The sequence below is a fragment of the Erinaceus europaeus genome, chromosome 1, assembly GCF_950295315.1.
Source record: "Erinaceus europaeus chromosome 1, mEriEur2.1, whole genome shotgun sequence".
In the NCBI taxonomy this organism is placed as follows: Eukaryota; Metazoa; Chordata; class Mammalia; order Eulipotyphla; family Erinaceidae; genus Erinaceus; species Erinaceus europaeus.
In genome coordinates this window covers 54,954,741-55,026,829 of record NC_080162.1, presented here as the reverse complement: position 1 = coordinate 55,026,829, position 72,089 = coordinate 54,954,741, and the positions used below count along the sequence as shown (strand labels likewise).

Here is a 72,089-nt window from a genome sequence, read left to right as displayed (position 1 = left end):
GTTAATTTTTGTTTCTGGTGAGCTAAAGTGGTTCAATTTCATTCTTCTGCATATTGCAACCCAGTTTTCCCAGCACCATGTATTGAAGAAAGCCTCCTTCTTCCATTTAATCCTTTGGGCCCCCTTATCAAAGATTAGATGCCCATAGGTGTTGGGATTTATTTCTGGGCTTTCAATTCTGTTCCACTGGTCTGTGTGCCTATTTTTGTTCCAGTACCATGCTGTTTTGATGATGATGGCTTTATAATATTGTTTAAGGTCTGGGAGTGTGATGCCTCCATTTCTGTTACTTTTCCTCAAGATGGTTTTGGCAATTCTAGGTGTTTTCAGCTTCCAGATAAATGATTATAGTATTTGTTCTATTCTCTTAAAGAAGCTTGGTGGAACTTTGATGGGTATTGCATTAAATTTGTATATGGCTCTGGGGAGAATATTCATTTTGATGATATTTATTCTTCCAATCCATGAGCATGGGATATCTTTCCATTTCTTGGTATCAGTTTCTATTTCCTTGAGTAGCGACTCATAGTTTTCAGCATACAAGTCTTTCACTTCTTTGGTCAACTTTATTCCTAGGTATTTGATTGATTTTGCTGAAACAGTAAATGGGAGTGATTTCTGGATGTCTTCTTCCTCAGATTTAGTGTTTGCATAAAGAAAGGCCACTGATTTTTGTACATTGATTTTGTAGCCTGATACCTTGCTATATTGCCTAATGACTTCCAGTAATTTTCTGCTGGATCCTTTTGGTCTTTCTATGTATACTATCATATCATCTGCAAATAGTGAGAGCTTGACTTCTTCCCTTCCAATCTGTATTCCTTTGATTTCTTTCTCTTGCCTGATTGCTATGGCAAGAACTTCTAATACTATGTTGAAGAGTAACGGTGACAGTGGACAGCCCTGTCTAGTCCCTGATCTGAGGGGGAATGCTTTTAGCTTCTGTCCATTGAGCATGATGTTGGCTGTAGGTTTACTATATATAGACTCCACTATCTTGAGGAATTTCCCATCTATTCCCATTTTTTTTGTAGAGTTTTGAGCATGAATGGGTGTTGGATCTTGTCAAAGGCTTTCTCTGCATCTATTGAGATAATCATGTGGTTTTTTGGCTTTGCTTTTATTGATGTGGTGAATGACATTGATTGACTAACATATGTTGAATCAGCCTTGCATTCCTGGGATGAATCCCACTTGGTCGTGATGAACAATCTTTTTGATATGTTGCTGTATCCGGTTGGCCAAGATCTTGTTTAATATTTTGGCATCTATGTTCATCAGTGATATTGGTCTGCAGTTTTCCTTTTTTGTTCTGTCCCTATCAACTTTTGGTATCAGGGTGATGTTGGTTTCATAGAAAGTGGAAGGGAGTATTCCTGTTTCTTCAGTCTTATGGAATAGTTTAAGAAGTATGGGTATTAACTGTTTCCTGAAAGTTTTGTAGAATTCATTTGTGAAGCCATCCGGTCCAGGACTTTTGTTGTTGGGGAGATTCTTAATAACGGTTTCAATTTCTTTGTCTGTGATTGGTGCATTTCGATTTTGTAGTTCTTCTAGGTTCAGTTTTGGAAGGGCATATGGTTCTAGGAATTGTTCCATTTCTTCCAGATTCTCTAGCTTATAGTTCTTCATAGAAGTTTCGCAGGATTCTCTGGATTTCTGTGGTGTCAGTTGTGATATCTCCTGCATCGTTTACAATTCTATTAATTTGAGTCTTCTCTCTTTTTTGTTTGGTGAGTCTGGCTAGGGGGTTGTCAATTTTATTTAATCTTTCAAAGAACCAACATTTGGCTTCATTGATCTTTTGTATGGTTCTCTTATTTTCGATGTTGTTTATTTCTGCTCTAACTTTAGTGATTTCTGTCCTTCTGGTTGCTTTAGGGTTTCTTTGTTCCTCTTCCTCTAAGTCCTTGAGGTGTGCAGTAAGGTCGTTCATTTGAGCTTCTTCTTGGTGTTTAATATGTGATTGTGTGGCTATAAGTTTCCCTCTCAGTACTGCTTTAGCTGTGTCCCAAATATTTTGATAGGTTGTGTCTTCATTTTCATTAGTTTCCAGGAACATTTGAATTTCCTGCTTGAGTGAGTCTCTGACCCAGTGGTTCTTAAGGAGTATGTTGTTTAGTTTCCAAATTCTGTGACTTTTAATAATTTTCTGTTTGTTGTTAAATGTTAGTTTTACTCCACTGTGGTCTGAGAGATACTTGGGATGATTTCAATGCTCTTGAATTGATTGATGCTGCTTTTGTGGCCTAACATGTGGTCTATCCTTGAGTATGTGTTATGTGGATTTGAAAAGAAGGTGTATTCCAGTTTTTTGGGGTGGAGGAGTCTGGAAATGTCCAAGAGGTCTAGTCTGTCAATCTCTTCATTAAATTCTCTTGTATCTTTATTGGTTCTCTGTTTTGTTGATCTGTCTAAGTGTGAGAGTGGGGTATTGAAGTCTCCCACTATTATTGTATTACTATTGATGTATTTTTGAAATTCTTTCAGTAAGTGCTTGATGTATTTAGATGGTCCCTCATTGGGTGCATAGATGTTAATAATTGTTAAGTCTTCTTGGCTGATTGATCCTCTAATCATTATGTAATGTCCTTGCCTATCTTTTATTACTTTATTTAATTTAAAATCTATCGTGTCTGAGATGAGAATGGCTGTTCCTGCCCTTTTTTGTGGTCTGTTAGCCTGTATGATAGTTTTCCACCCTTTCACTTTAAGTCTGTGTTTATCTTGTTGTGACAGATGGGATTCTTGCAAGCAGCATATGGTTGGGTTATGTTTTCTGATCCATCCCCCCACCCTGTGCCTTTTGATGGGTGAGTTTAAGCCATTGATGTTTATTGATATTATGGATTTAATGTATTGTAGTGCCATTGTTCAAAAAAAATTTTCATTTGCTCTGATATATTGCCAGTATTATAGTGATGTTCTTGTTTATAAGAGGTCTTTTAGAACCTCTTTCAGGGCCGGCTTGGTGATGGTTGCCTCCTTTAACTGTTGTTTATCTAAGAAGGTTTTGATCCCTCCATCTAGTTTGAATGAAAGTCTAGCAAAATATATTATCTTTGGTAGAAGCCCCTTTTCATTCAGGGCTTGATAGATATCTTGCCATTCCCTTCTGGCTTTTAGAGTTTGAGTGGAGAAGTCTGCAGATAATCTTATGGGTTTTCCCTTGTATGTGACTTTTTGTTTCTCTCTTGCAGCCTTTAGGATCCTTTCTTTATCCTTACTTCTTCTCATTGTGACTATGATGTGTCTTGGTGTCTTCAGGTCTGGGTTGATTCTGTTTAGTTCTCTCTGGGCCTCTTGAATCTTGATGTCCTTTCTGTTATTCAGGTCTGGGAAGTTTTCTTCTATTATTTCCTCTAGTATGTTTGCTTCCCCTTCCTCTCTTTCTTCCTCTGGCAGGCCAATTATACGAATGTTACTTCTTTTGAGATCATCCCATATGTCTCTGCTGTTGTTTTCAGTGTCTCTCAATCTCTTTTTAAGCTCTTTCACCTCTTCATTTTCTCTAGCTCATCCTCTGTCTGACTAATTCTGTTTTCTGCTTCTGTTAGTCTCCTTTCCCTTACCTCAGCTTCTTTCTTCATTGCAGCTATTTCAGCTTTCAGTTCTCTAATTGCCTCAAGATAATCGGTATTTTCCTTGGAGGTCTCAACTGTTGTTTCCCTAATACTGCCATTCCTTTCCTCCAATGTTGTTTTCATTTCTGTGATTAATAAGTTTATTATTGCTTGCATACTTTTCTTATCTATGGTTACTTCTGGCTGATTTGTAGTTTCTTCTGGGCTCTTGTCTTCATTCATTGCAGTAGCAGTTTTATTTGTTTTTGATCTACCCATTTTTTTATTTATGTGTTTCTTTTTTTTATGCTCTGTTGTTCCTCAGTTGTTGTGTCTTGAGTACAAGTAACACTGTACTAAATACCTTTATGACAATTGCACTCACCAACCTCAGGAATTACAGTAGCAACTGAAGCAAATATTGAAGTAGTTTAATCGTTACCAGTTAGCCAAACAATTTCTCCAGTCCGTGAAAAAATAGTAACCAAATCCCAGTGAAGAAAGAGAAAAGAAAGAAAGGATAGCAAGAATAGACAGTTATGCAAATCTACTATCCACTGTATATTCTAGGGGTAACAAGAGGGGAAAGGGAACTAGAGCAGAGATACACACATAGAGAGTCCACTCTGAGTCAGATTTCTTCCCCAAAATAATTCACAAATTCAGAAAGGCAAAGAAGAAGGAAGAAGTGTATGACAAGATTAAAAAAAAAAGAGAGAGACAAGAGAGAGAAAAGAGAAAAGATAAGAAAAAGAGCTGTAATTAAAGAGCAGTAAAAGGAAATTCCCAAATGTGTATCAGTGAGTTCAAAAAAGCACACTGTTTGTTGGTGTGGGGGTTGGGGGCTGTGACTTTGGAAGCTGTAGGATTAAGGAAGAAGGGATGACAAGAATGAGAAACAGAAAAAAAAAGAGAGAGAAAAAAAGAAAAAGATAAGAAAAAGAACAGTCATAAAAGGGCAGTAAAAGTAAAGGGTTTTTTTAAAATGTATTTATTTTTAATTATTTAATTAGCTATGCAGGGTGAGGTGGGGAGGGGGTTGGCTACTTAGAAAGAAAAAAGGCCATAGGTTTCAGAAGGGTATAGACTCAGAATTAATGATACTCCCTGGTGGGACAGGAATTTGGTAAAGAAATGGAGCTCCTAGCAGGGGATCCTGCTAGGAGCTGGTCCCTAGGGACTCATTATGGGGTGGGGGGGCGGAAAGGAGGTATGCTTGAAAATTAAAAGGAAGAAAAAAAATTTTTTCCCCTTTTTTCCCTACTCTAATTCTTTTTCTTTTTTAAATATTTTATTTATTTATTCCCTTTTTGTTGCCCTTGTTGTTTTATTGTTGTAGTTATTATTGTTGTTATTGTTGTTGGATAGGATAGAGAGAAATGGAGAGAGGAGGGGAAGACAGAGGGAGGGAGAGAAAGATAGACACCTGCAGACCTGCTTCACCACTTGTGAGGTGACTCCCCTGCAGGTGGGGAGCCAGGGCTTGAACCAGGATCCTTGCTCCGGTCCTTGTTCTTAGCGCCACCTGCGCTTAACCCTCTATACTACAGCCCGACTCCCCCTACTCTAATTCTTAACCCAAATTAAGTTATAGTCACCTCCTTGGTGTTACCGTTAGGACCCCTTATTGGCTGGCCTGCTAAAGGCATAAAATCCTACCGTTTTTAGGAGATGTGGTCAGAGCTCAGCCACTAGCAGCTTCTCAGTCCACCATCTTCTGGGACCCCCCCCCCCCAGAAGCTTTTTTAAAGGATTTCTCAAAGATGAAAACTAGCTCCAAGTCCTTTGGATCCAACGAGAGCTGTACTCAAGGATGTCCTCGGATCCGCCCTCAGGGTAGCGGTGGTCCCCAGAGACTCCCAAGAGAAAGCCCCCGAACTATAGTGCTCCCTAATGTTGAATTTTAAAAGACAGTGAAATGTTGGCTTTGTTATCATTGTTTTCTGGTTTTGTTTTTTGCTAACTGGGATTCTCTGGTGCTTCATACCTGCAGGATTTAACCACTTCCAGTATTTTTTGTTTGTTTGTTTTTTCAGATAGCTTGTGAAAGACAAGGAAGAGAGACAGAATAGGAAGGGGACAGTACTGCTTCACCACTAGTGAAGCTTCCCCTTTATATGAAGCTTCTATGTAGTGACCGGGGACTCAAACCCAGCCTCTCAGGCATGGTAAAGGGTGTGCTCTACTGGACAAGTCCTCTCCTGGCCCTGTTATGATTGCTATTAAGTAGAACCATGCATGTGTATAAGGCATAGTCTAGAAAAGAAAACATGAATTCAATCTTTCTGTGTTGGAGTGGTGAGATTTAGTTTACTAGTAAACTGAAACTTTACATCAGGCTCAACCTGACGCTGTTGACTGGCTACGGAAGAAGGGCAAATGCTAGAAGAAAAGTAAACTGACTAAAGAATGCTATTAACAAGCTCAGCATTTGACTCTACTGTTCTCAAGTGCCAAAAGAAAAATCAGTTTATTTTCTTTGACTGAGCTCAGCTTCAAAGTCCCTCCCACCTGTATTCCCACTAAAAACAGAGGCAGCCTCTTAATGAAAAATCACACTGTCTCCTCTATTTAAGCCCCTCTGTCAGCCAATTATCCCATCTTTCTTTCTTTCTTCCTTCCTTTCTTTCTTTCTTTCTTTCTTTCTTTCTTTCTTTCTTTTCTCTCTCTCTCTCTTTCTTTCTTTCTTATTTACTTTCTTACTTTCTTACTTTCTTTCTTTTTAGAATCTTTTTTTTTTGTGTTGTTTACAAGAAGGAAACGCTGACAAATCCATAGGCTAAGAGGGGTACAACTCCGGGAGTTGGACAGTAGTGCAGCGGGTTTAAGTGCACATGGCGCAAAGTGCAAGGTCCGGCATAAGGATCCCAGTTCCAGTCCCCAGCTCCCCACCTGCAGAGGAGTCATTTCACAAGCAATGAAGTAGGTCTACAGGTGTCTATCTTTCTCTCCCCCTCTCTATTTTCCCCTCCTCTCTCCATTTCTCTCTGTCCTATCTAACAATGACAACAATAACTACAACAAAAAGACAACCAGGGTAACAAAAGGGAATTAATAAATAAATATTTTAAAAAGGGGTACAACTCCACACAATCCCTACCATGAGAACTCCATTTCCCATCCCCTCCTGTGATAGATTTCCTGTTCTTTAATCCACTGAGATTATGGACCCAAGGTCATTGTGGGATACAGAAGGTGGAAAGTCTGGCTTCTGTAATTGTTTCCCTGAACATGGGCTTTGACAGGTCGATCTATACTCCCAGCTTGCCTCTCTCTTTCTTTAGTGAGGCAAGGTTCTGGGGAATTGGAGCTCCAGGACACATTGGTGGGGTTGTCTGTCCAGGGAAGTCTGAGTGGCATCATCTAGAACCTGGTGATTGAAAAGAGAGTTAACATATGAAGCCAAACAAGTTGTTGGCTAATCATGAACCTAAAGGCCAGAGTAGTGCAGATGAAGAATTGGGGGGGGGGGTCTCCATTCTGTAGATAGCTAGTAGGCATATTTTAGTTATATTCCAAAGGGGCTGTGGATATACTAGTGTTTTTTTTTTCCCCTGAGCTTGAAATTTTATATGCAGGTGGATCCTAGTTATTGTCTGGGGAGATGATGTCATGGTTGGAAAAAGATATCCCATCTTTCTAATGCCATCTACTCACTACAGCTATGTATCTCTTTCTTTCTGCCTCAACAAGAGTCTCCTCATTTAAGGAAACAATTACACATCTTCAGGTGTTGGGGAAGGCCTTTGTGCAGGAATCTTGTGCAGGAACTTTTCTAGGTCTGGCTGAGCCCCAGGGGGACTTGTCCTACAAGGTCTAGACAATAGTCCTCAGGGCCACTGTGGAGTGTTGTTCAGCCAGGTTGATTAAGAAAACTGTGTGAGTTCTCTACTATAGAGTATCTACCATTGTACTTAAACTGGCCACATTTAAGACTAACTCTCAACTTTGGGGAACACAGATGCTCTCAGTCTCAGCCACAATCATATTCAGTTCTCAAATTGAACTCACTAAACAACCTTTAGCCTGAGGGACCCTCTACCTTTTACCTTAGCAACCCCCAACAGACAAACTAGATCTTATCCCTTTGTTATTATATACGCACCTTTATGGAGCCCTGGGGATGCCCATGCAGAAAGGTAAAAATCACTCAAAACATACCAAGGTCACTTTTTTTCTTGCCATTAGCCAATTTGCCTCCATCTTAAAAAAAAAAAAAAAGTATCATGTATCCAGTATCCAGATGTCTCTGGATCCTCAGATGTCTGTACATTCTTCTCTCATTCTGGATTTGGCCTAAGGAGAAGGAACCAGGACTTCACCTTCTCTCTCTCTCTCTCTCTCTCTCTCTCTTCCTCTAAGAACTGAGATGGTACAGGGTTTGTGGGGGGATTTCCACCCCACCTGCTGTTTGGGAGGCTATTGCTTTATATCATATCCTACTTCTTTTTGCCACTGCATATGTTAAAGCTTTAGAGTCTGAGCCTGCCATCCTCATTCTTGATAGATAGAGGAATATTTTAGAGCTTAAAATATTTTTCTCAATTAAAAATAGAAGGGATATATGGCTCAATAATGCTATTGCTATGAATTATTCATATTGAGCCAAAATTCACATTTAAAATGTCCATCAGTGGATGGCTAGGAAAAATAGGTTGAATACACACACACACACACACACACACACACACACACACACACACACACTGATACTACTCAGGTACTTAAAAAATGAACTTGTGGGTTCTTTTTTTTTTAACTTGGATTAAACTTGAGGTGATTAAGTTATATGAAATATCAGAAAGTGAAAGACAGTTAATTACCAGATGCTTTCACTAGTATGTGGAATACAAATAACCAAAGTAAATTAACTGATAAAATACACCAAAATCGGCTATGAAAATCTTTGGAAAGGGGGCTAGGAGGTGAGAAGAATGAGTAGAGAGGACTATTGTGATAGTGTGATGGCACTGGAATTTTGGGGGGTAGATGTAGTGAGTCTTACACACATACAGAAGTGTGAAGTTGTACTCCAGAAATTTTATAGTATTCCAAACTAATAGCAAATCAAAATTTGTTGAAAATAAATAAAATAAAATAAGAAAATAAATAAAATAAAACATTTTCCTCTTACCCCAGAACTTGGCTTTCAAAATTGTTTCTTTACTGTAGACTCAAGAAAGAGAGCTTTGAGACTTAAGACAGGTCAATGGTTATTTTGTTCTTGATTTTTGACACTCAAAGTCTAATCCTCAGAATTTTGGATCAGCATTGCCTCAGAGCTTGTCAGAAGGCAGTCTTAGGTTCCCATGGAACTTCTGAATCATAATCTCACTCTCAATAGGACCCCCAGGCAGCTCACGCACAAGGTAAAATTTCAGCAGTACTGGTCTAGTAAAAAAACACTCAAACCTTCCCACATTCATTTTCATAGTGAACGGACTGGAAAAGAAATTGACTTATAAAGGTGCAAAGAAGCCATCGGCTTAATAGTTTTGATAATATAAAATTGCTACTAATCATCAGATAAATGTTTTGTTTAAGATTTTGGGAAAAGCCAAACCACTTTCATGCACTGAAAAATGGCAACTTGTTTGTCAAAAGATTTCTTAGCTTGCATCCCTGTTTCCCTGAGTACTGGGCTGTGGGACAAAGCATTCATTCTCCTAGTATCTGATGCCAACTTAACTTTAAAGGTTAAGTTCCTGAATCTCAGTGAAATTAGCCAGCTTTCTCAGGGTCACTCAACCCTCAAGAGATTTGGGGGCAAATCTGGGTCATTCACGTCTACACTCAATGTTTTCCCCAAACTGTTAAGGAGAGTGCCAGTGAAAGCTGGTTCCTGGTTTTTGAAGTAACCATTAAAATAAAGAAATGTTGGGGCCAGGTGGTGGAGCACCTGGTTAAGCGCACACATTACAGTGCACAAGGACCTAGGTTCAAGTCCCTGGTCCCCACCTACAGGGGGAAAACTTTCCAAGTGGTGAAGTAGTATTGCAGTTGTCTCTCTGCCTCTTTCCCTCTCTGTCACCCTCTCCCCTCTAAATTTCTGGCTGTTTCTATCAAACAAAATAAAGATAATTAAAAAATTTTAATAAAAAAATAAATGTTTGCTCTGAGTTTGGATCTTCAATGTAATGTGAAAAAATTAGATTGCACTCTAAGATGCCATCCTCAAACATTAGGATTTCCCTTTTATAATGTTAGTAATGAAGACTATGATAATTACAATGATGAAGAGTTAAACAACAACTATGTAAGTACCCAGTTTCATTTTGGAGGCAGCACTAAACACCTTCACAAGAAAGATTACCAGCTTTTCTCCTAGAACAAGTGCCTAGTTGAACAGTTAGAAGTCATAGGGTGGGCCCACTTTCCCGCATGCCTCTCCCAATCCATATCAAATAATATTGCATCTGCCGATCACAACCTAATCAACACAATGATTGCCACCTCAACATACTTCAGCTCAGACTGTGTCCAGAGACTTCACGTGTGGAATGACAAGCCTTCAGCTTCATTACTCGGGTGAGACCTTTCCTTTCATAGTATTCGCTAATTCCATCCCAGGTGGTTCACTTTCTGGCAAAGTCCCAAAACCTAGATATGGACCAGGTTCTGTGAGAGAGAGCATATGTTCACACATATCCATAGACTAATGCAAAATATATATCTGAAAGCAAAAGTATACTAGAGTTTGCAGTGAGTACCTCCCTAACACTTCCTCTCCACTATTCCAACCTTTGGGTCCATGATTGCTCAACAATTTGTTTGGCTTTGTATATTAACTCTCTTTTCAGCCACTAGGTTCCAGATGTCATCAGGATGCCGGCCAGGCTTTCCTGGACTGAAGACCCCACCAATGTGTCCTGGAGCTCCGCTTCCCCAGAGACCCACCCTACTAGGGAAAGAAAGAGGCAGACTGGGAGTATGGACCAACCAGTCAATGTCCATGTTCAGCGGGGAAGCAATTACAGAAGCCAGACCTTCCACCTTCTGCAACCCACAGAGACCCTGGGTCCATGCTCCCAAAGAGATAGAGAATGGGAAAGCTATCAGGGGAGGGGATGGGATATGGAGATTGGGTGGTGGGAACTGTGTGGAGTTGTACCCCTCCTACCCTATGGTTTTGTTAATTTATCCTTTCTTAAATAGAAAATAAATTTAAAAAAAAAAGAAATCATAGGGCATGCGAGACAAGCTCTGAAGCTGCCCTGAATAGCATTATCATCTCTCAGAGCAGCTCAAAGCAAGTTTCTTGGACACCATAAAATAATGTAAATCAAACAACTTCCCAATTCAGTGAAAATCCATTTAAGTATTTCTACAACCTGCAGTACCTACTTTATAGAGAGACTTTACTTTAATATCTTGATTAATACATGTAGCAGTAAGTTATCACTGAATTCTTAATTTCCATGGTGCTTAAGAAAGAATGATTCTTTTCATTGAAAGATAAAGAAAATGAGATTTGGGAAGGCTGCACAATCTAACCAAAGATACCTGGCTCCTATGTGTCAGATAATAAGAAGCAATAGCCATTCTCTGAGACCTGAGGGAAAAGAATGCTCAGCAGGAATGCTGAAAAGGGAGCTGTGAGGACAGAGGAGGGATCCCCAAGACATCAAAGGTGGTAACTAACAGAGAAGGTCCTGCCCATCATGTTGACACAGTTGCAGAAAAAAGGTGGTGCTGATGAGTAGAACTTAGCTAAAGCCAAGCTGAGGTTTATCCTGCCCCCATTCTAGTTCCTTCTCACACAACCCTTTGAGAAAATAGTGGTTCATAGCTCTACTAGCATGGCTTCACCTTTTCTTGTAAAATTTTAAATAAACTTAACCATGGTTGCTATTCCAGGTACTGGGATTATGTGGCAATTTTAGCACAGGTCATGGAATATTTTAATGTCAAAATTTCTACCAGTTTGTTGGTCAAGGCTTCCCTTCCCAATCTATTTTCCCATGGGTAGAAGAGGTGGTCAGTATAATTGTCTACATTAAATCGAGAAAAGAATGTCTCTTAAGTTCTCTTTCAGCTAGGGGTAAAGGGTGCTCTCTGAGGCTGTATAAAAGAATCCCCCAAGGTGCCCACATATGCTAACACACATACACACACACAAGCTCTCTCTCTCCATCTACAATTTGATGTAGCCTACTGACCTTTCAAGTCATCTCTTCCTGCCCTCTTAAATTCACCCAAGATGGAGTCTCTGCTCTGATGCTTTATGACTGGCTGCTGAGCAATGGTGTCCAAGGAGCACACTTAGAGAACACAGACCCTGGGGCAGAAAACCAGCCATTGAAATGAATACCAATCCCTTGGCAAAGACCCCTGGAGAATTCATTATGTGAGTTGTTCTTTGGAACTCTTCTTTAAACATGCAAATCCTTTCAGCACTGCTGTACTTGTGATTGAATAGCATGTGAATCAAAAGCTCAATCTTTTCATGTTCAGATCATGAAGTCTGAACTATCTCAAGTTTGTGTATGTGTGAACTTTTTTTTTTTTAACTTTACTTATTGCTCAGTACTGTCTAAAATGAGATTAGGAGACGGAAAATAGTTTTTCAGATGTTATCTGAATTTTAAAATTTAAATTATTAATGTCTAGAACATAAAACTCAGTTATAGGAAGACCATGGAAATAGTGATAAAAATAGACAGGGTGGAATTTCCAGATAAATTCTGAAGGGTTTTTATGACTGTTTTAATGTACCATTAAGCTCATGGGGATCTAATCAAAGGCTTTCTGTTAAAAGTAAATCTGAGACCCAAAAGGAGAGTGAGAGTTCTTACAAGGATGAGAGAAATTCCATCAGTACTTTGTAGAAATGGTCCTGGAAATGGGATGTACCTTCTCACACATGGTGGGAATTATCACAGTCTGGTTTTTGCACAAAAGTGCTTAATGCCAACGATAAGCTTTCCTCTGAGGTCTACACTGTAATTGAGATGCTGGCCTATTGTACTTTCTGGTCTCTGGTGGTTAGAGAGGAGCTAGAGATCCAGTCTTTACTATGAAAATGCTCTGTGGTGATATAATCTTATCATAAGTCCCCGTTCTCGACAGGTGAATCATCTCACCAGGAAACAGGAAGGAAGGCAATAGCCTCTTATTTAATAGGGAATAAAGTTCACTATTTCTCAGTACTTTAGCTGACTGTTTCAGTTCTGAGCAGTGGAAGTGGGTAGTTTTAGAAAGATTCTGCAGGTAGAAATGGGGAGAGGTGGTTATATTCAACATTGTTAACCCTGGAGGCAAAAAAAAAAAAAAAGAAAGTAAAACGAAAAATAAGACTTACTGTTTAATGTAAAAAGTCTATTCCTGGGTTTTGGGAGGTGGTGCAGTGGATAAAGTATTGGATTCTCGACCATGATGTCCTGAGTTCAATCCCCGGTAGTACATGTGCCAGGGTGATGTCTGGCTCTTTCCCTCTCTCTATCTCTCTCTCTCTGCCTATCTTTCTCATGAATAAATAAATTCTTAAAAAAAAAAAAAGCAACACTTAAAAAAAAAAAAGAATCCATTTCCATTTCATGGAGAGAAGCTTTTCCTGACCAAGAACAAAAAGCCCTGAGCAGCTCCAAAAAAGCCTGTACACATTTAGAAAATGCTAGGCACTCTAAAATTCTTTAGTCTGAATGTGTCTTCTTGTTACAGTAATGAGAAAGGTTGTGCCTTAATAATTCATATACTGTTACCAAGTAGGTTTTCTTCATCTACGCTTTCTCCAACACAAAACAAACGTGAATAAACTCAAAAGCAAAAGAAAAATAGTTCTAGTATGTTCTGCTTATTAGTATTTATAGGTTATTTTTTACAGTTTTTTTATAATTCTATTTTTTCTTGAAGTCAGAGAGAAATTTAGAGGAAAGGAAGAAGTAGAGAATGAGAAAAAGAGAAACCTATACCATTGCTTCACCAATCAAAAAATGTACCCCCTGTAGGTGGGGGCTAAGAAGATAAACTTGAACCCTTGCTCTTGGTAACATATACACTCTGCTGGGTACAACACTGCCCAGCCTCTATAATCAGAGGATATTACAGTGCAAACAGGAGGACTCTCAATAAGTTTAACTCTCTAGCTGACATTAACATGAATCTTATTGTTGCTCAGGAATAGTGTAGGGAAATAATATTGCTGAATTCTAAGGTTTGCTTCAAGCAATTCAGTTAATAATTCTTGAGGATATTGGCAGAATATAACTTGTTAAATGAAAATAATTCACACATGAATCTGAAATTATAAATTGAAAAGTTAATCTTGAATGGGTTGGAGGATACTCTCTATATTTGGCAATGTGTCACAGTCATTGTTAAAGGTAGTAGTAATTCAAGGAAAATTCATTGATTATGAGGCACTTATCATTAACCTTGATTTAGGACTAAGAAGCTGAGGTTCCAGACTCTTGTCATATAAAATGAAGGTTTCTGGAAACAGAATCCTACCTTATCACACAATACTGGAATTGCTTAGAGGATGGACCTCTAGTGTCATCCAGCAGTCAATGGCAGAACTATCAGGAGTTGGTGCATATATATTTTCTTTTTTGTTGTTTCTTTTTTTTTTTTGCCTTCAGGGTTATTGCTGGGGCTCGGTGTTTGCACTACAAATCCACTGCTCCTGGAGGCTATTTTTTCCCCTTTTGTTGCTCTTGTTGTTTATTGTTGTTGTTGTTATTGCTGTTGTTGTTTTTGGATAGGACAGAGAGGAATTGAGAGAGGATGGGAAGACAGAGAGGAGGAAAGAGCATGTAAGCCACGAATTTTAAAATCTTAGTAAAAAAAAATCAATGCATCTATTGTCAGTTCTTGCATATATCCATCTATCCATGCATTCATTCATCCACTCACCCACCATTCCATCCATCTAATAAATTTATTAATATGCAGAAGTGACATAAACTTTTTTGTCTAAATTTCTCATTACTGGGAATGATACCATCAACGGTCTGCTTCTAAGATGGGAAAACTCAAATCATAAATACAGACATATAATTTGTGAGTGACAAATAGTCACTCTAGAGATGTGCAACTGGTGCAACTATAGGTGATTCTATAATTAACACTGTTGAATATAATCACTTCTCCCCATTCCTGAAAACATCTTCCTTCAGAAAAATCAGTCACAAAGAAAGCATGAAAAAGGGCGGGGGTAGATAACATAATGATTATGCAAAGAGATTTTCATGCCTGAGGCTCCCAAGTTCCAGGTTCAACCCCACCACCACCACCATCACGATAAGCCAGAGCTGGGCAGTGGTTTGTTGTTTCTCTTTCTCTCTCTGCATCTCTCTCTCTCAAAAAAAAAAAAAAAAAAAAAAGGGGGGGGGTGGGCGATAGTGCAGCAGGTTAAGCGCATGTGGTGTGAGCACAAGGACTGGCGTAAGGATCCCAGTTTAAGCCCTGGCTCCCCACCTGCAGGGAGTCACTTCACAGGTGGTGAAGCAGGTCTGCAGGTGTTTTATCTTTTTCTTTCCCTTTCTGTCTTCCCCTCCTCTCTCCATTTCTCTCTGTCCTAACAATGACAACATCAATAACAACAATAATAGCTACAACAACAATAAAAAAGCAAGGGCAACAAAATGGAAAATAAATAAATAAATAAATGTGAAAAATAAAAGAATAAATTGTTGTTTTAATTCAGAGGCTCCAGCAGGCCTGGCTAGCTTCAAGGGCGGGTAACAGAGACTCGAGGACACACGGCTGGGCAGGGAAGCTGTATTTCTTTATTCATAAACAACAATTCATAAACTAACCCAAACTAATCACCAAACAGAACTCTCCTGCATCCTTCTCACACGGCGGCGCCAAGCACTCTGGAACTCTGGAACTCTGGAACTCTCTTGGGGTTCCTTGGGGTGGGGACAAGCGGGCCCACGAAACTAGCAGGACTGAACCAGTTTTCTTGGCAGGGGGAAAGCTAGAGCAACCCAATGTAAAGCATACAACAATAAATAAATAAAATTTTAAAAAAGAAAGCATGATAAATAGAAAGGTGAAAAGTCAGTTACTCTAGTATTCTTAAATGTCAGTATTAATGGTCTCATATAGCATATATAATAGACTGGAGGAATTAAGAAACCAAAATCACACCATTCCCACAGAATGCTTACTTCTTGCTTCTGGATTTGTTGTGACTCCTGCAAACCATGACCACAAGCTGTTTAAAATTACACCATTTACTTTATTTAATTTTATTCTGCAGTCATAAATATTAATTAAGCTAAACCACAGAGAGCTTGCATTTCAATCCTTGCACTTCCTGAGGACCATAAGCAATTAAGACTCCCAGCAATTTAAGTAGTAGCTGGTTCTTTACATCTGCTCTGTAACATCCACTTTTTAATTTTTTAAATTAGGTCAGATTTATTAAATCTTAGTGGTTTTCTTATTCCTACCAGTTTCTCCTGGCCTGTGGGCGTTTCCAAAATTTGACTCTTGCAAATATGATCTCTGTTCCTCCAAAGGACTGGCATAATTTTCCAAAAACAGATACAGAAAAGTGTATTTTTCAGCTAATGAGAACCAGACATAATTTTGTGCAGCTTATTGGCTATTCAGTGGTAAAGACCACGCATTTCTGTGTTTGTTTATCTAAGATTTTGATAACAAAATGGATAGGAATGTTGTTTTAAAAGAAATGAGAACTACACAAAATAAAAAGTGAAATTAGGGAGTCGGGTGGTAGCGCATCGGGTTAAGCGCAGGTGGCACAAAACCGGGCTAGGACCGGCATAAGGATCCCAGTTTGAGTCCCTGGCTCCCCACCAGCAGGGGAGTCACTTCACCAACAGTGAAGCAAGTCTGCAGGGGTCTATCTTTCTCTCCCCCTCTCTGTCTTACTCTCCTCTCTTCATTTCTCTCTGTCCTATCCAACGACAATGACGACAATAATAACTACAATAATAAAACAACCAGGGCAACAAAAGGGAATAAATAAATAAATAAATAAATAAATAAATAAATAAATAGTGAAATTCTCCTCCCAAACTCTCCAAGTTCCAAATTCCAGGGGTGTCATCATTAAACTTGTGTAGACCTTCAATTTTTTTTTTCTACAAAAAGACAGAGTCAAGGTTTATGTTACCAAAAACTGAATCAAGTTCCTTCAGAGAATTAATCACACATCATTAAGTCAATCACAGTAGTTCTTTGATGTCAGTATCAGAAGTCTGATGGAGCCCATTTCTTTTTATTTTATTTTATTTATAAAAAGGAAACACTGGCAAAACCGTAAGATAAGAGCGGTACAACTCCACACAGTTTCCACCACCAGAACTCCGTATCCCATTCCCTCCCTTGGTAGCTTTCCTATTCTTTAATCCTCTGGGAGTACGGACCCAAGGTCATTGTGGGTTGCAGAAGGTGGAAGGTCTGGCTTCTGTAATTGCTTCCCTGCTGAACATGGGCGTTTACAGGTCCATCCATACTCCCAGCCTGTCTCTCTCTTTCCCTAGTGGGGTGGGGCTCTGGGGAATTGGAGCTCCAGGACATATTGGTGGGGTCGTCTGTCCAGAGAAGTCTGGTTGGCATCTTGTTAGCATCTGGATTATGCATCACCTGTCGATGCAGCCCATTTCTTCTGAACTATTACTCCTTGCAACTTTTAACCATTTCAACTATTTTTAATATTATTTCAATTTTAAGATGTCATTTACTGATTGATGGGAGAAAGAACCACAACAACCACTTGGTCATATGTACAGGGACTGAATTTAGGATGTCATCGTTTACTAACCCATTACTGTGCTACTTCCTGGGATGCCATTCAAACTGTTTAATTATTAAAGTTTAAAACCATTTTACTATTTAATTTTCTGCTTTTCAACTAATCATCAGAAGATGAATATAGTTTCCATATGATTTCATTGGGATTTATGTTGTTCTTAGTAACAGCTGTATATTTTACAACAAAGCTAGCTAGTTTTTTTTTTTTTTTAAGAATTTAAAAATCCAATGCTTTATCCACTGCAACACCTCCCAGACAGCAAGTTAGCTAATTCTTAAACCACATTCTTCCAGGGTTAAAATCTTCAACATAGGAAGTTGGGCAGTAGCACAGTGGGTTAAAGGCATGTGGTGCAAAGCGCAAGGACCGGAGTAAGGATCCTGGTTTGAGCCCCCAGCTCCCCACCTGCAGGGGAGTCGCTTCAGAAGTGGTGAAGCAGGTTTGCAGGTGTCTATCTTTCTTTCCCCCTCTCAGTCTTCCTCTCCTCTCTCCATTTCTGTCTGTCCTATCCAACTACAATGACATCAATAACAACAATAATAACTACAACAATAAAACAAGGGCAACAAAAGGGAAAATAAAGAAATATTTTTTTAAAATCTTCAACACAATGTAGATAAACTACACATACATACACAGACATACATAGACACAATGTTAATAACTGCAGATTCAACCTATGCGAGTTTTTATTTTTTCATTTGGTAACTTTTTTTTTTAATCTCACCAAAGAAATATTTGAGAAGGAAGATAAATTTTTAAAATGGAAACAGGTCAAGATTTGGGTCAGAGGGCCTAGGTGAAGATCTGAAGGGCTAGATGATCAACATCTCTCCCTCCTGTTCCTGGGGTGAAAAGTCTGATGCAACTACCAGCCTCTTCCAAGACATCTCCTTTCTCTAAGATACAAGTCATTTGGGTGGTACTGGATGAGTGAACATAAAAAAAAAAATCGGTATTTCTAACCGTAATTTGTTAAAAAGAAGAAAAACAGGAAAAGTGGAGGGAACTAGACTTTTCATTCTATGCAATTAAATTATTCAGTTGTCGATCTTGGATCTAGGGCACAGAGTACCCTCCTTGGCCAGATGTTCCTTATCATTAGCATTTACTTAGCACTTTATTTTGAAGACTTAGGCAGATGAATTTACCAGGTCTCATTCTTAAAGGGAACAGCTAAACTCAAGATTCTGAAAGGTATTGACCTGGTATTATGTAGACTGCACTAAAGAATATTATGGGTTGAATAGCACTTATAATGTTTCATATGCTATAAAACAATACATCCAAAGTCAGTGGCAAATATTGTAATTCTTCAGTCTGACATAGGATATATATATATATTTAGTGGTCTTGGGTCCAAGCAAGAACTGAAATATAAGTTTGTGTTTTATATATTCAGTTTCAATTGGTCACTCAAAACTATTTAATAGAGTTTCCTCATCAACTTTACCCCCCTCCCCACCCCTAAGCGACACTGCTTAAAATTAAATATAGATCAAGTACTTGTTCTACAATTGCAGTTTGATTTACACTAATACTCCAAGTCTTTTATAAAACTGACATAAATAGGGTGGGGTAGATAGCATAATGGTTATGCAAACAGACTGCCATGCTGAAGGTTCCGAAGTTACAAGTTCAATCCCCCGCACCACAAGAAGCCAGAGCTGAGCAGTGCACTGGTGAAAAAGAAAAAAAAAAAAATTAGCATAAATAGTGGTCTGGGAGGTGGCGCAGTGGATAAAGCACTGGACTCTCAAGCATGAGGTCCTGAGTTCAATCCCCAGCAGTACATGTACCAGGTGATGTCTGGTTCTCTCTCTCTCTCTCCTCCTATCTTTCTCATAAATAAATAAAATCTTTAAAAACAATAAAATAAATAAATGCAATTAGCATAAATTAAAAAGGTGCCTACAATAGAAGAGAGAGAGGGAGACATCTTTTAGAATGAAGGTCTTCCAATTCCCACAAGGAAAATTTGGTTTCATCACTAATTATGAATGCATTTGTTGAACAGAATATGCATTAAGAAAACATCCTAAATTTCTAAATTTTTATCTTTGGGACTTACATTTTAATTCCTAAATGGTTCCTTGTATGTGTTAGAAAATGCTTGGGTGGCAGAGTAAGTGAAAGAGTTGAGTTTTTAACAGGGGGTTTATTTTGGTGCTGTCTGTGGCTTTAGTTTTCATTTCTCTTGGTCAGGGTCTTTCTCTTCTGCATTGGCAGACAGTGATAGTTCACATGAGGGCATGTTCAGTGGAAGAAGGTTTTACTTTTAGTTGCCATCATAGGAGGGTTAGGTCCTCTCTAAGAGTACCATGAAATCCTCATTTAAAATTCAGTAAATAGTGGCAAGATCGCTCACCTAGGAGGATGAGCCTTCCCATGCTTGCAGTCCAGGTTTGAATATTGCCCCACTTCACTGGAGGAAGTGTCAGTGCTGTGACGACTTCCCTCTCTCCCTTTCTCGCTCTCTCTTCACATATATATGGTTTGTTTGTTTTGGATAGAGACAGAAAGAAGTTAATCTGGAAAGGGAATATAGAGAAGGAGAAACAGAGATACCTATAGCACAATTTCATCACTCATGAAACATCTCCCCTACAAATGGGGATCTATGGCTTGAATGCAGGTCCTTGCACACTATACTATGTACATTCAATGAGGTGCACCACCACCCAGCCCCATGTCTCTTTCTGAAAACATCAGCCAGGAGTGGTGAAGTCCTTGAGATATCACAGAAAGGAAGAAAGAAAGGAAGAAAGAAAGAAAGAAAGAAAGAGAAAGAAAGAAAAGAGGAAGAGAGAGAAGGAGGGAGGGAGGGAGGGGGGAGGAAGGAAGAAAGGAATGAAAAAAAGAATTCAATAAATTCTTATGTCTGAGGAGTTAACTCAGTGTTAGAGATAAAGGCCTTTAAGTCCTAAAAGTGCTCTTCTTTCTGATAATCTCTATTTTGTTTCTTCAGTGCTATTGGGAACTACAAATGGACAGGGGGCTGGCTGGGGGGTGGGGTGGTAGTCTTGCTCCTTTTTCCTTTCAAGTGAAAAGTAGTCTCCTACATTTAGGCCAGAATCAAGGCAAGACAAGCCAGGGGCCTCTGAGGCCTCTGTGCTTGAGGAGACTAGTGGTTGTTTGCTGTTCAGAGTGATTGCAATGAAAACTTTGTCCAGGCCATTTGCCCATGGTTGGAAGGTGAGTTTTCGAGTTGCAGACTTTGATTACCCACAGGCCCCCAGAAGATTCCTTCACAATCAACCAGGGAGGTCTCTGTATCTGGAAGAGACAACCCAGGAAAAGAGGCATTAGGGGAGCTAAAAGAGTGTATGTGCAACTTTGCAGGACACATATAGACCACACTACTTGGCCTGTGGGTTTCACAACTATCAACAGTCCTGAGACCTGTGGGCCAGGAAGTTGAGTCCTAACTGTGCAAAGGGTTATTGTGGCTGGGCATGAGAAGGGAGGAGAGAAGCCATGGGAGGTGGAAATAGACTTAATATTTGCATCTCACCACCAAACTAGGAGCAAACAGTGAGAAGAGCAAGCAGAACAGCCTTCAGGGCCAAGCTGGTCCACCTGCAGTTATGGGCTAGCCAATTCAACTTCACCTGGAAACTGTTAAGGACTGCAAATTCTCAAGTCTCCCCAGACCTGCCAAATTTTAATCTACATTTTAACAAGATTCCCCAGGAGGTGACAGCATGGATAAGGCCTTAAACTGTCAAGAATGAGATCCTCAGTGAGAATCCCAGCGTGAGTCCTATCTCTGTCATAAATAAATAAAGGAATAAATAAAGACCAAGAAAGAGGGAGTTGGGCAGTAGCGCAGCAGGTTAAGCACAGGTGGTACAAAGTGCAAGGACCAGTGTAAGGATCCTAGTTCAAGCCTCCAGCTCCCCACCTGCAAGGGAATCACTTCACAAGTGGTGAAGCAGGTCTGTAGGTGTCTTTTTCTCCCACTTTCTGTCTTGCCCTCCTCTCTCAATATCTCTCTGTCCTATCTAATAACAACGACATCAATAACAACAGCAATAATAACTACAACAATAAAACAAGGGCAACAAAAGGGAATAAATAAATAAATATTTTTTAAAAATTTAAAAAGAAAGAAAGAAAGCCCTCTCAGGCTGGAGAGTCAGCATAACGGTTATACAAAAAGACTTTGCCTGAGGCCCTGAGGTCCCAGGTTCAATCCTGTACTATCAGAAGCCAGAGCTGAGCAGTGCTCTGATAAAAATAAAATTAATTAATTACACTTAATTAAAAAATTTCCTGCCTCACTAGACCATAATTTTAAAAAGTCCCCAGGAAGTTGTTTTAAGCATAAAAATTTTCAGGCTGCATTCTGAGTCTGATTAATTATCCTAAAATTCTTGTGGGTCCCAATTGCTGTGATAAGCTAGCTCTCATTGGAAAAGAAGCTGTCAGATTTCAGGGAGCTCCACTATCCTGTCTCTGGACTTATTTTTGTAGTCAATTTGACAAAGACACATACACACTCAAGCACATAAACACCACCAACACCAAAATTAATACATAGAAAAATATTTCAAGTCTGCACCCAGCATAAGAAGCATCTCCCCTGCTGTCTCCTACCTTCTTTCCAAAGTCATAAACACCTTGTCCCCATTTAATGGAACGTTTGACACTCTAGACAGTATGATGAGAACACAGGAGGGTCTCCCCCTTACTTCCAACTGACTGTACTCTATCTAGGCCTTTCTTACTGACATCATGACAACTGCTCAGAGCTTATGATTTTACTATCCACTCTGGATCGGCACAAGCAGGGCATTTCACTATGGGTTTGAGTCCACTCCTGCTGGCAGATAAACTATTTTTAAATGGTTCAATGTAGATTCCTTTTGGGGGCTGAGAGATAGCATAATGATTATGTAAAGAGACTTTTATATCTGAGGCTCCAAGGTCCCAGGTTCAATCCCCAGCAACAACATAAAGCAGAGCTGAATAGTGCTCTGGTCTCAGTCTCTCTCTTTCATAAAAAAAAAAAAAAAAGATATAGGGAGTCAGGTGGCAGTGCAGCAGGTTAAGTGCAGGTGGCACAAAGCACAAGGACCAGTGTAAGGATCCTGGTTCAAGTCCCCGGCTCCCCACCTGCAGGGGAGTTGCTTCATAGGTGGTGAAGCAGGTCTGCAGGTGTCTATCTTTATCTGCCCCTCTCTATCTTCTCCTCCTCTCTCTATTTCTCTCTGTCCTATCCAACAACAATGACATCAATAACAACAACAACTACAATAAAACAACAAGGGCAACAAAAGGGAATGAATAAATACTAAAAAAAAAGTTATATACTTATATTTTTTGCTCTGTATCTCTCTCGTTAAAATAAATAAATAAAATATTTTTAAAAATAGATTCACCTTTGTAATGAGATTTGGGTACTCGGAAACTCTGGATTGTGGTCCACTGGGAGGAGAGTCAAAAAACATAGAATGACTGTAACCTATGGAAGAAGAAAGGAGGAGGAGCAGGAGGTGGAAAACAGATTTATCTTTGTATGCACATGACTGCCTATTTTGTTTAAGACTGTAATACCACCATCTAGAATAGACTAAACATTAATTAAATATTTGCTGAATGTACCAAAAATACATAAACTCATCTCCATTGTCACTACTTGATATTAGAGGGAGTTATGTAAAGTGCCTTTACGTTCACATAGAACTCTGTTTCATTTTGAGGTGAAATCAAGAAGTAAATAACTGGGCTGCAGTGTCACGCCCAGTTGAATGCACATGTTACCATGCTCAAGGACCCATGTTCAAGCCCTTGGTTCCCACCTACAGGGGGAAAGCAGTTTTTCAGGTCTCTCTCTTTCACTCTCCCTCTCTATCTTCCCCTTCCCTCTCAATTTTTTCTGTCTCTATCCAATAAAATAAGATTAAACAAATAACTGTTTCATAAGCACAAAATCAGAAATTCCCTTACCCTCTTTCTGACTTGTCAATATGATCCACCCTTTTATATTTATTGAGAATATATTTGCTTAACCAAATACATAATAAGCAACTCATAATAAGACCACCTCTTAATTATCTTCCTGTTTAATGGAAAGGTTCTCAAAGAAAAAAATAACCTGGGCTTAATCTTCAGGTCTGTTACTAATTCTCCAAGACTCTACTTAATGAAGCTGACTGCTGCCATTTGGGGAGGAAAAACTGAGACCTCTTCCAAGAATAACACACAAATGTATGAAATAGCTCACAGGGCCACAAATGCAGATACATCTAATTTAGGCATCCCTCAAAGAGGAGTATGCTCACTCACGTTAGCATACTATTATTGTAACTAAAAGTTGCTATTTCTTTATTTTTATCTTCCAATTATTTTAATTACCTGCTATAGTAGTCCCACATACCAGAAATGTGCTGAAAGCTCAAGAATGATGGACAGGATGCCAAGTATACACTTGAAATATTTGTCAAACCCTGGACAGAACACTGGCGTTTTCCACAGACCCATACAGATTGGACTGGAATCCATCACTGAGAAAAGCTATGAAAGGTGAACAATTCATAAGCCCAACCTTCCAACTAGCAATCAGATTCTATGCATACAAAGCAAGAGATCTGAGTGGCAAATTCATCTGGACAGTTCTCCAAGATCTTCATCCTGCCCCCCCCCCATACCATACCTGAAGATAGTATCTGTGGTTAGCACAAATAGTATTATTTTTCCTTCCTTAAATCAAGGAAAAGCACCATCTACACAGGTAAGAGAAAACATTTTTTTTTTCAGAATTAAAACCCTTTACTCATTTTAATGGTGTCTGTCCCATGCTCCTTTCAAGTGTGAGAAATTAATGAATATCTTTACATTTTATTTTACCAAAGTTTCCTTGATATCAGATCTGACAGTCTTATTTCATACTACACTGTAAAGTAATAAAAAGCAATGCAATATAAATGACTCAATTATACTGGAGGAAAATATTAATTGAAGATATATAATTCTACCACAACAATTGGGATTATGAGCACAGTATTTTGTTTTCATTTTACTATGCCTTTATTTATTTATTTATTTATTTTTATCATGGGGTCTCACTGATCCTGACTTTTCTTTGTTTCAGATATATAGAGAGCGAGTGAGAGAGACATGGCTGTGGAGACAGCATAATGACTATGCAAAAAGTGTTCATGCTTATAGTCCAGGAGTTGGCACAATAGATAAAGTACTGGATTCTCAAGCATGAGGTCCCCAGTTCAATCCCCAGCACCACATGTAGCAGAGTGATGTCTGGTTCTTTTTCTCTCTCTTCCTATCTTTCTCACGAATAAATAGTTTTTAAATTTTACTTTTTTCCCTTTTGTTGCCCTTGTTGTTTATCTTCATCATTGTTGTTATTGTTTTTGTTGTTGTTGGATAGGACAGAGAGAAATTGAGAGAGGAGGGGAAGACAGAGAGGGGGAGAGAAAGACAGACACCTGTAGATCTATTTTACCGCCTGTGAAGCAAACCCCCTGCAGGTGGGGAGCCAGGGGCTCGAACCAGGATCCTTATGTCAGTCCTTGTGCTTTGCACCATGTGCACTTAACCTGTTGTGCCATTGCTCGGCTCCCAATAAATTCTTTTTTTAAAAAAGTTTTCAGGCCTAATCAGGTTCCATCTCAGGCACCACCACTACAAAACACATCTAAGCAGTGCTCTGGCCTCCATGTGTGTGTGTGTGGGGGGGCTCTCTCTATATCCCTTTCTCTAAAGTATTAAAGCTTTTCTCCCTAAAATATAAAAATATTAAAAACAAAGAGGTAGAGGGGTTGGAGGGTAGCGCACTGGGTTAAGCTCACATAGTGGGAAACACAAGGACCAAAGCAAGGACTCTGGTTTGAGCCCCTGGTTTCCCACCTGCAGGGGCATCACTCCACACGTTGTGAAGCAGGTTTGCAGATGCCTATTTTTCTCTACCCTTCTGTCTTCCTTTCCTCTCTCAATTTCTCTCTGTCCTATCCAACAACAACAGCAACAATAACGGGGAAAAATATGGCAGCCAGGAGCAGGCACCAAGTCCCACTGATAACCCTGGAGGAAAAATAAAAGAGAGAGAGGTAGAAAGGAAAAGTAGATACCACAACAAAAGGCTTTCAACAGTACAATGAAGACCAGGTTCAAACATGGCTTTCTTGCAGGGCAAAATAAGCACCCTCCCTCCCAGAAGAACTATCTGGTCAACCTTTTGTTTATTATTACTTACTTCCATTTTTTCTATCCAGATTTGTCTAGGAGAGGCAGAATGTACACAAGCTCACGGTGTACTAAATGCACATTTCATCTTGCCACCTTGCCCCCACCCCATTACTATTCAACTGCTGTTTTTTTCTTCCTTTTCTTTTTTATTTTTGCAGAAGACTGTGACATGCTGAATTCTTTATTTAATCTTCCACATAAATCTTCTCTGATAAGATGTTTTTACCTAATTACATTTTCTTTTCTGTGTTCTGTAGACAATTGATAGTTTGGCTAAAGAGTGCCTGAAGGTATGCCAATGCCAAGCTTTTAATGTTGATGGTATGATTTCTAAAAATAAATTTTGGAAATACCAACCCACCAACAGAAAGGGAAATGCTGATTATAACCTCTGACTGAGAAATACACCTTTTTCTTTTTTTTCTCTTTTCTTTCTTTATTTCCTTTTGTTGCCCTTGTTTTATTGTTGTATTTATTATTGATGTTGTTATTGTTGGATAGGACAGAGAGAAACGGAGAGAGGAAGGGAAGAGAGAGGGGTGAGAGAAAGACAGACACCTGCAAACCTGCTTTGCTGCTTGTGAACCGACTACCCTGCAGGTGGGGAGCCGGGGGCTTGAACAAGGATCCTTACGTTGGTCCTTGCACTTCGCGCCACATGCGCTTCACCCACTGCGCTACCGCCCAACTCCCCGTGCCTTTTCATTTTTTTAAATATTTATTTTATTTATTTATTCCCTTTTGTTGCCCTTGTTGTTTTATTATTGTAGTTATTATTGTTGTTGTCGTTGTTGGATAGGACAGAGAGAAATGGAGAGAGGAGGGGAAGACAGAGAGAAGGAGAGAAAGATAGACACCTGCAGACCTGCTTCACCGCCTGTGAAGCGACTCCCCTGTAGGTGGGGAGCCGGGGTTCGAACCGGGATCCTTATGCCAGTCCTTGTGCTTTGCCACCTGCGCTTAACCCGCTGCGCTACAGCCCGACTCCCGCCTTTTCATTTTTAAGACTTGGATTTTTTTTTTTTTTTTAACTTGAGATTTGGCCTGATAATTCTATCTTGAGGGTAAGGGAGGTGTGAGTGTCTGATTTTGACCAGTCCCAAAGTTATTTGAGAGTAAAATGTGTGTTTTCACAGGACTTTGTTAGATCACCTTTCCTTTCCCCCTGTGGTAGTTGCACTTACAGGCCAGCTTAATGATGATTCTCCCAAAGGTTTTATAAATTAAGGAATTAGGTCTAGGGAGACTGCATAGTGGTTACAAGAAAGACTTTCATGCCTGAGGCTCAAATATCCCAAATTCAATCCCCAGCACCATCATAAACCAGAGCTGAACAATGCTCTGGCCTCTGTGTGTGTGTTTCTCTCTCATTAGGATAAAATATATTTTTAAAATAAAGACACTGAGGGATTTATCTGCCCAATATGCCTATCTTCCCCCTTGGTATTTACGGGTTATCATTTGAGGACATTTGTTAGGGAAATGCAAGATCCTTGGGTTTAGCACCAGAAAGAGCAGGAGGAGGTTCAGATTTGAGTTTAAGTCAACTCCACCTGAACAGCATCCAGAAAAAAAAAAAAAAAGGAAAAAGCAAGCTCATTCCTAAGTGCTATAGTAAAGTTGTAAGAATTTACTAGTGAAAAAAGCAGCACCCACCGAAAATGGAAAGGAGCAAAGGACAGCGTTGTGGGTCTCATTCCTAGGTGGGGTTTAAGTGAAAGGGTTTAAGTGTGTGTGTGTGGGGGGGGAGCGGGGGTCTGGGGAAACATCTGCCTAGTCGCCCGAGAACTTTTTCCTGTAGAGAAGCTCTCAGAGCAATTTACAGCATTCCAGCTGGAGGCTTTCGTGCCAGACACTCTGAATAAACCTTTAGAAACCTAAGCTGCCGGGTAGAACCTCGGAGGTAGCGCCTCCAAGAATCAGGGTGCTGGGAAAGGAAAGCAAACCCCGGGCTGTGTGAATGGCCCGGCTTCCTTCACAGCAGGCGGGCAGGCTCCCTTCTCCTGGCGGTCTAGAGCCACTGCTCGCCACCACGTCCTCGCTCCGAGCCTTCAGCGCGCGCTCCTGCGGGGTGGCGAACCCGGGGCTCCCTGGATCCCCGCAAGATCACACCTGAATGGACCAGACACCGACCTTTACGCCTGTCGAGGTAGAAGGCCGGCTTGAGTCTGTGAAGAGCTTAGCTGGACTCCAAAGAAATGCGTCCCCCCTCACCCCACCCTCAGCCCTACCCCCACTCCGCATTTTTGGAGAGACTTAGAGTAAATCGGAAAAAAGTGCCCGGGCTACAGGGTTGAGAGCAATTCGGGTAAATGAGGTGTAGCCCCGGGACCATATGCCCGATAGAGGGCACCCTATCACTGCAGAAGTCTGTGCAAAAGCTCCTGGGTGTCCTGGGATCCCAGCTTTTCAGAAAAAAAAAAACAAAAAAAAAACTGTCATTGTGTCATTATCGTACTGGCTTGTCATTGTTGGTGTGTGTGTGTGTGTGTGTGTCTGTGTGTGTGTGTGTTCTACTCTGTGTCTGTGCAGAAAGCTTTGAAAACCACTGAAATGCCTCTTCTGAGTGTCAGCCCATGCCTTTCTTTCCTAAGCCTTCTAGAGCAATGAAATGTGCTGCCACCCAATTTCCTGAACCGTCAGGCCATACTGAGGATCCCACTCCTCTGTCCACCCCCTGCACACCTACACCACTGTACACTTGCTGGAGGCACTGAGGCTGTCCTGGCCTTCTGGAAAGAGAGCCCTCCTGGGCACCTCACATAACTTTTGAGCTAGGCAGACCTTGGCTTTGAAGCTCCTGCCCTGACACTTTTTCAGCTGACTGATTAGTGCCTCTGTGTCTGAGCGCAAAGGGCATGGCCAGTGGAAGCATGAAGGCCCCACACATTTACAGCTTTACCTGACTGGTGCCTGGCTCATCTTGTGGTCTGAGTCTCCTGTTCTCAAAATTTGCCACTTTAACTCAGCCATCCACCCAAAACACTGAACAGGTGGGTTAGATACCCACTATTCCCTAGAGAGTGCAGGGCTGGATTCTCACTGCCCAACGCAGGAGGTGGGAGTAACTAAGCAAGGGAGTCCACATCTAATGCCTGGAATACTTGTCCCATCTCCACATCAAAGCTCAGTAAAGTTTATCTGTCTGGCCTAGGACAGCTGATCACCTGAACCCGGGAAGATATAGTTCTGAGTTTTTATTAAACAGACCGCTCCCCCAAAGCATAGGACAGAGACCCTCCTGGGTGGATTTCACGTGTCCCATTATTGATTCCTTTATTTCTCTCCTTCCTCCTGCCTCCCTCCCCCCCCCCTCCACTCTTGCCCTGTTTGTTTTAGTTACGAAATGCTGTGGGCACCTCCGTTGTGACTGAAAAGTAACCTTGAAACACGCTGGCCTGAATGTCAAAGACAAATAGCAGTCTCCCAACCGTCGGCTGCAGCTGGCAGGGCTGCGTGCGCCCTGCGTCGGCAGTCTGGACCCGGGACCGTGCTCCTACAGCTCGGGAGGCCCACTGTTGGATCGCTGGGAGGCTGGGCTCGGAGGAGGCCGAAAGCCGAGGTGGCCGGACCAGACGTGCCCAGCGCGCCTTCCGGAACCGCTCCGCGTCTTAACCAGAACAGGGAGGGGCCTCCCAGAAACCGCGGCGAGCGAGTTAAAGGTGTGTACACAGTTTTTCTAAATACGACAGCGCTTTGAAAACTGGCTCAGTCACCGGCGTGCTGTTTTGACAGGGGATGAGTACTGTGAGCGAGGAAACCCGGGATAAATAAGTGCGGCTTTCTGGAGGAGAATCTGGGGACAGAGGCCGGACGCACCCTCAGATTAACTCAGCGAAACGTTCAGAGCCATGAGACAGGGCAGGGGTCAGGGCCCTAGACTGCTCCCGGGGTAGTTGGGGGGGTGGTCTTCTCACGTCTCTCCTCCCTGCGGTCTCCGCGTGGGGTGGGTGAGTGGGGAGGTGGGCTGGCCTGGGAGCCCGCGCACCCACTAGCCCGAAGAGCTCACGGGTCCAGGAGCAGCGCCGGTGCAAAGCTAAGCTGCGGAGGGACGGGCGCCGTGCGCCTAGGGGCAGGTGCAGGGCGCCGGTCTAGGCTCCCTCTCACCTAGGTGTGAGCTGATTATTCAAATAGGCTGCCCCGGGTCTGGGGATTGGAGGCCCGCGCTGGCGTGCAGCGCTATATCACCAGCCACCCACGTCACTGCGGCACTTGTCCGCTCCGCGCTCCACACCTCCTCCTCCTCCACCTCTACTACCACCTCCTCCTCCTCCTTTCCACCCCCCACTCGCCCCCGCGCCCGCGCTTCCCGCCGCCTCCCAGCAGCTCAATACTGCCCGCCTCGGCCTGCACCCCGCAGCCCACGAGCGCGGCGGAGGCGACGGGTGCTCCCAGCAAAGGGGCTCCGGGCTGCACCTCCTCCTTTCCGCGGCCCCCTCCTCCCGAGACTCACCCCTCCCGCCCACTCCCAACTACCGCCTCCGGCCGGCGAGGGAAAAAGAAGAGCGGAGAGAGAGAGAGAGTGAGAGAGAGAGAGAGAGAGAGAGAGAGAGAGGAAGGGAGGGGACGGTGCCTGGGCTGACTTTTTTTTTTTTAAAGGGTGGGGGTGGGGGGTGATCGCTGGTCGTTTGTTGTGGCTGTTAAATTTTAAACTGCCATGCACTCGGCTTCCAGTATGCTGGGAGCGGTGAAGATGGAAGGGCACGAGCCGTCCGACTGGAGCAGCTACTATGCCGAGCCCGAGGTAGGCACTCTCCTTTGCCGAGTGGAAGCGGGGTGGCGGCGCGGGCTCTCCACCCCCAGCCTCCGGACCGCTTCCCTCGCTGGCACTCGCCCCCCCACCCCCCAGTTGCTCAGGGCCGCCGCCTTTTTCACCCTCCTTCGACTCAAATGGGTCTCTTTTTTATACGACACACTGTTAGCCTTGAGATAATATTAACTTTGTGATCAAATATTGACTTGCGGCGCCTCCAAATCCTCTTCGTGGCCGAGCCACGCACTATCCTAACAGAGTTCTGTTTGGCAGTGCGCGGCTGGGGAGGGGTGGGAGGTCGGCCGGAGAGGGGGTGGGGAACTGGGGAGGAGAAGGTGGGTAGGAGTTGGGGGTTGAGGTAGAGGCAAGGAATCCAGGCGAGAGGACAAAGAGAAAGAAAGTTTGTGGCTGCTAAGTTCAGCCCTGTGTTGCTCAGTTCCTGGTCCCCTCCCTTTCTCTGCATTCTAAGCAGCCGACTGACCCGGCTTTCTAAGCTGCGGCTTGGGGTTCCCAAGGGTCGGGAATACTGTCTCAGAAGGAGGGTCCAACGGGGCAGGCCCCAGGGTAGTCTTCCCGGTGGTGGCCCGGGATGCCCGGGACAGACACCCACAAGTTGCTCTCTAGGGTGGCGCCCTGAGCGGCGATGCAGGCTAGCGCAGTAGATGACTGGAGAATTGGATAAATCTGGGGTAGGGAAACCCGTTTGGGGTGTTCTAGGGGCCCCCTTGTTTTAGAATCTAAACGAAGCGTAGAAGAAAAAAAATAAGCTAGCCACATGCCGGGAGCAGCAGCGCGTAGCCGCAAGGCGATCTGGAGGCGCTCTCAGTGAACCCGGAGCGTAGTGGGGAGCCTGGTCGGATTTAGGGATGGACTCCACAAAGGCATCTTGGGTGGGGGTGGGGGGGCCTGGCCAGGCCGGGCGGATTGTAGTGGGGTCAGGACGCATCCTAGTCGCGGTGCTAACGTTTTGCGTCCCACTTTCCTGGCTCTGTCCGTAGGGTTACTCCTCCGTAAGCAACATGAACGCCGGCCTGGGGATGAATGGAATGAACACGTACATGAGCATGTCAGCGGCCGCCATGGGTGGCGGTTCGGGCAACATGAGCGCCGGCTCTATGAACATGTCCTCGTACGTGGGCACTGGGATGAGCCCCTCGCTGGCTGGCATGTCCCCCGGGGCAGGCGCTATGGCGAGCATGGGCGGCTCTGCAGGGGCGGCTGGCGTGGCGAGCATGGGGCCGCACCTGAGCCCCAGCCTGAGCCCTCTCGGGGGACAGGCGGCGGGGGCGATGGGTGGACTGGCGCCCTATGCCAACATGAACTCCATGAGCCCCATGTACGGGCAGGCAGGTCTGAGCCGCGCGCGGGACCCCAAGACCTACAGGCGCAGCTACACACACGCCAAGCCGCCCTACTCGTACATCTCGCTCATCACCATGGCCATCCAGCAGAGCCCCAACAAGATGCTGACACTGAGCGAGATCTACCAGTGGATCATGGACCTCTTCCCCTTCTACCGGCAGAACCAGCAGCGTTGGCAGAACTCCATCCGTCACTCGCTCTCCTTCAACGACTGCTTCCTCAAGGTGCCCCGCTCCCCGGACAAGCCCGGCAAGGGCTCCTTCTGGACCCTGCACCCCGATTCGGGCAACATGTTTGAGAACGGTTGCTACTTGCGCCGCCAGAAGCGGTTCAAGTGCGAGAAACAGCTGGCCCTGAAGGAAGGTGTGGGCACTGGAGGTGGCAAAAAGGCTGCTCCGGGAGCCCAGGCCCCGCAGGGGCAGCTTGGGGAGGCCTCTGGACCGGCCTCTGAGACTCAGGCGGGAACCGAGTCGCCTCATTCAAGCACCTCTCCCTGCCAGGAGCACAAGCGAGGAGGTCTGGGCGAGCTCAAGGGGACATCGGCCACAGCACTGAGTCCCCCAGAGCCTGCACCCTCACCAGGGCAGCAGCAGGCCACTGCACACCTCTTGGGCCCTCCCCACCACCCTGGCCTGCCACCCGAGGCTCACCTTAAGCCAGAGCACCACTACGCCTTCAACCACCCTTTCTCCATCAACAACCTCATGTCCTCGGAGCAGCAGCATCACCACAGCCACCATCACCACCAGCCTCACAAAATGGACCTCAAGGCCTATGAACAGGTGATGCACTACCCTGGTTATGGTTCCCCCATGCCAGGAAGCCTGGCCATGGGTCCTGTCACGAACAAAGCAGGCCTGGACGCTTCACCTCTGGGTGCAGACACCTCCTACTACCAGGGGGTGTACTCTCGGCCCATTATGAATTCCTCTTAAGAAGACTGCCACAGGGCCAGCTAGTCCAGATGAGGAAAAGTGAGAAAATGAGGTGGAGACTAAGGAAGGGGTACTGGAGAGACCTAAAGGAGAAGAACCACATTGCACCCTCACCCCAGGACATCAGTCTCCCATTCCTCCATTGCAACTTTTCCCTCCTGATCAGATGGAACACACCAATAGCTTTCATCATAGAAGGAGGGAAGGGAAAGGAAAGGAAAGGAGGGAGAGATGGGCAGAATCCAGTTCCACTACTGTGTAGACACCCGCTTCTTCAAGCACCTGAAAGTTGATTATTTTGTTGTTGTTTCTCTCCATTGCTGTGTTGCAGGGAAGTCTTACTTTATAAATATATAAATATATATATATGCACAAACATAAAAACACAAACTTTTGTGAGTGACTCTATGTAAAACCATGTAGTTTTAACAGAGAACCAGAGTTGTATTATTGTTTTAAACAGAAGAAAAATGATGTAATGGTCTGTTGTAAGTGACCAAGAAAAAAGGGAAAAAAATGCATTCTCATTCTTGACATGGTGAAATCCAGGTCTTGGGTCTGATTAATTTATGGTGTCTGTGTGCTTTATTTATGACTTAAAATATGTGTTCTGGCTGCAAGAACCAGAGTTCCACAAATCTGTATTAAAATATTTTACCGGTTTTATCCCTTGAATAGTCAAGACTTTTTTCCTTTGCAAAACTTATAAGTAAACAGGATATGGAAAATTATTTAAAAAGTGGATAGTGGAAGATCCTGGTTCCCAAGTGCAGGTTCTATTTTATTTAGAAAGCTAGTGGTTGCTGCTTTATCAAACATTTTGTTTTAATTTCTTCAGACATTCTGAAGCTGAATAAGTCTTACAGTAACCACACTTGCCCCCTATTCAGAACTTGCAGTTATCATTTTATTATCGTTGCTATATTATGTATTTGTCATCTAGCCACAACTCCATTTGGTCAATTTATCTTATATTTCTGACAATATCAAAGTAAAAAAGAAATTGTCTTCACCAAGGCTTCAGTATGCTGGGTCGACTTTTCAGTTAGAAAGAGGCAGACACACAGAGAGGGAAAGATGGAAAGATACCACAGAATCAAAACTTCCTTCAGTGTGATAGGGAGTAAGCTGAAACTTGGGTCACACTCATAATGAAGCAGAAAAAGCATGCACACGTTTGCTCATGCGCACACACATATATACACACACCAAAAAAAAAAAATCTAAGCATTTTAAGTTTCAGTTTAACCCCCCTCCAACACTAGATAAGTATATAATCAAGTAGAATTCAGTGTTATTTACTATTGCTTTTTTGAATTTTGAGGTTAACATTATACCCAATGAAATGCAGACCCCAGGAGAGCCATTCCATGGATTTGATTCAGGCTTATTTTCAATGCCAACAGACTAGCACATATTCTAATTTTCTACTGGGATTTTTAAAGGTGCAATGCTGTTGACCTATCTTGGACCTCAAGAGTAGCTTCTTATGAAAGAAGACTGGCTTTTGCTTTTTTTTTTTTTTTTTCTTTCCTTCTTTCTCACCCCCACCACTTGTATTTCTAATCTTAGACTTTCTTTCAACTCAGTGAGCCCAAATTTGATTTGTAAAACTCCGGTGCAACATTTGTTCATAGTTTCCTCTCTGATCACCCCTCCACTTCCCTATGAAATGGGGGACTCCTAGATCTTATAGCCATAGAGCCTTCCTTTCACTACCTTTCTCTCTGTCTTCACTTAGGTATTCTATACCACCTTAAAAGGCCTTTGTGTAACCTGGGAATAGTGACAATTCAGAGACCACTTTTTGTATTACATCTTTTCCCCAAACAAAACTTGCTCCTGGAATTGATTTTAAAGGGTATTTCAGAATGATGTCCATCAAATGAAGCTTGGCCAGTGATAACCAGGGTACACACACACACACACACACACACACACACACACACCTTGCAAAGACTTCTGTCAGTCCAGTTTGGCAAGCCAAACTTGCAAAGCTGGGAATGAATGGGCCTTGTGAGTTTCGTGAGGTCTTGTGAGTTTTAAAGGGAAATCTAAAAGTATAAAAAGAAAGAGACACAGAATAAATTCTTATAAGTCAGGCTGCCTCTCCTCAAAGACTGCTTAGCCAAGGTGGAGCCTGAACCTCACCCCAGTCCCCTGGCTTTGCCCGGCCCCAGGGCACATAAGAAGCCCTGGTTTTTCCCATACAGGTCTGCACATTGGCCAGGCAAGGCCTAGAGTGAGTGTCTTCACAGGCTTCAAAAAATTGGTGCCATTCGGCTTATACAGTTAAGAGTCAGAACTCGATGCAGGCTGTGGAGGCCTAAACATTTAGCTTCAAATTTCCAGTCTCAGGGCCCTTCTTCAGAGCTTTGCCACCACCCAAAGTCTGGAGTGTCCCCACCTAGCCTCAAGACTGGAGACAGCTTCTTAGTGCTATCTTCCCTGCCTTCTGCCCCCCCCTCCCCAAACCTCAAGCCCTGGCCTTTCCAGGTGCTTGAGGTACAGGGAACTTGTCCTAAAGTCACCACCACCCCCCCCACACACACCCTCACCCCTCCCACCACCTCCAAATTCCACCACCACCCCTTTTTTTTAAGCGGCCATTGTCCCTAAGAACACAAGGAGGAGAAATTGGGGCAGTGGGCTGTGTGGGGGGGGGAGCAGCAGGGGGAGTCCAGAGGCCACAGTCAGCAATAAGGGCTGCCTCTCCCCAAGGCGAGGACACACACATCGTGAGCCTGGCCTGAAATGTGTTTCATTATCACATAAAAGGCTCCCGTGGTGCTGGAGCGGAGAGGCAGGGCCAGGCCGAGTGGAGGACAATGGAGGTTGAAAGCGCTGTCCTAACCTACTATGTTCCCTATCTCATGCCCATTGTGCCAGGGTCGTTTTAAACTACTTAGTGCTCCCCCCTCTACTGATCCTGGCCGATAAGATATAGTTCTGTCCGAATGCTTTAAAAGGATGTCGGTGATTGGGGGACTTCGGGGTTTTTTCTGCACTTCTAGAATCTTTCACACACACACACACACACACACACACACACACACACACACACACACTCCCATCCCAGCCTCAGCCCCCTTCCGCAGTCTAGACTCCTAGCTCACAAACTCACAGATCTCCCTCCTCCGGTTTTCCCCAACTCCCGTAATGTAGAATGCAGCCTTTCTTTTTTTCCCTCCTTTTCACTCCCTTTTTCTTCCTCCTCTCTGCGCCTTCCCTGACCGGTTTAAACAACCGTGATCTGTGAATAAACAAAGTCAGTAAACAACCGAAAAAAAAAACATCCTAGATCCGAATTCCAGGAGGGTAAACTCTCTATGCCACGTCACACTTCAGCAAATTTGCACAGATATTATATTGCCTCCCCCCTCCTTTATTATTCCTTTTTTTTTTTTTTTGCCAGGATCCCATTGTACTTAACTGAATTTTATAACGCTGATCGATATCTTGGTAAAATATTCATTTTTAAACTAACGGGCAGTGAAATCTTTGCTTTGTGTGCTAAAGTCAACAGTCGCCCGGTTTGAGCTCAAATAAATGCGGGGATGCCTGGGCTGGGAGCAGTCGGCCGCCTCCCTCTGCGTGCTGGACGCTCCACCGACAGCCCGCCGACCCGCAGCTCCTCAGGTAGGGAGCGCGCCCACTCTGGCCGAACCCAGGTCCCTTAGGCAGCTAAAACACCCGGACTCCGGCCTTCGCGTCACCCCTCCCCCACAGTCCTTTTCCCCACCCAAGAACTCCGACGCCTAGCTGTGGTTTTGGGGGATGTGATGAAGGGAGTGAGAAGCTAAGTCGGTGAAAACTCTGGGGGCTAGAAGGTGGGAAACATTTTTGGAGGGGTAGATTTATGAGAAGGCACATTGGATGAAGAGTCCAAGAGCTAGACTGAAACTGAGCCCTGACTAAAGAGAGTTCGATGGGGCCCCTCTAAGACATAGGAAGCTACTGGGGGCCCTTACATTTCTCTGGGCTGGGGCTTCCAACCTAGGACCCCCAGCGTCCCAAGAGCAGCTTGGAGGTGGGGGCAGAGGGGAGCACTTGGCCGCTGAGCGGGACCGGGGGTCAGTAGGAAAGGGCAAGCAGGTGGCTGGCTGCAGAGGCGGAGGCCAGAGCTCGGTGACACCTTCCCCCTAGGCAGTGCGCATGGGTTATCCAGTCCTGGTATGTTTCTGGCAAAACTCTAAGCAGAAGAGGCAGCGAGGGGTTGAAAGCGGCGGCGGGGTGGGGTGGGGGTGGAGGGTCTGGGGGTGGTGGTGGTGGTTAAGTGCCACATAAGAGCAGGACTTAATATCCCCTTTTCAAGAAAGTGAAGGAACTTTTGTGGTCGCCACCAGCAAATGCTTTTGCGCATAGATTGGTGAACCCAGACGCTGCAGGAAGGTTCAGAAGACTTTCGCGATCCCAATCCCATCTAACTGAAAAAAAAAAAGAGAGAAGAAAGAAAGAAAGAAAGAAAGAAAGAAAGAAAGAAAGAAAGAAAGAAAGAAAGAAAGAAAGAAAGAAAGAAAGAACTCCGCCCCGCACCCCTTTATTGTCTTTCTTCCCGAGAGGGGGTGTAGGACAGGGGTGTGCCGCTGTGCTGGGGGATTGCACTGGACTAACCGAGTTTTTTCGCCGCTCTAGCAAAGTGGCCAGCTGGGAAAACTAGTTGTTCTGAAGCTACGAGTTGAAAGCACAGGACTCTCGACTTTCAAGAGGGTAGTGCAAGAAAAGTGTCTTTCTTCGGGAACTATCCTAGTGCTCTCACCCCATTCGAATTAGGCATTAGAGGGCATTTTGTTTCAAACCACTGGGCATGTGACGAGTCCTGGACTCCTAGATCATTCTGAGTATGTTGCCAAGCAGTGAGTGACTCAGGGCGTTCGCGCCACAGCAAAGTTGACACCCTAAGAAGGAAATTTTTCCCGTCTGCGCTGCGGTCCCCGGATTGTCATGCCAAAGGGCAGACCTGGGTCCTTGGGGGTTAGCAAGCTCAGTTAAGTGGGTATCTTCATGTGTTGGAAACACCCCCCTTTGCCCTACTCCCACGGGCAGCTGGGGAGCGCGCTGCCACCCTCCCAGAGCGGGCTCCAGGCTTGGAGGCTGGTTATCTCCCCTGAATGAGACGCGAGGCTAGGCTAATCGTTTTTAAATAATTAATGCCTCTTGGTACCGCTAGTAATGCAAGGCCTCGAATCCGTCAATTACTTGTCATTAGAAGAGTGTAGCTCCACGGCCTTCCCTCGGGCCTTTGATGGTGGCGAGTCACCCAGCCCAGCCCTCTTTACCACCGAATGAAAGGTGCCCTACCGGCCATCGAAAGCCTGGGGCTGAGTAGCCTCGGCCTTATTTCATTGCGAGTTTTGAAAGGAAGATCCTCGCTGAAGAGATGTAATCTTCCAAATGGCCAATTTAAACGCTTGATCCTTATCGCCAGGCTTCTCTGGGCTTTTTAACGGGAAGCTAGTGCTAGTGCTTGGGAAGCCTTTTAATGTGGGCGCAGGGAGGGGAGAGGTTCCAGATAAGACTTAATAGGGCACCCGGGGAGCGGTTCGCTCAGGAGGGTACCTGGAGGTACCTCTGGGCAACTTTTTATTTGGGGCGGGGGGGGGGGGGGGGGGAGGCGGAGGAAGAGGACCAGTCAGCTTTTCCTGCTGAACATAGGGACCTGGAATATCTCCTGGTTCTTAAGGGCATGGATTATATAGATCAGAATCAAGGTCTGGATTATATAGATCAGAAGCTTGCATCAAAAGCAGCTGAGCCTTTTCTGAGGGACTTCGTGGAGTGTCCTACCCAGCAGGGCCTGGATTAGTGGGACTTCTGCGGGGCAAATACCCACAGGCTGTTGGGCACCCAGCCCCTCCACAAAGGAGAGACCTGCCCTCCCCCACCCCTCAAAGTCACCAGCCCCAATTTGCTGTCTCCACTGTAGCAAAAGAGCAAGATTTCAGGCCCTAAATGCCTAAGCGGGGTCAGGGACACCATGAACACCAGCCCCTGGCGACAGCACCATGGCAACCCAGAGAAGCCAAGGGTTTGTGAGTGAAATTAGGGAAGAAAGAAAGAGAGTAAGAAAGAAAGAAAAAATAAAAGGATGAGCAAGTTTGCAATTCTTTGTTCCTTTTCCTAGCAAGTATCTTCTGACAGTAAATAAATATCAGAGCATCTCAGAACTTCTGAGGCCCCCTTTGGGCAAAAACAAACAAACAACACAAGACAACAACAAAAATCTATCTACAAGTCTCCTTAACCACAGAAATCTCTCCTCTCAGTTTTACAGTGGACTTCAGAACACCCATTATCTCTTGTAGCATCTCCCCTCCAACACCCCGTCACACACATACACAAACTGGTTTTCCTCTAAAGAAAAGAAACATGGGTGCTGGGGTGGGAGTGAAAATATCACAAAGATAGAGAGAAAAAAAATTAAGTGGTGGCAAAATTGAGCTGACTGGACAGGTATGTACCTCCTCAACACCCCTGCTCACCCCCCCCCCCCATTCTGGGCTGGGAGGTGGCTTTGCACATGTATCTTTCCTCTAACACTGAGATTTTTGGTGGGGGGAAGTTGCCTTTTTTTTTTTTTTTTTTTATGAGAGGTGCCAGATGCCGGATGGGATGTAACAGGCACCTCCAAAGACAAGCAAACAGAATTTGTGTGAGATGGATGAATGTCCCTACTAGTACTCAGTGGGGTCCCCAGCTCCCAGTGGACTTCTTCTCCCTTTGACAAATCTCCCAGGGAGTTCTCTATCCCTGAGCACTCCAGGGGTTGCCTCGGAAGCCTAAATCCTAGGGCATCTTCCCCATTCTGCTCACGGCCTTCCTGCACTCTCTCTCTTATCCTTTTTCTCCTTTCTTCTTTAAAACAATCATGGGTGTCCCCCTCACACACACACCCCCACCATTGTATTTGTTGATGACCTAACACGCTCACACCAAAAGCCACACACAGAAAACCAACAACTCGGGATGGGAGGAGAGACCAATTATGATGGAGGCTAACAAGAGGGGAACACCCAAGTTGAGGCCGGCTGTCTCCCGGGAGACTGATGGAGGCTTACTTTACAAGCTGTCATTCCAATAGTGGTTCCTATTGCCAGACTGGAGGTGACTGCAACTCTCCCCTCCCCCTCAGTCCCTGCACCCTTGGGGCTTAATCCACTTCTCTGAATTTCCTGTGCAGAAGAAACTGCCATCAAAGGCCCTCTGGTGCACAGGTAGAGAAGACAGGGCTGTTTATACAAGCAGGTCTTCACAGAAATTTACCAGTTTTCCACATTAGTGGCTATTCTTCAGGGTTTTCAGCTCCCAGCCAACAAGATGAAGGCTGATCAGATGTCACTGTCACACATGTCTCCCTACCCCCACCAACTGGGTTCCCATTAAAATACATTGTCTTTTTTACCCTTTGCCTCTCTCTTCTAGGAGTGGGAGGATATTTTCTCTTAGCTAACACAGCCATGGACTAGGAGTTATGAAAGAAACAGAACACATTAACTCACATTTATTTTTACAAAACTAGAGATCTCACATTCTCATTAGTGCCTGGAATCTAACACTTTCTTTTTTTTTAAATATTTATTTTATTTATTTATTCCCTTTTGTTGCCCTTGTTGTTTTATTGTTGTAGTTATTATTGTTGTTGTCATTGTTGGATAGGACAGAGAGAAATGGAGAGAGGAGGGGAAGACAGAGAGAAGGAGAGAAAGATAGACACCTGCAGACCTGCTTCACTGCCTGTGAAGCGACTCCCCTGCAGGTGGGGAGCCGGGGTTCGAACCGGGATCCTTATGCCTGTCCTTGTGCTTTGTGCCACCTGCGCTTAACCCGCTGCGCTACAGCCCGACTCCCACTAACACTTTCTTGATGCTTACTGTAGACAGTGATATTTCCAGCTATGCCAGGAATTAATGCGAGCAGTAAAATATTAACTGGACTTAAACATATCAAATGAGCAGAGGGAAATTCTAGCATCACACACACACATATGTGGGGGGGGGACAGTGGAATATTGTGCATGTTCAGAGTTTGGATACCTGCCAGTCTGTACTATCTCACTAGAAATATGATCCCAACTTATTCTGCAATCACAAAGTAGACATAATTATATAATAGACTTTTTGGGAAATTTGGAACTTGGAGGGATCTAAGGACTTGGAAGGATCTAAGGGAAGAGGTGATTGTGTGGAGACCTGAGAAGGGTAGTTGGTAGTTCTATACTATTTTCTGTGGAGGAACAAGATGTAGTGTTCATTTGGGTCTTAGGGAGTTATATGTAGTGGCTAGAAGTATCTTTTTCACAAAAGTCAGGATACCAAAATATTCAAACTCTGATATAAAATGCACCACCCCACTCTTTGCTGTCTGTTTGCGTTGCCTTCAACCCCCAACTTAAAAATTAAGGAAATCAACTCCATTAAATAATTTTCATTTAACCTGAAACTCTGAGTTACATATAATCAATTTATGTATACACAGAAAGAAGTCATAACTTTTAAAGTCTTGCTAGTAAAGGAAATTCCACCTCTGCGCGCGCGCGCGCGCACACACACACACACACACACACAAAACACAACACACACAAAAGTGAGTCTAATTCTTGGCCAAGATGCTGCCCTCTTTTATCTGCTATCTTAGTGTTTCCCATTTCCTCTGTCCCTACTTCGTAAGACCCACCCCTCAGGGAGGAAGGCTTCCCACAGTGAAACAGGTCTGCAGGTGTCTATCTTTCTCTCTCCCTCTCTGTCTTCCCCTCCTCTCTCAATTTCTCTCTGTTCTATCCAATGACAGCAATAACAATAGTAATAGTAGCAACAACAACAATAAACAACAAGGGCAATAAAAAGGAAAAAATGGCCTCCAGGGGTAGTGGATTCATAGTGCAGGCACCGAGCCCAGCAATAACACAGGAGGAAAAAAAAAACCCTCTACTTTATTTTATTTATTATTGGATACAGACAGAGAGAATTTTAGAGTGGGGGGGTAGAGAGTAAAAGACAGAGAGAGACACCTGCGTTTCTGCTTCATCACCTGTGAAGCTTTCCCCCTACAGGTGGGGGCCAGGGGCTTGAACTTAGGTCTTTGTGTATTGTAATGTGTGTGTGTTTAACCAGGTGTGGCACAGCCTGGCCTGGCACCCACTTCTTTTCTTTAGTACAATTGTATTCAATTTAATCACCAGAAAATGGATTTCCCTATATACTAGACATTATGTAAGGTATCTTCATGAACTTGACCTCGTATTTCCCCACATTTCACTGGTAGATATTAAAATATATTTTAATATGGGTGGTAGGGCTGGCTGGAAAGACATCAGGAAATGTGCTCCACTTTCAGAGTTCCACATCAGATTCTCATCTTTCAATGTCATATTCTTTCGACTTTCTTTGACTTAACTGACCTGGACACAGATCTCTCTCATTCTTTCTTTCTTTTTATTTTCTTTTTTTGTGTGATTTAATAATGATTGAAAAGGTTATGGGATAAAATGGGTACAATTCCATACAATTCTCACCACCAGAGTTGCATATTCCATTCCCTCCATTGGAAGGTTCCCTATTCTTTATCCCTTTGGAAGTATGGACCAAAAATATTTATGCATCTCTCTCATTCTAATGCAACATGACACCTGCCTTTGCCAGAATTCTGAAGTGTTTGAAATGAGCTGTGCTTGCTAGAGAGGGAAGACTGAAATGTTGAGGGAAGGGGGGGGTGGTCTTAGGAAGGAAAAACACAACCTCAAAAAGTGAGGCTCGTTTACTTTTTTTTTTTTTTTTTTGAAAGATGATAAAGACCCTATCTGATGTTCTGAATGAATTAGAATGAGTTATGTGTCTGGGGTCAGGGTGGAGTTTTATTATTCTCTTTTGGGAGAAATATTAGAATTTTCATGTGACAATGGTTCCTGCAAATCAGAGGTTCCAATGGGTCTGGGCCAGGACTCATTCTCATCGAAACTTCTGCAGCTCAGCTGACTAATTCTGAAAGAGAAAGGATGAAAAAACATCAGGGGCTGGGCGGTATTGTAGCGGGTTAAGCACACATGGTATGAAGCGCAGGGACAGGTGTAAGGGTCCTGGTTCGAGCCCACCTGCTCCCCACTTGCAGGATGGTCGCTTCACAGGTGGTGAAGCAGGTCTGCAGGTGTCTATCTTCCCCCCCATCTTCCCCTCATCTCTCCATTTCTCTCTGTCTGGTCCAATAACAATGACAGCAGCAACAATAATAATAGCCCAAACAACAATAAACAACAAGGGTAACAAAAGGGGAAAAGGTAGTATCCAGGAGCAGTAGATTCATGGTGCAGGCATAATCCTGGAGGCAAAAAAAATAATAAATCAGTAGTTAAATGGCCCACTTGGACAGCAGAGAAATGCTAGGGAGGTGAAACAATGATCTAACTTAAGAGATAAAACATGCTCAGATTATCCCAAATTTTGAATCTCATATTTCATATTATTCCCTAAGGTACAACTTATAAACCTTCCTGGGGATTCTGGAGCGAAGGCCTGGATTGTTCAGAGATACTCTGGCTTTTGACCTCCCTGATCCATACCTTGTGGCTTGACAGCACAGGTGACAGCATAGTCAGAATGCACACATTGCCTGACTGCTGAATCCTCAGGCACCCTTGCTCTAGTTCCAGCTGTAGGAACACTAAGTCTCAACCTCCTCTCAAAGGAGATCCCTACAGCCTGTCCCCAGATAATATATACAGATACAGAGCTAGGTAGTTATCTGTTTTGGGGATTTCCTCCAGATTATGTTGCTTAGAAGGACTGACCTGGTTACATGGCAGAATAGTGTGTGGCCCAGAACTCAGTTGGTCTGCAGTTAGAGATGAGCTTCACCTATGCACAGTTTTCACTGTTGGACTGTACATGGGCACATGGCTGTACCAGCCAATGGTGAATGGCACCTATTTGCACCAGGCCTTGGGAGCCAGTCAGGAATGAAATACTAGTTTTCTTGAAAACAGGCACATGCTTGGTGCAGAAGTCTCCTTTCCAACATATTGAAAACTGGAGGAAGGAGAGGGGCATTGGACAACTGAATTCTAAGGCCTCACGTAATCTGAAATCTGGGGCATGAAGTGTCCAGCTCTTTAAAGTAAACTAGATTAGACTTTGTTCTTCACTCCAAACTGGGTAATTGCAGTTAAATGGCGGAGACTGTATGGGAGGTGGCAGCTACCAGCAGTAGGGTTGGATGTTAAGCCTTCTAAAGATTGAAAAAGAAGGGGTAGTGTAATATGGGGGCTGTGGGGGTTGGGCAAGGAGGAGCAGGTATCCAGCTATCTTGCTCACTCTCCATTTAATTACCACTCCCCTCTCACCAGCAGACTTTGCCAATTAAAGGCCAATCTCTCTTGATTTCTTTGCTTTAAAAGGACATTTCGATTCACCCAGGCAGACAATTAAATCCCCCTCTCGCCTCTCCCTTCCCAGAGCTCATGAGCAAGATGCCTAGCTATCTTTTGCCAGCATCAAGCAAGGGATAGGAGTTGATCTCAGGTGCTAACCTGCAGTTATCAGAATGCCAGACTCATTTAGGGAGCTCAACTCTGGAACCTGAGGAGATCCTTCCATTGATTGTGGAAAGCGCTGTTTAGATTTTGCCCTTGCTCAGTAAACAACTAATAGTAACTGCAGGATTTCTCCATTGCATTCACACACACATACACACACACACACACACACACACACACACACACACACACACACACACACACACACACACCTTCTGTGCCTCAGGCTACTATTTAATCAAGAAGGGATCTTCAGTCCCTCAGCTAACCTCCCCCATTCCCCAACCAGAGCTGGTTCTTTCTGGGAGTGCTATGCCTTTCATGAAGAACTTATATCTCTTCCTAAGGAGAGAGACCCCAAGTCTGTAGACAAAACACCTCAAAAAATGATTTTGTGCTCCCTTCCCTTCCATCTCTGAAGAGCCCCACCTGGCCACAATACATGCCAAGGACTTCCCAGGGCCATTTCTCCCTGACCTCCCTTCCCCCACTCAAGTCCTCTGGAGTCCTTAGTCCAGTTTTGATAAGCCTGTTGCAGTTCAGCCTCAGCTGAACAAAGTGGAGTGTATGCTTGGGGGGGGGGGGTTTCCTCCTTATGCAACACTCACTGTTTTCTGACCCCACAGAATCACCCTGCAGAAACATGCTAAAAACAGATCTCTTCAGGGATAAAAGTGAATTGAGCTGGAAAACTACTGTGAAGATCAAAATTTTATAGGTGTTTCTTCTTTCTTTTTGTTTTCAAGATCCCCATTTACTTCCTATTAGTAGTAGAAAAAGAGAAAGGTATATTCTGTAGTCCACAATTTTCAATTCAGTGCATAGACCATTTGTTTTAATTACATCACCTTCATCTGCTTCTACCTCTAGGAATTGTTTTCTCTGAAGTGATCTTGTTGGCTGTGACACATTGTCATCTGTTTGTGCAAAATAAAGAGTGACTGAATTATAACAATAGCAAAGATTAGTGTAAATCCTGAACAGTGATGATTTAAACTTCGACAACCATAAAAAAATCAAGCTATAAAGAACAATTTTCCTGAAGACATAGACCACAGCTAGTATGAAGAAGTAAAAAACTCACCCCCCCTCAGATGGTACTGTTATAAATTGAATACTTTTACTGTTTGCCTTTTAGCCTCTCACATGATAACAATATTTTTCAAATTAGCATACAGTTTTTGAGTATAGCAGCCAACCTCAAGCAACAAGTTTTTAAAATGTAACTTCTGGCTCTGTTCTTCCCAATATTTTAACACCTGAATACACACACACACACACACACACACACACACACACACACACGTACACAAACCCTAAAACTAAATTACTGATCTTGCCTATAAGTTCCTCAACTTAAAACAAATTTGTTTATAAAATAAAACAAATCATGTTATTTGTAAATTCTTAAAATGAAATACAGAAACATCATCATCCAAAGTACTCAGCATTGCATTAGCATGGAACTGTGCAAAAAAAATTTTTTTAATGAGTAGTTTTCCCTGAAATTAGTAAATTCAGGATATAAGCTACAAACAAAAAAAAATCTGTAATTTATTTGATCCTTCTCTAACACAATTCTGTGAAGGAGTATACAATTCAGTTGGGGGTGCATGCCATTTTATCTGTATATTTGATAAGATTCAATTATTTCCTTACATATGCGCAGATCCAAGAAAAGGAAAGAATAACAGCGGGCTATCCACAGCCACAGTCTTAGGTAAACACTGCTTACCAGCATCTCTCAGCACTCTGTCCATTTTTATTGACAGTGCTATTTTATTAACTATCAACTTTGATGGGACTAAAGATGAATAACCAAGTTCACTTTATATTTTTCTACTTTTGTTTGATAAAATGGCTCATGGGTGCTCAAGGTGATTTCTTTATATTGTCCAGCATTTGTCTTTTTAAAATTACACTCAAACACTTCTGAGGAAGCACAACATTTATAATTTCTGAATTGCTTAATTTTTTTTCATAAAAACACACAATGATTCTGGTTAACATAGAGGTAGATTCTGTGAGGGAGCCGAGTTTCTTTTCTTCCCCTCCTTCAGTCAGTGGTGCAGTGAAGTGTTTGCGGGAGTCTGCCCACACTTGGGGAATACTTTAGCTTTTTTTTTTTTTTTTTTTTTGGAGTAGTTTCTTGCCTCTGGATCCCAGCAGAACTCTACTAAGTTTAAGAAAAGATAATTTGGAGAACCTTGCCGGTACTAGTGGTGCTCTGCTGTTGCCTCCCACCGCACATCGAGAGGAGCGACATTCTGTTTGCTGCAAGGGAAAAAAAAAAAAAAAAGCGACCTAACTATGTTTACATGTGTATTCATCCATGAAATTGAATATTATCAATGTTGAAAAATGCAAATCAAATTAAAACTAAGGAAAATTGCCTTTGGAATTAAGGTGGCCTGGAGCCCCCCAAATGTTTGCTTAAATGGAGGTATTTAGAAACAAAACAAAACAAAACTCTCTCTACATTGTCCCCTTTGCCCACCCCCACCCCAGGTATGTAGTTTGTTCTTTAATTCGTGTAGGAATGTGTGGAGGCCCACGCCCCACATATAAAACGCTCTGTCTAGGCATCGGTCGTGTTGGAACATAACCTTTAGAAGTGAAATGTCTCCCTTCTCCCATTATGACTACAGAGTGGCTGGTTCCGAAAACTAGCGACAGCCATTTAGGAATGAGCCTCAAATCACAGTCTGTAGGATTAGCTTTTGCTCCCCGAGACTGGCTGGGGAACGGGGTGCAGCGCTCAGAGGAAGCCGCCAGGGCGGTGTGGGAGGGCTGAGGTGCGGGCTCTGAGACGCGGGAAGGCGGCTGGGCTCCCGGGTCCCAACACACACCCTGGGTCGCTCTCTCCCCTGCGAACCCTCAGCAGCTCTGCGGCATTGCTGAGAGTGTTTCAGCTGGGTCCCTATGAAGAGAGACTTCAAGAGCCAAGGAACCTCAGGTAGCGCCCGTCGGGCTTCTGCACCAGAGAGCACCCACTGCCAATGTGTGTAGGAAGAACCCAAGCCGAGTGGAGGCGCGGGGCTGGGGGCTTTGCCTCTCCCTCTCTCCGCTTGCTTGGTTAACACTGGGTTTCCCAGAGTCTTAGAGAAGGTCAGAAAGAAAGGGAAGTGCCACATACACACTATTGGGCTTTGGGACTGTGTGTGTGTGTGTGTGTGTGTGTGTGTGTGTGTGTGTGTGTGTGTGTGTGTATGTGTGTGTGTGTGTGTGTGTGTGTGTGTGTGTGTGTGTGTGTGTCTGAAAGAAAAGAGAAAGGGGAAAAGAGGAAAGAAAAGATCAAACAAGGCGATAGGCAGCGATGTTATCATTTTTGTCTACCACTCCCCTGCACCCATTTTTCCCCTTTAGAAAATTTCTCTTTTGTTGCCCTTGTTTTATTGTGGTAGTTATTATTGTTGTTGTTATTGATGTCGTCATTGTTGGATAGGAAAGAGAGAAATCGAGAGAGGAGGGGTAGAGAAAGATAGACACCTGCAGACTTGCTTCACCTCCTGTGAAGCGACTCCCCTGCAGGTGGGGAGCCGGGGGCTAGAACAGGGATCCTTACTCCAGTCCTTGCGCTTGCCTCCATATGCCCTTAATTTATAAAACGCAGAGAACAGACCCTAGGAAGCCAACTCATCCATCCCATGGCTTGGGTGAGCGTCACACACTTTATTCTCTGCTCCCTCCCCCCACACACACTCCATGTAGCGGAGCATGAGCGCGCATTGTGGGCTCCACAGCAGGTGCCTTGGGCTGCCGGCTTCTTTGGGGTCTCGCACAGCCTGCGCCGTGGCGCTCAGGGCGCACAGGTGGAGCTGCCACTCAGCGCGTGGCGTAGATGCTGCTCACAGTCAAGGGTAAGAGCCCGACCCAGGTACGCGGGGAGAGGGGGAAGATTGGACTCGGACGGCCACGCCCACCAGCCTTTCAACTGGAACTAGGGTGGACGTGGGGGCGCTGGGAGAGCCCGCAATGATTAGGGTGTGCGGGCCTCCTGGCCTCGGAACAACTTTCAGTGCCTTCAGTGACCTTCGAGGATTCTCCTTTCGCCCCCGCAGCCTGCTGTTGGGTTCTCTGGTCCTTACACCCGTCCTCAGGGCGCTGTGGCCCAGCCCTAAAGGTCCCCTGGGACCTTCTGACACTTTTTATCTTGGGGAAGGAAGACAGTTAGTGATTGGCCTCCTCTCCAGTCCACCCACGCAATCTTGAGGAACAAACCCTGTTCCAGAAATGTTCAAATTCCATCCAGTCAACCTCTATGGGAGTGGGAATAGCTGCTGCCAATTTTTCTCTGAACTCTTCCACTGCAGAGCCACCCCCACCATCAAGACCAAATTCAACCTTGTCTGAGAAAACACACCCTTGTTCCTTAGGATTTCTAACCAGCTCATGAGTTATCATCTTGCTTTGGAGGGTCGGGGCTCTATTTTCAAAGGGAGTTGTGTGTGCGCGTGAGCTCGATTGCGTGAGTGCGTGTTGGAGGGGCTTGTTTATGTTTATTAGTTTTTTTAGAACCAAGCAAAGGAAACATGGGCCAATAAAAATGAAATATTTTTATTTGCCTCGATAGTCGTCATTGATTTGCCCCCGGGGAGTCACAATTTTCCCAAGCCTGTTAACGGGTGACAATGAATGAGTGTCTCGTGTAATTTAATTTTCCTGTCTCACTAAATAGAGCTACATTGTAAACCTTAGATCTACTCTTACTGATAGGATCGCCCTGTTTTGCCATTTGCACCATAAAGACCCCCAAAAGGGACACTGTATTGTGACCTCTACTCTTGAATTATTCAAGAACTTAATGACATTTTCCATGTTAAAAGGAAACTAATTGCCATTGATGCAAAGCATGTGACCTTCTCTGGGTGCCCAGTATGAGAATGTAACCATCTGTATGTGGAACTGGAGCTGCAGGCCAGGGACAAAAGTAGAAGAAAGATGTAAGCATAAATGAATCTAAAATGTATACAGGAGTCAAGCAGATTATTTAATTTTACCCCAAGCCAGAGAGAGGAATCCCACAAATTTCCCTTCTCACCATCTAAAATCTCTATAAAATCCAATTTCAACTAAGACCTGTTTGGGTGCCTTGGCATGGCATTTTAGACTAGACAGAGCTAAAAAACACTTTGGAATTTGGTCTCCCTTCATGAATGTGAAATTACTTGGTGTGATGTTAAGCAAAATGTAAATAATAGACCCCCCCCTTCTTTGGATTTTCTTAGTTCAATTACTTTCTTAGTTAAAAGAAATTTAACAAGGGTAAAGCAGTTGCACTTTAATGCTTGCTGTTTGAGTCAGTATTGCATTTCTAGGAAATCTCACATTGGAGTTCAACACACCCAGACTTCTCAGGCTTCAAATTACTTGGAAATAAATTCCTTTCCTAGAAGTAAAGACTCCCAGTGAATATCCAAGCATCCAAGCATCCTTTCACTCTTTCCTAACACCCAGGAGGAAAGCAGAGGGAGGGACAACAGGCTTCTATCAATGTTCTTTGACTTTATAAACTTACAGATCAAGTACAAAGATGCTTTGATGTTATTCTCAACTTATCTAAATGTACAGTCAATGTAAATTATTTTTAAAACAGAAATGATTTGGAAAGTTGGAGAGAAAACAAAACAAACAAACAAACAAACAAAATCGCTCTTGCTGGCTGGACTGATTACTGTTTTGAACTTTTGAAGTGATGCTTCTTGGGCAACCCAAAAAAGTGGTTCAGCCAGAAGAGCACATGCTTTGCATGTGTGTGTGTTCTTTAATGTATTTATTCCTCCTTGGTATTACATGTACTTTGTATAATGTAAATGGCAGAAAAAATCAAACAGTTCAGTTGTTAAACAATATAGAGGCCTAGGTGGTGGTGGACTTGGCCGAATGCACATATCATATGCAAAGACTTAGATTCAAGCCCTCTGTCCCTACCTGTGGGGTAGGACTTCATAAATGGTGAAGCAGTGTTGTAGATGTCTCTTATGTTCTCTATCTTCCCTTTCCATCTCAGTTTCTCTGTCTCTACCCAATAAATGAATGAATAAATAAATAATAGAACACGATAATTTAAATAATATAAATATATTTGAAACCATTTTCAGTTAAAAAAAATGGAACAGGCATGGAATGAGAGCAGACAAATAACCGTCTTGCTTATTTCCTGTGATGAAATAACACCCATCAGTGTTCAGGTTGTTTTAGATTTTTCATTTAGTTCTATATATTAAAGACATGTTGATTTAGAGCCTGAGAGAATAAATTGCATATGTCTCATAGCATGTTTATATTTTCTAGCAATCTACAGTTTTAGAAAACAGCATTTTTTGTTTGTTTATAGTGATAATATGGATGGGCGTAAAACAAAACTTTCATTCATCTTTCAAACTGTTGCCATGGAGAAATTACAATTATTTTCCTTTTCATCTTAAAAAAGCAATTATCTTGATCTAGGACTCTTTGAAGGGCATTTTAAGTACTGTGAAGAGTTTGGGAACCCTTTGGGGGGGGGTACAGCAAAGCCCTCTTCTGGCCTTCTCTTTAAATCTCATTCTTTCTTGAATGGATTTCTGTGTTGACAATTCAGAAGGCTAGGAGAAGGAGAAGGAAATCTTATCTTTACTGAACTGGGTAGATAGTTCTAGAAGCCTTGTTAGAGCCATGATTCATCCAGTTTTAACTCCTCCCCCAAGCACTATCCCCCAAACAAAAACAAAACTTTGAATAGCACTCTAACTTGTCTTTCTTTTAGAGTGAACCTGTCCCAGAGACATGGACAATACTTTAGTTTCTCATTTGTAAATGGGTCCTCATTTTATTCACTGAACCTGCTATGAAGGGCCACACTGGAGTTTTGTGGTTATTATCTCTTGCCATAGGTGAGGTTGAAACCTGTTTTATGCCACCCCCCTTCTGTTATACAAACCCTGGAAGAGAAGAATGAGGCAATTATTGAGGACAAAATAAGTTACATTATGATATCCAGACAGGTAATAAGGTCAGGCTAGCCTGCCTTTATTCATATATTTTTTTCAATTTTCCAGATTCTACCAGATTTTCAACCATTGTAGAATGCATACAGCCTGAGAATTTTGTCTTTGTCCATTATTTTACTCCTAGATAGTAAGAACAACATTTACATATTATCATCCTTATCCCTGAATTTATTTTTACTCTTTGTTTCATCATTTAAAGACTTTGACTGCTGACAGATATTTATTTATTTTTTATTTTTAAAAATTTATTTATTTTCCCTTTTGTTGCCCTTTTTTTTTTTAAATTGTTGTTGTAGTTATTATTGTTTTTGATGTCATCATTGTTAGATAGGACAGAGAGAAATGGAGAGAAGAGGGGAAGACAGAGGGGGGAAAGAAAGACACCTGCAGACCTGCTTCATCGTCTGTGAAGCAACTCCCTTGTAGGAGCTGGGGGCTTGAACCGAGATTCTTACACCAGTCCTTGTGCTTTGTGCCATGTGTGCTTAACCCACTACTCTACTGCCTGACTCCCTACTGACAGATATTTTTAAAAAATATCTAAGGTAACATTGATAATTTTCTGTCCTCTTCTATTTATCAAAATGGTCTTCCCCTTGGAATGAAGTCAAAATAGCTCATCTTTGACATGATTGTTAAATTACCTTAAAAAAAACTTTAGTTTCTTCTGATTAGCACATACATTTTCTTTTAAAATATCTGTAAAGAGAACTTAAGCAATACAGTGGCACAAGCAAAGCTGAGGGTAAACTCAGGACCTCCTGATTGTCAATTCAGTGCTTCACCCTTTGCTCCATCTCCTGACTACATGCCATATATATTACATTACATTTCTTTCTTTCTTTTTTTAATATTTATTTATTCCTTTTTGTTGCCCTCATTGTTTTATTGTTGTACTTATCGTTGTTGTTATTGATGTTGTTGTTGTTGGATAGGACTAAGAGAAATAGAGAGAGATGGGGAAGACAGAGAGGGGGAGAGAAAGAGAGACACCTCAGACCTGCTTCACCGCTTGTGAAGTGACTCTCCTACAGGTGGGGAGCCGGGGGCTTGAACCGGGATCCTTAAGACTGTTCTTTACTTTGTGCCACATGCGCTTAACCCGCTGCACTACCACCGACTCCCCTATAGTTCATTTCTATGTCAGGGTTCTGTTTATGCATGGAGTTCTACCCCTGGCTAAAGAAACAGTGACAATGCCATTTAGCTGTGATATTTTCCAGCATGAGTAAATTTGTGAAAGTAGAAATGCCCTGTTCTGATGTGTTCATGTGTTCATGTTACTCACAGAACTCAGGATGTTCAAAAGTCCCAAGGGATTTTCTGTATGATGGATGGGACAGATGTGCTGCTGTGCTGGTTCTCTAGGATGCCGATTAAGTGTTAAATCATGGAGTAATTAAATCATGGATACAATAGCCCTTGAATTCACCAAGGATGAACATTTGAGACACAAATTTGATAATGAGATTACAGAAACACTTCAAAGTCTATCATCAGGATATAGTTAACTTTAAAAAATATTAATTTGTTACTAAGAGACAGGTTCAAAGCATCACTCTGGCAGATAAAAAATACCCAGGATCAAATTCAGGACCCCATGCTTGAGAGTTCAGTGCTTTACTCACTGTGCCACCTCCAGGCCACTATAGTTTACTTTTCCAACACAATTCTAATGATTACCTAATTCTCCATGACCATATTCTTCTGTTTTCTATTTATTTATTTATTTATTTACAACTAATGGAACAAAAAGATAAGATAGAAGACTTTTGTTTTCCTAAAAGCTCAATTGATTGAAAGCATGCACTTCTCCCCATGCTTAATTTTGAGTATCACATGCCCCCCTGAATTACATCTTATTTCTAGATGTTTTCCTTTGAATTTTCTATAAATATCAACTCAGAAGTGAGATAACAAAGCAATGTGACAATCAAGAGGCAGTCTTTCAAGTCAAGATGTGTGGTATACATGAATATTGAATTCTCAGGGTAATGGAGGAAAGGGAAAATCAAAATCAGGATTTGCAAAATTGAACCAAACCACCCAGAAATTACAGCATTTGACAACACAAAGATATGAAAATGTTGATTTGTCTTGTGTCACAAATTATAAGTTCTGAAGGTCATATTCCGAAAGCAGGCATTTGATCTCTCCTGAAGTTTCTTCTTTTTTTCTCCTGAAGTTTCTAAAGTAAGCATTGAACAAATAATATGAAGTGAGTGGTTTTTATAAATCCCTTGTCCAATTTTCAGTGGCCAAAAAAAGTGTACTAGTATCAAAGTAAGTCTTTGGAATGAACAAAAGATGGTTTAGTACCCGACCCTATGGCCCTTTGTACTGACTAATAAAATGTGGGGAATCCCTTATCACACAAGAGAGTAATGGCCACTCTGAGAATCACAGCTGGGTGGGAGAGAAAGGGAACTTTATCTCCAGGATGCCTGAACATGATGGAGACACATAGACAGTCCAGGACATAGCCCATAATGCTACCAACATCTGCCTATGGCACACCAGTGCTCACTGAAACTCATTCCAAAATGGAAGGAATCTCTAGCACTTAAAACTGGCTTATGCAGAGAGAGTGGCATTGCTCTTAGTGCTATTTTAAAATACTGAGGCAAGAAAAGGCTTAAAAGGGAAACACTCTATTTAAATGTAAACAAAAACTCAGTTCCAACAAGCTTTTCTCCTTCCCTTTAGAAGACAAATATTTTTCACGTACTGCAGCGTGGATTCCCTAACATAATATTATTTTTTAGTGTACTTTCTCTTTGTGGTAAGGTTTTAGAAGGTCCTAGAAATCCTCAGTTTTAAACAGAGATACCCTTTTATTTATTTTTCTTTCTTCCTTCCTTTGCTTCTCCTTCTTCTTCTCTTCCTCCTCCTCCTTCTTTTTCTCCTTTGGAGGTGGGGTGGTTTAGCTGGGGAAACACTGACCTACACTGCACTCTGTATAAACTAGGGCAAAAGGCCTGATACCATCGGCAGGGTACTTATTAACCACTGCTCATTTGTGGGATCAATATTTCCAGCAAATGAGCCAACATCCTAAAGACACCACCACCAAGTCCTGTTATTTCTTTATTTTTTTTTTCCTTGACACACAATTTATTTTATAAATGCATCTGCCAGAGAAGAAAAGTCAGTACGGAGGTTTGTGTCTTTTATCTCTGGGATATGCAAAGCACATTTATTTTCAGCTTTTATCTCTGGAATTGTATGTTGATCCCATACATATAGATTGATTTTGTTCAGGTAGATAATGAAAAGTCAAGTGGAAAATTACACAATGGTACTCACGATCCTAGTCTTATATTGGTATATAAATTGGTTTATTATTTCATTCTATTAAAAAGCCCCCCTCCTTTTTTGTGGTACCAGGAGAACTTCAAAATACATGATATTGTCAGATTCACTGAATTTTTTGGGGAGGCAGGTGGGGAAATGAAGTGAGGAAGGATTGGGGAGGGAAGTGATTTCTTCTGCTCACTGTGTTAATTGTATTGGTTAAATGCGCTTTTCACACAGGGGTGTTTTTGTGACTACCGCAGGGTCACACTTTTCATGCTTCTAACTCCTGGCCAGAACAAGGATGCCTATCAAACGCATCTTGTTACATAAGTGTATACGTTTTTACTCAAAGCAATTCTAAATTCTGTCCTAACAACTGAAGAAAGCCAAGTTCCCCCACCCCCAACCCCAACATCAAGAGGACAGGGGTGAGAGGGTGGCAGAAGGATAAAGGCCACCACCAAGGGACAGCTTGGAGCCAGAATCCTGGAGAAAACGTTATTAATAAACATCTTCTGGACATTTGGTAGCCCGTGAAGCTTGCTCCAGCTTAAAGCAATTAATTCAGGACACTGACATAAACTCTCTAGGTCTTTGACAGCTTGGAGCTGAAATAAAAATGCTAGTTCTCCCGGGAAGAGAAGAGGATGGCTAGCTCTTTTCTGGACTGTTTGCTTATAGGCCCAGAGAGCAACCTTCCTTGCAGAATGAAATGCAAGGGCACAAACAATGTACCAGGGAGAGAATAGAAGATGGGAATGAACAGTTTGAACTATTTGCTCAGCAGAAGGGCACCACAATGCTGGGCTAGTGCTTTTCCCATGCAGCTTCCAGCCCTTCCTTGGGGTCTTTTGTTGTTCCCTGTCTCCTTTGGCCAGATAAGGGCACAGCTGTGGTGTTGCAGCTAAGTAAGGCCCTACTTATCCCCCTAAATCTCAGGGTATCTTTACTGTAACGTGTCAGGGCTGCTCTTTTTATATTACAAGAGGTTAGTGGGGGGGGGGGGGAGAGAAAGGGAGAAAAGAGAAATGGGGTGAGAGGAGATAGGTCTACAGCATCTTCTGTGTCTGATTTGTGATTTCTTTCTCATTTTCTTACTTAAATTCAGGCTGTGATCAAATACAATCTTTGTGCCATTTAAATTGAAGGATTCAGTGACTTTTATTGGTTGTCAGACCAAAATTTTATCTTTTAGGGAAAGGAGAGAAGAGGTGTGTGTGTGTGTGTATGTTTGTGTGTATACAGTGCATGGAGGAGGGGGTTGTTGCAGAATCTTTGATTTAAATAACCAGATTTTTCTGGCTGCTGAAAAGGGGACATTTTGAAATACCAATTTAAAAACTATTCAGTGATGAGCTGTCACTTCTAAAAGTCCTTTTTAACTTTTTATTTCCATATGTATTTTGGTCAGTATCCTAACAGATCAAGGTTGCTGGAGTGAGAGCAAAACCAAGATGAAATGAAGATAGAACATACAGATATATAGTGTGTTTTTGTAATTGTCATGCATTACAACTCTCATCAGAGGAAATGTCATTTAATAGATTGAAAATGTTCTTTCACACTTGCTCTTGTAAAGCCAGAACCTATCTGTAACGCCAATAGTGAAAGGACACATGATCATAATATGAAAATAAGTAGAAATATATTTTTAAATAAAAATATAAGCCAGGTTTACATTGCTGGGTGTACGTGTGCCAGTGTTCTGACTCAGTGGGCTTTACCAGTGGTGTTGGTTTAAGGAGCCAAGCTACAATGCTTAATTCCATTGTAATAAGAATGATTTATCCTGAATGGCTTTCTAAGGGGAAAAGGTGAAAAGCAGAACTTCAAAGAAAATTAATGGTTTACTAAGATTATATTTAACGTTTACAGGCCAGAAGCCCACCTGCGGCAAACACAAAGGTTCTATGCGTTTGAGGATTTTTTTTCTTTTCTTTTTTCTTTTCCACATTATCAAGACCCACAGGAGGAGGAAAAAAAAAAAAGCCTTCCGTATATATTTCCTGCTGGGTGGTCAGAAGGAGAGGCCAGGAAGCCAAAGGCCTCCCATTGAGTAGCTGCCCTGTGAAGAGAGGACCTCACGTGCCGCCTGCCGCAGCGGGAGAAGCAGGCACCTGTCGGTCTGTGACTGTCCGAGGGTCGATTCCAAACTCTGAAGGCCACGCGCCGCCCCTACCCCCACGCCCCAAACCTGCAGGGGTTCCGGCAGAGAAACGCCCACCCAACACGCCCATCCAGGACTCAGAACATTATGAAAATATCCATGTAGCTATTGAGCCACTAAGTATCAATTGTTTACTGACATTAGTATTAAATTGAAAGGGTTTAGTTTATGTGTGGGGGTATGTGTGCATGATCATGTGTGCAGATAAGTGCGAGGGTATATATATGGGTGTTCCATCTTATATGTCACCTAGGAGATGTGATGAAATATGGGGCAAGGTTTCTAGTTAGAATTTGAAAATGTTTGATGGTGTCATGAATTTTTAAAAAGAACTCTATAAAATATGTATTTATATGACTTTGTATAGGCATTTGGATGAGGACTATTTTTGGGTAAGGATTGTAATAAAGCTATCAAGTTCAAGCTGGTTTGCACTTCTTTTGTGTCAATAAGACTTGACAATTTTTATTTAGTAAAGAGATCATATGGGAGAATAAAAAAAAAACAAACTTTTTCCCCTGATTAGGTGCTTAGACTAAATATATCCCATCTTTATGAAAATGGAGGCCACAATGGAAATTGAAACCTGTCAGAATTAATCTGTTTCTAATCTCTAGCTCTTAACTTGAAAAGAAGAAAGAATGAATGAAAGAAGAGAGTAAAAACTTATTCAAGGAAAATTTTCCATCTGGGTATTTAAGAGGGACATCAAAAATCATACTGAATCATTGTGGTTAATTAAATAAAACAACTGTCTTCCTTTTGAGATTATAGAGAAAAAATGTTTTTTCTGTAAAGAATGCACATGAAAGTGCTATCAGTAGAAATTCGCATGTGTTGTGAGACAAGAGGAAGGAGGAATGTGGGGGTAGGGAGGGCAAGGGCACAATTAATGAGTCAAATTTAAAAGACTGTGGTCAGAAGCAAGGAACAAGTGATACTGATCTTATATGAGACACGCTTGGACATCACACCAGCTGCCAAGGGGTTTGATTAATGAGGCATTAAGAAGATCGAGTGACACTTACAGCTAGTTACTTATGGTGCTAATTTCAAAACACTTTGCAATAGACAAAGAGACTCTGCTCATAATGCAAAGTAATTTGTGGTGTGTTCCTGGTGAATGCATTTAGGGAAGCAAATATAGTTATGCAGAATTTAAATTAAGGTTGACACTAATGTAAACAGAGCCCAAGAACCACTGTCCAATAACTTGATGAGGACACAGGTTTTAATCAAGCCTCTTCCACTAAAATAGCAATTTAAATCCCCATCGTTTAAACTGGATAAAATGCTTAAGCCATGAAGGTTGGGGGGAAAAATAGAAATTTTCTAGAAAAAAAAATCTCTTTGCAGAAATTATGAATATACTTTGTCGCAACAGAAAGACACTCTTGTCAACTTAAATACATGGTATATTTGAAAGCCAGACTTCAGTAATCTGAAAGCATTTGCCTTGTAACTGTGTGTGTGTTGCTGTGAAGTAACGTTATTTGACACATGACCCTGGTAAAGATAAAATGGAGCTTCTAAACTTATTAAAGGGCGAACCAGGTATTTATTTATAAAAAGAGAAAATCAGTCCCTTGAGAAATTTGCATTTGAACTGAAAATTTCCAAATTGACTAATGTGGAGATCATCATTAGGGAGTCGGCCTTGCTTTTGAGAGAGTTAGTTTTGCCAGGATTTATATATATCTCCTTACATAAGGGCTTGCTAATTCTTGTTCCTTCACTAAAACTTACTGGGGAGTGTATGTGTGTGTGTGTGTGTGTGTGTGTGTGTGTGTGTGTGTATGTGTGTGTGTGTGTGTGTGTGTGTGTGTGTGTGTGTATCAGTCTAAGCATTGCCATTACTTAAAATACCAACAGCATCCTGGCTTCTAGTATCTGGAGAACTTGTATGTGGAAAAAAAAAAAACATAGCAAAGCAGAACAGAATAGCAACTTAATTTTGTCACTGCTCTTGGTAGGAAAAATACATGAAGGTTGGCAATATTTTAGGAATTTTACTATATTGGCAAAGGAGCAGAAAGTAGGAAATACTAAACTGTATGAATTATGATCTTGTGTGCAATTATGTTAATGATGAATCTTCTGGAACAGGAAAGAAATCTGTACCATGAGGTGGTTTCTTTCTTTCTTTCTTTCTTTTTTCTTCCTTTCTTTCTTTCTTTCTTTCTTTCTTTCTTTCTTTCTTTCCTTATTTATTTATTTATAAATAGGAAACACTAACAAAACCATAGGATAAGAAGGGGTAAAACTCCACACAATTCCCAGCACCAGAACTCTGTTTCCCATCCCCTCCTTGATAGCTTTCCTATTCTTTAACCCTCTAGGAGTATGGACCCAAGGTCACTGTGGGATGCAGAAAATGGAAGGTCTGGCTTCTGTAATTGCTTCCCTGCTGAACATGGGCATTGACAGGTCATCCATACTCCCAGCCTGTCTCTCTTTCCCTAGTGAGTTCTGGGGAATCAGAGCTCCAGGACACATCGGTGGGGGTGTCTATCCAGGGAATTCTGGTTGGCATTATGCTGGCATCTGGAACCTGGTGGCTGAAAAGAGAGTTAACATATAAAGCCAAACAAGTTGTTGATTAATCATGAACCTAAAAGCTGGAGTAGTGCAGATGAAGAGTTGAGGGGGGGTCTCCGTTCAGTAGATACCTAGTAGGCATATTTTAGTTATATTCCAAAGGGCCTGTGGCTATAATAGTTTTTTTTTTTCCTGAACCTGAAATCTGATATGCAGGTGGATCCTAATTATTGTTTGAGGAGATGATTTCATGGCTGGAAAAAGGATCAGAAAGCTGGATCAGGGAAGAGAGTAGCTCCCAAATATGGGAAAGGTGTATAAATATTGTTGACTGTAAACATCATCGATTTGATGTGCTCCGGGGCCCATATTCAGCTTAGGAGCCTATGTGACCTCTGCATCCCTGTAGATCTGACCTCACATTCTGTGAACATGAGTAGGAAAGTTCCAAACTGCCTCAATATCAGGACCCATCTTCCTCAGGTGTAGCATAGAGTATGTTGTCCAGCCTTCCTTCAGCGAATGGAACATTCTCCACCATTTTTGATCCAAGTTGAGGGCAAGGTCCTATGGGGGTCCACAGAGGGGTCTGTTTTGTTGTTCCTGATATAAGATGACTGGTAACAATGGAGAGAGGGATTTATTCAAGGTCTAGGCCCATCATGTCTGTTTGGGTATCTTAGAACTCCCTGAATAGGGTCCCAGCTGATGGGGTGGCCTGATAGTGACAGAAGAGTCATTGTTAAAGTATGCCAGTCTCTTGTCCTTATTCAGCTTTTTCAGTCCTTGCTTTGACAGGGATAGCTTGAGGGTATGAGGGAAGTATAATAGGAAATAGGTGAGAAGGGTATCTAAGTCTATGTAGACACTATTTCATTATGAACTTCATACTGACTCACTGTAGACTATTATGTACTTTTGCTTTCAGGTATATGTTTTGCCCTAATTTATGGATACATGTGAACATATGCCCTATCTCATGAGGGAACAGAAGCAACTGGTGGCACAGCTATATACAAATAATGTCAAAGGACATAAATTATGGAGATGTTGTGTATGATACAGCAAATATAACAAAGGGATTTTTTTCAAAGTTAACCCAGTAGCCAAATAATATGATTATAGCAATAACTATTTATTGCCTTCTTAAACCCTAAGACAGCAGGAACCTCCTGCTTCCTCTATAGATCCTGTATTTTCCCCAGTCCTGGACCCTCTAGAGTGGGGCTCACTTTCCTACATGCTTCTCTCAATTAATACCAAATGATATTGCATCTGCTGGTCCCAACCTAATCAACACAACGAGTATCATCTCGGTATGCTTCACTTCAGACTGTGTCCAGAGACATCAGGTGTGGAATGTCAACCCTTAGCCTCATTACTCAGATGAGTTGTGTTTTTAATGGCTGTCCCAATGAAAGAGTGATATGCTATTTGAAGGGAAATAACACATTAACAACGCTTTGCAAATGTTCGTTGTAGACAGTTACTCACCTAAAGGAACTTCAGAGTCAAGAAGGGAAGGGAAAGGGAGACTAGACACCATCATCTTTTGGGGTGTAAGAAAGTCTCCACCACAGATGGAAAGTTTATTTTGAATCTTGCACCAGGACACAAGGACACATCTCACACAGAATTTGAGACCAATGTGATTCAGTGACTGCCAGCAGTAGGTGCCACTTCAGGTGTATTACCCAAGGGAAGCCTACAGCTGAAGTTTCCTTCCTCCAAATATTCCTAAGAGGAGAAAGGAGATTTGTTGATCCTCACCCCACACACACACACACACACACACACACACACACACACACACACACACACACACACTCTGAAGCAAGATAAAAGGAATGTGAATTGAAGCTGCAGGGACAACAGTTTTAAAACTATAGGGGGGGTCTTCATTTTCACTATAGAATCTAGAATCTTTGGGAACTCATAGGAAGTGAGAGAGAGGGCATTTTGGAGACCCTTTTGGGCAGTGCCTCAGGATCTGAAAGACTGATGCTCACAGAGGAGATACCCAGCCTTCACTGTGGTCTGCCCCAGTGCTGGTTCAGGAGCAGCAAAGGGCTAGGCAGCAATGCAGACATGCAGAGGTATGGGTGGAAAGGCAGAAGTATACAGGGTAAACTTGACTTGCCAGCATGTTTTCCAGAATGATGAAAGAAAGGAAAAGACTTAGCTAGGTGAGGAGTTTTGGGAGTCCAATGTCTCCTCTTAGGCCCCAATTTATAGCTACTTCACCTCACCCACCAGCCCTGACAGTGGAGAAAAGTCCCCATGGGGCCTGATGTGTAGTTAAGTCGTAGGTTACTAAAACCCCCCATCCTTGAGTCAGGGTTATGTGCACCACTTGTGCTTCCCTTCAGACAGTTCTCCTGGGCTCTGTAGGGGCTTCTGTCAGGATGAATCTTGCTTGTCCAGGCTGATCAATCCAAGGAACATCTCTGCACTGAGTTTCCTCCTCCCTGCTTCATCATCCCAAAGTCCTCTTCCTTACAGTCCATACTCATATGCCCTCTTGCTTTCAGTGAGTTATATGTCTCCATGGTCCTGCCCACTCAGTCCATGTTTGAGAAGGAACACCAGAGGTTCATTTAGCTAGACTTCGCTATGTTCCTCTAATCATACTCCAGGAGATCACCTGCCTGTGAGATGACCTGCCAAGCCCACTTTGTTTTTTAATATATTTATAAATGTATTTTAAAAATTTATTTCTTTATTTATTGGATAGAGACAGAGAGAAATTGACAGATAAAAGGGGGATAGAGAGTTAAAGAGAGACACCTGCAGTACTGCTTCACTGCTTGTGAAGCTTTTCTCCTGCAGGTGGGGGTCAGGGGCTTGAACCCAGGCTCTTGCACATTGTAACATGTGTGCTCTACCAGGTGCATCTAACTGGCTCCTTCCATACCCATTTTGCGAGGCGTTGGATTTTTTTTTCTTGTGTTAATATAGCAAAGAACAGACATGAACTGATTGCATTTCCATCCTCAGTATCTGATAGCATGAATGAAAGACTTGTAAATGCCAGCTCACCTTTTTTTTTTTTCACTTTGGTGCCTCTCTCTCTCTTCATATGTATTCATACATGTGTATATTAAAGGATACAACAAAAACAATTTCACAAACTTTTTTATGAAGTCTGCTTTGCAAAGTTTCCTGGAAATGGATGAAGCCGTTGATGCATTTTGAATTCATTTCTTGTTACATAAACTCAGGGCTAAAGAGGGTGTGAGCCAAGCCCAGGATTGGTCAGCTGTCAGCTCTGAGGCTGGCCAAGGAGCTCCTACATTCTTTTGCCTGCTCTATGAAAGAAATCAAAACCTGTTTCTCCTGCCTTGCTTTTCCATCTGGAATCTCACTGCAAATCTTAACACCAACAATGTTGCTATGTTTTTTTTTTTAAATGATTGTCTTAAGAATTTGTCTCAAGTGTGGCTCAAGTAGCATCAGGAGAAGGTATTGGGATCCCAATCTGATAGTCTGAGCCCCTTTCTGCACTGGTAATTATCTACCTACCTACCTATCACCTATCTATCATATCTCTCCTTTGTCTCTGCCCTGCAAAGGGCACCTGTTTTCTTACAGGGACCAAGATTTCTTGTCCTGTAAATTTTGACTCAGAGGCTTCTGTTTTTTCCTCTGACATAAAGAACTTGTTCTTTCGATCACCTTTAAAGCATTTCTCATTCACAATATCTATTGATTCTTTCCAGGAAAGACCATGAAGACCCACTGGACAGAGTCACTTTAGCAGCAAGCTAACCCCTGAGGACCGGGTTGTTTGGCTGCAGTTCTCTCACAGGATTGTCCATCTTGATTAGTTAGCTCAGTGTGCCCCTGAACACTGTCCCTTGCTAGATGTCATCATCTATGACTGAGTCTCTTCTTAGGCCTTTGCATTGCATCAAAGGCAATAATAATACACAAAGTTAGATTTGGTCGACAGGGAGGTGGTGTCTGGAAATGTCCATTGACAAATGACTTTATGCAGAGCTATAATGTTTCTTCATTGAAGCTTTGAGCTAGCTGCTGATATTTGTGTATTTTATTAGAAAGTTCTACTTCTAGCAGCTGGGAGGTTCTTAGTAGGTGGAATATCAGACTTCTATGCATGATGTTCTGAGTTCTACCTATAGCATTGCATGAGCCAGAGTGGTGCTCTGGTTTCTGGTTTTCTCTCTCTCTCTCTCTCACACACACACACACGCACACACACACACACACACACACACTCTCTCTCTCTCTCTCTCTCTCTCATCAATAAGTAAGTACATCTTTTAAAATATACTTTTTTATTTTAAAATATTTTACTTATTTTATTTTAATGATGGATAGATAGATAGATAGATAGATAGATAGATAGATAGATAGTAGCATCACTTATGCTGTTTATGCAGCTTGAACCTGGGATCTTGGAAACTTAGGCATGGAAGTCTTTTGTGTAACCAACATGCTGTCTCCCCAGTTCAAAATACACTACTTCTAAAAACCAATTTGGGCTCCATTTCCTGGATGGGATGTTTTTTTTCCATGTCTTTATTCCTGGGCCTCACTATCTCCTCTCCTCTTGCCTTCTTCCTCACCTGAGGCTCTGCCAATGTGCTGCATCATTCATTAATAACATTAATTTCATGGAAGAACCTACAATCTCTATTTGTTCTATAGGGTTCTCTATATGTGCATTATTGTCTTCCCCAGCCCCTAGAATATTTATTTACTCAACAAATGTACTACATCAATACAGAGGCATTCATTTTTTTTTTTTTTTCACAAATCAACAGACCTATTTTTAATTTTCTTAAAAATGCTGTTTGGCACATAACCAAGCTTTTCCTTTTTTTTTTTTTTTAAAGATTTTATTTATTTATTTATTTATGAGAAAGATAGGGGAGAGAGAGAAAGAACCAGACATCACTCTGGTACATGTGCTGCCAGGGATTGAACTCAGGACCTCATGCTTGAGAGTCTAGTGCCTTAGCCACTGCGCCACCTCCTGGACCACAAGCTTTTCCTTTTTTAAGGATACATACAGAAAATGGGTCTAGCTGTTAATGTTTGGCAGTTTTTAAAGAAATTTTTAGAGATAAAAGGTGGATTTTGGAGGTTTTTGAAATTTCTGGGTTTATCTGAGTGCTCCAGTTATCCCTAAGGCTAGAGCAATACCGGTTGGGATAGCATGACACCCTTCATGTTCTTGTGAAATTTCCTATTCACATTCTTTTGTTACTTGAGAGTCAGTTGGTCAAGATATTGGCAATACCTCAACTCTCCCTTTCTATAATTATTTACTAAATCCTGTTAACTCTTCTTTCGTAATGTACCATTTATCATTGCTTTTCCATTCTCTCTGCCAGCTTCTTGGCACAGGCCTTTTACGGCAGGGAAAAATCTCTTGATGCAAAGGAAAATCATCTTCTGATACCACTTGTGCTATCTCAATAGCTGGTTTCTATAAATCTGTGTCTGCATGCGTGGGGGGGGGTGAGAGAGTCAAGTGGGTGGATATCATGAGAATTGTTTCTTCTCGTGTTTTCTTTTTGTGTCTCTGTTTTTTTCATATTATATATAATATATTATATATTTATTACAGATAGATAAGGCAGATATAAATATAGGCTGAGACAGGGAATCAAGAATTTCTATAGCTTTCTTCTATTATGTTTCGTCTACTATCTACTTATAATCTATCATCTATCTATCTATCTATCTATCTATCTATCTATCTATCTATCTGTCTATCTATCTTCTTCTTTCCTTTTGCTTATCTGCCTATTCACTTCTGAGGTACAGTGTGTTTTTTGCTTCTTTTGTCACTTCTAGCATTCCAAGCTCTGCCATGTGTTGGATCATCGATAATGTTAATTTCATGAAGAACCCACAATTTTTGCCTATTCTTCAGAATTCTACCTTTATTCAGGTGTTTATATTGTTCCCAACACCCAGATTTACTTAACCAGCTTGTGACATTGACACTGAAGCACTGAGGTATTTTTAGATAAATAGGTTAATTTATTTAATGCCAGAAAAATAGCTCACCTGGATAGTAAGGCTTCTTTGCCAAGCTTGAGACCTAAGTTTAAGCCTAGCCCTCTCCACTGGATTTGAGGAAGCTTCTGTATTGTGACATCTTTCCATGTCTCTCTATGTTTCTCTATCTCTGTCTGAAAAAGTTAGTCCAGAGTGGTGAAGTCCTGGTGATAACAAAAGAAAGAAGAGTGGAGTAAGAAGTGGGTGAGAGGGAGGGAGGGAGGGAAGGAGAGAGGGAGAGAGAGAGAGAGGGAGAGAGAGAGAGAGAGAGGAAGGGAGAGAGAGAGAGAGAGAGAGAGAGAGAGAGAGAGAGAGAGAGAAAGAGAGAGAGAGATCAGAGTACTACTCTAGCACTTGTGCTGCTGGGGATTTGTTGGGCTGAGCTTCACTGATGGGAGACAGACGACCTGGGACTCATGGTTGAGCTGTAGGCAGTATCTCTTTATTCATGCAGGATGCAGCACAATCTCAGCTGAGCTAGACTAAAACTAAAACTAAAAACTGAACTAAAACGAACAATCTTGTCCATATATATATATATATATATATATATATATATATATATATATATATATATATATATATACTTTCCAAGTAGGGTGTGAACAGGATGTGATGTAGAGAGGGTGGAGAGAAAAGTGACTGGTGCAAATCAGGGTGTGACAAGGAGAGGGGGTGGAGCAGGCAAGAATTCTACCACTGAACCACCAATGCCCTGGAGGGAGGGTGGTGCTTTATGTAAATGTAAAAGTGATTTATGTAAATAGACCGCAGCTTTGAGTGGGATCAAACCAATCCCTATACAGGCATACCACTGCTTGGTTAAGCAGAAGCCAGGGGGAGCTGGCATACTACCCAACAGGGATTGAACCGGGAATCTAAGGCTTACAAGCCCTGTGCTCTACCAGCTGAGTTATTTCCCTTAGATGAACTCTTCAAATGTTAACTTTTCATTGTGAGCCTTAAACAAGCAGTTTATTAAATATCTGTGGTAGTGGTGGGGAAAGAACTTAAATATTTTAATGATTTTTTTCATTAGCTTTATTTATTGACTAGAGATTGAGAGAAGGGGAAGATAAAGAAGGAAAGAGACAGAGAGACCCTTGCAGCACTGCTTCACCACTCACAAAGCTTTCCTCCTGCAGGTGTGGACTGCGGGCTTGAAGCAGGTCCTTGAGCATTGTGTGCTCAACCAGGTGAACCAACACTGGGCCCTCAGAACTTTTATTTATTTTAATCACTTAGTTATTTCTTTAATAAGAAAAAAATCACTTTCTTATCAAACAGGAAAGCCAAAGTTCTGTAGAGCTGATATCCTTGCCCAAAGACTTGTGGCCCTAGTGGAAAAGCCTCAAATCCTGTTTAAGTCAGTTTGATCTCAAGCACTGTGCTGATGCCCCTAATCAATTTACTAGCTCCTACTTTTGTCCTATCACTAGAAACTGAAGGTTGAGCAGCATTCTGCTAGTTCAGAGGCTGCATTTTGCTGCATAGCACACTCCATGAGGGTTAGGTGTGAGGAGGTGAGTGGTAGACAGTCGGTAGGGTCCTCTTTGTTTTTAAACTGTCACGACCAATACTGAGTTCCAATTATAAGAGAGTGCTTCTACTTTCCAGATTTGCATTTCCCAGTTAGCGGATCTGGTGGTGGTTTGACCTAAGGGTTTTAACAGTGTTTTCAAGAGAATTTTTCACAAGCCATTCTGATTATGAAAACTTTTCTTAAACCCTAGTAATCCTAGTTGTTTCTGAGGGGGAGATTCCAGAGGAGGAACCAAGAATAATAGGAGACTCAAGGAGAGGTATTCAAATTTACTGGAAGTTGAAAGTGTTTTTCAAGCTGAATAGTTTTCTGAATGAAGAAGAGAAGAGGAAGATTAGTCTAGTTAGAGGAGACTCTGTTGTCATTCCTTAATTCTGACTCCCTTGTTTATACAGATGGTGCTACCTTCTCTTGATAAATATGGGAGGATAGTGAGATCCCCCCTTTCTTTTTATCTGTCTTGCTTCTTGCTGTATCCATAAAGTGAAGAAGTGTACCTGGCAGAGTGTAGTTACTCAATAAATAGTTGTTAATGTTGGACAAATGACATGCGTGTGTGACGTGTACACGCAAAGCCACAACAATTGTTTGCTCTCTTTATCCTCATACTGTCAGTCTGCTGTCACACATTTTTCATCTCTTTCTGCTTCCAATCCCTAGCAAGATTCCCACTACTAAAACTATGGTAGTCAAAGCACATCTAAGTGCTTGCTCTGTCCATCCTATCTGTCATTGAAATTACTGAAGAGCAGTTAAAAGAATTTACTTTTTCTTTAACACTTATTTAGGTAGTTACTGGATAGAGTGAAGTCAAGAGTGAAGGGGGAGATAGAGAGGGAGAGAGACAGAAAGACTCCTATGGTACCACTTCACCACTTGCAAAGCTTCCCCCTTGAACCTCGTCCTTGTACATGGTAATATGTGTGCTCAACCAACTGCACCACTATCTGGCCCTTACAACAGTTTCTTCTGTCCCCCTGCTCAGGAACCATTAGTAACTTATACCTAATATGCTGAGTAGAAATGTGTCATCTTGGCTTCAACACTTAGTATAAGATAACCAACCAATTTTCTCAAGTTAATCTTTTTTTTTTTTTTTGCCTCTGGGATTATCGCTGGTGCTTGGTGCCTGCACTACAAATACACTGCTCCTGGAGGCTATTTTCTCAAGTTACTCTTAAATCTTGTTTCTGTAAATTCTGTGCCCCAGGAAAATGGCAATATTACCTGTCCCAGAAACCACTCTTTTCTTACCTTCAATCCTTTTCTTCATGTAGTTCCATTGACATGTAAAATCATTTCCTTTCAAATGTATTTGATGAAATTTGCCTGGTACCAGAATCAAGCACAAATAGTTCCATTAATTTCTTCTAATATAGTCTTTCTAACACAATTTTCTTATGATATTTAATATGCTATAAGAATATTTTATTCTCCAACTCCACATTTCTAGTCTGAATACTTGAGTAAAGTAGACATTATAAGACACCTATTTATAAGATTTATTTATAGGATTAAATTAAACAACAATTAAATACTGAGTCCTCTGCTAGGTGCCAGGGGTATGATAAGGGAAACCTAAAGATAACACAAGAGAAGTTATGAGAGTTATGTAGAAGTAATATGAAGGTTTGAGGTAGCATAAAGAGAAAGATAATGTTGATAGAGATATATTATGTGATGTTCCTAGTGATATCGATGATTATGATTATAGTAATATTGTTTCCTGGTAAATATGCAGGACAAGCACACTTCACCCTTCACATTCCTTCCACTTTTCTTATCTTGTTCTGTCCTCTGAAAGACTGAACAACGCTATGGACTATACTATACAGGCTCTCTTGCACTTTGGTTTCCTATTGGGTTCAATTAGTAGTAAATATTAGTGGGGATTCAGAGTGAGAGAAAAGAACACTTAGGTATTTATTCCCAAAGTTCTCTTTTTCCTGATGTTAGTTTGATAGTGACAGCATTCTGAAGGTAGCAATCCCTTTCTGCATCCCTACCCTAAAGTTGGAGTTATTATATTCCAGTAATCACTTCCCACTTGGCTCCTCAAGCTTGAGGGTAATGATGTCCCCTGTCACCAGTTCCAAGGTGTGTCACTATTAAATTCCATTTATTCTTCCCTATCTACCTTGAAAAAAATCTTAAAACAACTTTAGACAATGTCCTCTTTCCAGTATGCCAAGTGTGTTTCTTCACAATATCCTTACAGATGCACTGGCTCGTTAAAATAGTGATAAAGTACTTGTGGCAATCTTTTTTACTCAACTGACAGTATAGAATTGCAGTGAACAACTCTAGGCAGAAAAGCAAGCAATTGTGGTAGAGATTAACAAGACTCTTGCTATATCAGTTGTTTGACTTAAAACAATAACAATTACCTAATACTTTGTATGTATTTATTTATTTTTTGCAGGTCTGGAAGTCAACCAAGTTCAACACATCTAGAGTCTTCTCTGGCAGACTGAAAACTCATTCGTTTATATGTCTACCAGCTGATTCTGAGTTATGAAATGGCAATGTTTTGGACTTGATAGATGCAGTATGCATATGTGTCCTCCCTACATAGACAATTTATTTTCTCTCAGTATGGTGGCTTGAATCCAAAGGTGAGCAAATAAGAGACAAATAGAGATAATGAGTCAAAGCAAAGCTATATTGCCCTTTAAAATTATTCACTGATTAGATCAGGTCCCCTGAAATAAAGCGTAGGTTCACACATATTCATAAAGTAGGACAAAATATATACCTGAAAGCAAAAGTACACAATAATCTTCAGTGAGTACCTCCAACACTTCATCTGCAATATTCCAGCCTTTAGGTCCATAATTATTCAGCAATTTGTTTGACTTTGTATATTAACTCTCTTTTCAGCCACCAGATTCCAGATGCCAGCATGATGCCGACCAGACTTCCCTGGACAGATGACTCTACCAATGTGTCCTGGAACTCCGCTTCCCCAGAGACCCACCCTACTAGGGAAAGAGAGAGGCAGGCTGGTAGTATGGATCGACCAGTCAACCCCTATGTTCAGCGGGGAAGCAATTACAGAAGCCAGACCTTCCACCTTCTGCATGCCATAATGACCTTGGGTCCATACTCCCAGAGGGATAAAGAATGGGAGAGCTATCAAGGGAGGGGATGGGATATAGAGATCTGGTGGTGGGAATTGTGTAGAGTAGAGTTGTACCCCTCCTATCCTATGTTTTTGTTAATGTCTCCTTTTTTAAATAAATAAATAAAAATATCCACTGATGACATGCAGTATCTCTTTCAACTGCTTCTATTAGCCAAAGATGTTATAAAAGTCCACTTATTCTTTATGGAGAGGGAATGTAGACTCCAAGTGTCAGTGGAAGAATGTCAATTATCTATGATTGACTGTTGATTCTGTCATATGAAACAAAATGATGTAAACTACTCTGGACCTGTCTGTAAGTCTCATGCACATGTTTCCTTCCTTCCTTCCTTCCTTCCTTCCTTCCTTCCTTCCTTCCTTCCTTCCTTCCTTCCTACCTTCTTCCTTCCTTTCTTTCTTTCTTTCTTTCTTTCTTTCTTTCTTTCTTTCTTTCTTTCTTTCTGTTCTTCTCCTTCTCCTCCTCCTCCTCCTCCTTCTTCTTCTTTAAATTTTTATTTATAAAAAGGAAACACTGACAAAATCCATAGGATAAGAAGGGTATAACTCCACAGAATTCCCACCACCAGAACTCTGTATCTCATCCCCACTCCTAATAGCTTTCCTATTCTTTAGCCCTCTGGGAGTATGGACCCAGGGTCACTATGGCATGCAGAAGGTGGAAGGTCTGGCTTCTGTAATTGCTTCCCAGCTGAATATGGGCATTGACAGGTCGATCTATACTCCCAGCCTGTCTCTTTCTTTCCCTAGTGAGGCAGAGCTCTGGGGAAGTGGGTCTCCAGGACACATTGGTGGGGTCATCTGCCTAGGGAAGTCCTGTTGGCATAATGTTAGCATCTGGAACCTGGTAGCTGAAAGAAGAGTTAACATATAAAGCCAAACAAACTGTGGACTAATCATGAACCTAAGGGCTGGAATAGTGCAGATGAAGATTTGGGGAATCTCTGTTTTATAGATAGTTAGTAAACCTATTTTAGTTATATTTCAAAGGGCCCATGACTATACTAGTTTTTTTTTTTTTTTCTGTAATGACAACTGTGCAAGATACAAACTGAAGATGATAATGACACAAAAGTCAAGGAGTCTAGATTTCTGAGTCATTCCTTGGAGGACTTCCCAATTCATACCAGCCTTCATAAATATGATAATTAAACCTTTAATGTGTTAATTGGCTGAGATTTAGTGAATGCTACAAAAGTTTAATCCATACTTCTGAGATTCACCTAAATCAATGTATTTATCTTCTATCTTGACAGTAGGTCTATCAGGACTACACATATATGACAAAAACAAAGAACTGGGGCTGATTTCTTCTTCCTCTTTATAATCCATGATCCTCTGCACCAGCCTCAAGTAATAGTGAACAATGAGATGGATGGGAAAGAAAAGGGAAATCACGGGACTGCCTGGGCAATAGACTGACAGCATCACAAACGGTATCCAAATTATCTTGGCCAAGTCAAAAGGGAAAAATAAAAATGCTAGCATAAATGTGCTCACTATGCAAGTGAGGTCTTGGGGAAAATGGAAATTGTGTTGGATGTGATTGGCAGATGGTGTCTACAGGGGCTTTCCCACAACACTGAAGACGCTGTCTGAAGGAGAATGCCTGCCTGACGTACATCCCAATAAAAATCCTGGGAAAAACATCTGTCAAATGATATTTAGAACTGACATTTTCATAAGGATCCAGTCTATAGAGAGTTTCACAGGGCTCAAAAAATTACATTTTTCATCTTTCTTCCTTCCCCTATTCTATACTTTAAACAATGCTCACAATGTTAGATGTATGTTTAAAAAGACATCTTTCCCCCTCCTACTCTATGGTTTTGTTAATTAATCCTTTCTTAAATAAAAAAAAAGACATCTTTTAAGGACTGCATTTAAAATATTTTATTTAGAAATAATTTTGATAATTTGACGTTTATGATTTAAATGATAATTTGATAATAATGTGACCAATAATTATGAGAAACAATATTTCTTCCCAAAACTATTTGAATACATGTTGAAAATAAATCATAGCTTGACTATGCCCAACTATTCCCTATTCAGTACTAAGTATGTTCAAATTTTGGGCCTTAGATGCTAAGGAAGAACTTAATATCTGATGTTAAACTGTAGTAGAGAAAGTCTGGACTCTACTTTTGTACTCTGCCAATTGGGAAATTCCTGAAGAACATTGACTGGAAAGCTCTATGTAGATGGATATTTCTGCTTTCATGCCATAGATGCTGTCTTAATATTTTCGCTTTTTGCTTGGCTGAAGAAGTAGAAGGGATGTTCACTCACTTATT

General features: G+C 42.1%; 1 protein-coding gene and 1 long non-coding RNA gene across 3 annotated transcripts; both read left to right on the top strand.

The window, feature by feature from the left end:
• Positions 1 to 28,922: 28,922 nt before the first annotated feature.
• On the top strand, positions 28,923 to 33,231 carry FOXA2 (forkhead box A2). Of its 2 annotated transcripts, XM_016189411.2 has the most exons (3): positions 28,923 to 29,168; positions 30,181 to 30,250; positions 31,258 to 33,231. In XM_016189411.2, the coding sequence occupies exons 2-3, from the start codon at positions 30,182 to 30,184 to the stop codon at positions 32,554 to 32,556; spliced, it is 1,368 nt and encodes a 455-aa protein (XP_016044897.1). In that variant the 5' UTR covers positions 28,923 to 29,168; position 30,181; the 3' UTR covers positions 32,557 to 33,231. The 2 variants fall into 2 exon arrangements, with proteins under 2 accessions (XP_016044897.1, XP_007525525.1); XM_007525463.3 differs by lacking the exon at positions 28,923 to 29,168 and having other exon boundaries at positions 30,099 to 30,250.
• A 2,751-nt stretch (positions 33,232 to 35,982) lies between these two features.
• On the top strand, positions 35,983 to 56,959 carry LOC132536845 (uncharacterized). Its single transcript, XR_009548391.1, has 2 exons — positions 35,983 to 36,195; positions 56,245 to 56,959. It is a non-coding gene; the product is annotated as an uncharacterized LOC132536845 (long non-coding RNA).
• The last annotated feature ends 15,130 nt before the right edge of the window (positions 56,960 to 72,089 follow it).

Bases quoted from the DNA above. Each gene is read 5' to 3' on its own strand.
- FOXA2 (XM_007525463.3), top strand. From the start codon at position 30,164: ATGCACTCGGCTTCCAGTATGCTGGGAGCGGTGAAGATGGAAGGGCAC. The intron at 30,251-31,257 runs GTAGGCACTCTC...CTCTGTCCGTAG, and splicing joins GCTACTATGCCGAGCCCGAG to GGTTACTCCTCCGTAAGCAA.